This window comes from Prionailurus bengalensis, chromosome B4 (genome assembly GCF_016509475.1).
Source record: "Prionailurus bengalensis isolate Pbe53 chromosome B4, Fcat_Pben_1.1_paternal_pri, whole genome shotgun sequence".
NCBI classification, from domain to species: Eukaryota; Metazoa; Chordata; class Mammalia; order Carnivora; family Felidae; genus Prionailurus; species Prionailurus bengalensis.
This window is the reverse complement of record NC_057358.1, coordinates 42,034,406-42,106,494: the sequence shown is the minus strand read 5'-3', so window position 1 is coordinate 42,106,494 and position 72,089 is coordinate 42,034,406. Positions and strand designations below refer to the sequence as shown.

Below are 72,089 nucleotides of genomic sequence, written 5' to 3'. Positions count from 1 at the left end.
ATGTTGGCCTATAGTTTTCTCTTCTTGTAGTGTCCTTATCTGGCTTTGGTATCAGAGTAATACTGGCCTCATCAAATAAGTATGTGTTCCCTCTTCAGTTTTTCAGAAGATTTTGAGAAAGATTGACATTGAGTCTTTAAATGTGGTAGAAGTCACCCATGAAACTGCCAGGCCTTGAGTGTTTCTTTGTTGGGAGGTTTTTGATGACTGAGCCAGTTTCTTTATTCACTATTGGTCTGTTCATACGTTCGTTTGTTCATGATTCAATATTGGTAAGTTGTATGTTTCTGAGTATTTATCCATTTCTTCTATGTTCAGTTTGTTAGCATGTGATCATTCATAAGAGTCTCATGGTCCTTTCTTTGTATTTCTGTGCTATTTGTAATGTCTTTTCTTTCATTCCTTTTTTGTTTTTAAGTCTTCTCTCTCTTTTTGTAGTTAACCTAGCTAAAATTTTGTCAACCTTGTTCATATTTTCAAAAAATTAAAGCTTAGTTTCACTGACCTTTTCTATTGTTTTTCCAGTTCCTATATCATGTATATCTGTTCTGATCTTTGTTATTAATTTCCATCTGCTAACCTGGGACTTAGTTTGTTCTTTTTCTAGTTCCTTAAGTGTAAAGTTAGGTTATTTATTTGAGATATTTTTTCCTAAAGCAATCATTTGTCAGTATAAATTTCCCCCTTAGCACTCGTTTTGCTGCCTCCCATAAATTTTAGTCTGTTGTTTGTTTCCATACTTTTTTAAATCTCTCATTTGCTTTCTTCTTTGACACATTGGCTGTTCTGGAGTATGTTGTTTAATCTCTACATATTGGGGGATTTTTCTGTCTTCTTCCTATTATTAACTCCTCCTTTTATAAAATTTTAATTGAAAAAGATGCTTGGTGTGATTTCACTCATCTTAAATGCACTAAGACTTGTTTGTGACATAACATATGATCTATTCTGGAAAACGTTCTATGTACTATTGAGAAGTGTGTGTATATGCTGCTGTTGGATCAAATGTTCTGAATAGATTTTTAGGTCCACTTTGTCTAAAGTACAGTTCAAGACCATTATTTCCTTATAAATTTTCCATCTGGATAATCTATCTGTTGTTAAAAATGAGAGGTTGTAGTTCCCTACTATTATTGTTTTGTTATCTGTGTCTCCCTTCACATCTGTATGTGCTTAAATATTTAGGTGCCCTGATGTTAGGTGCATATATGGTTATAATTGCTATATCCTCTTAATGAATTGACCCCTTATTATTTATAATGACCTGTTTCTTATTACAGTTTTTGCTAATAATCTATTTTGTCTGATATAAGCATAGCTATCCTGCTCTCTTTTGGTTTCCATTTGCATGGAATAGCTTTTTCCATTCCTTCACTTTCAGCCTGTGTATAATCTTAAAGCTGGAGTAACTTATAGGCAGTATATAGTTGGGTCTTGTTTTTTGTTTGTTTGTTTGCTTGTTTGTTTTACCCATCCAGACTCTGCTTGGCTGAGTCTGCTATTGAAGCTTTATATTGAATTCTTCATGTAGCCATTGTGTAGAATTTTTGTTTGTTTTTAATGTTCTTTTTTAAGTTTATTTATTTTGAGAGAGAGAGAGACCCACGTACATAGGAGAAGGGGGGCAGGGACAGAGAGAGGGAAAGAGAGAATCCCAAGCAGGTTCTGCACTGGCAGCGCAGAGCCCAATGTGGGGCTCGATCTCACAAACGGTGAGATCATGACCTGAGCCGAAATCGAGAGTTGGACGCTTAGCCGACTGAGCCACCCAGGCAACCTTGCTATTAATGGTTTCTGTTTCTTTGTTGAACTTTTTTTGTTCATAAATTGCTTTTCTAATTTTGTTTGTTTATTTGTGTTTTTTTGGCCTTTCTTGTGGTGCATGACTTTCTTTAAGAGGATTTCTCTGAATTTTTTGTAAGACAGTTTATAGATCTCCATATGATTAGTTTCAGTCATTGGAGCTTTATTTATACCCTATAGCCCCGGAGTTCCTCTTCTGAGAATTCCTAAAAAAATAGCTTTCATCAACTTAGGGTCATACTTGCTGATATGAATATCTTTACATAAGTGTTTTGGTAGGTAGAGGAACTCATTTTTTTTGATTCCCCATTATCTCTCACATCACCTCTATTTATAATAGTCAAACACTAAAACTAATTTAATTTTCAAAACACAGTAGAATAAATAAATTGTGATGTAGTCTTGCATTAAGATATTAGATAGCAATTTAAAAGAAATACTGAGACATGTAGCACCAGACTTGACTCTCACAGGTACACTATTTTGTAAAAGAAGGCAGGCAAAAAAGAATTCTCACTCTTCAGGGACATCTGGGTGGCTCAGTCCATTGAGCATCTGACTCCTGATTTTGGCTTAGGTCATATCTCTCAGTTCCTGAGATCAAACCCCACATCAGGCTCTGTGCTGACAGTGTGGAGCCTGCTTGGGATTCTCTCTCTCTATCTCTCCCCCCTCTCTCTCTCAAAATAAATGAATAAACATAAAAAAATTCTTAGTGTTAAAACAGGTCAAAATGATGATAAGAGGTCAATATAGTAATAGGCAGGAGAGGCAGGCATGACAGAACCTTTTGTGGCATGGAAAATATTCTTTATTTAGCATACACATATGGCTATATAGATATGCAACGATTCTCGAATTGTATACTTAATATTTGTGACATTTTCTCTATGTAAGTTTATCACTCTATAAAAAGGTACAATTAATATTACACTAGGCTTTTTAAAGGAGCTGGGACTTTTTATATTTTCTGCTTCTTCTACTTTTTGGTATAAAATAGTAATTGTTGCTTGAGAGTTTGATGGAACTTACCAATAAAACTATCTAGGCCTTCAGCGTTAAATTCAATTTCGTTGCTTCTTCTTGTGTTAATAGCAGCTTTAAATATATTTCATAAAAATTGTGGCTTATATAGCATATTTCTTTCTCGCTTAGGAATGATAGTTGGCTCCAGATACAATTCCAAATTCAGTGTTCTTGCTTCTTTTAAGATATTACTTTGTCTTATAAGTAATGTTGCCACTGAGAAGTTTAGAGTCCATCTGATTCTTGTTCCTTAACAGGTGATGTGCTCTTTCTTCCGGAAATTTTACTCTGGTACTTTAAAAAAAAAAAAAAAACAAAAACTTCTCTATAGTTTGGGTGTGAAAGTTTTTTCTCATCTTCCTTTAGTGGCAATCCAGAAGTGCTTCCAAAATGAAGCACTCACAAATCCTTTTTATTCTGTGAAATTTCCATCTGTTGATAGAATTCTTCAGCTCTTTCCTCCCCTCTAGTTTTCTGTTTCTTACTTGTAGGACCCCTGTTACGTATATGCTGAGGCTTTTCTTCTGTCCCCTGTATCCCTTACCATTTTATATTTTCCATGTTTTTGTTCTTTTTTCACGCCTTCTTGGAAAATTACTGAAACTGATTGGGGCGCCTGGGTGGCTCAGTCAGTTGAGTGTTCAACTTTGGCTCAGGGCATGATCTCACGATGATTCATGAATTTGAGCCCTACGGTGGGCTTTGTGCTGATAGCGTGGGACCTGCTTCGGATTCTCTGTCTCCCTCTCTCTCTGCCCCTCCTCCGCGAGCACTCTCTCTCTCCAAAATAGAATAAACATTAAAAAATGAAAATTACTGAAACGGATATTTCAACTCAGCCATTTGTTCTCTGCCTATATTTATCCTTCTATTTATTTCTTAATTGTTTTCCTTAACTTCTTAGCTTAGTAGCCAGCACTTTTGTACTTGCCTGATATTAGTCATGGACAGACACGGTGAGCAGCTTGGATCACTGCTGCCGATTTCTGTGTCTGTAAAATTAAAATAAGTGATAAAATGAATTGGGGGAGATACAAGATCAGAACTTGCCCACTGTCTACACTTTCATCCCTCCCCTCCTGCAGCTCTCCTCCTGGACTGCAGGCATTGACCACCTTCTGCCCCGTCCACTGCTCTCAGGTCACCATTTCAACCTAAGTTGGTCTCGTTCTAATGTGATTAATTCTTTAGATGCTTATTTCTGTTTTACCTCAATCACTTCTCCAGAGGTGATTTTGGGAATTGGTAGCCCTGTTGATTTTACCATGTTGGCAGTAACAGGATTCATGGTATATAAAACAGATTTCCCACAGAAGGAGAAACACTTTGAGAAGATAAGACAAATATGTGTCGTTTTGGAGCCCAGCAACACCCAATAGGATTCATTAATAAATCAAAATTCCAATTTCCAAAGTTAATCACCCCTTTATCTCTATGACTGATCAATGGTGAGGCTGCTAGCGCAGGAAATTCCGTAGATACTCTAGATCTTTCATAGCAATCTAACATATACAAAGTACACCACGATTTTCTGCCAAATAGAGATCAGTGAAGCCTCTTACATTACTGTTAATCAGCTATTACTAGGGGATGTGCAGGATGCTTTTCTGTTCATCGTTAGGTCCATTTGCCAGTAGAATCACAGTGGTATGAAACAGGAAAGAAAACCTTGCTATATCAAAAGAAATAACAGCAGTAGCTTTTGCATTCAGGAAACGGGGGTGGGTTATGGGTAACAGTAGTAAAAGTTAACTCTCCATGTGTATTACAGGAGGTTAACCAGTGCCCAAATAGTATGATTGGAGTCATATTCCTCACATAAGTCTGCTATGTGGGTAAGATTCCTGTGCATACTTATAAACTAGACTAATCCATTTATATGCTAAAGCTCTATCATATTCCAATGTGAAAATCTAGGCAGCTCCTGCTAGACCAAAGCACAAGGCTGACCTGAGCCCCAAAGAAGCAGAACATGCAAATTCTGTGGAGTGGGGGCAGCTTATGCACAAAGGTAATTATAAGAATCCAGGAACCAAAAGCTGTCCAGGCAGCAGCTGATAGAAGGATAAACCTTTTCTTGGATTTCTTGCCCAAGAATCAAGCACAGGATCTAAAGTGGATGATATTCCTCTACTTTGTCTTTGTTGGAAGAAGGATTTTTTATTGATCTACTCTCCCGCCACCTCTCGATACCTGAGGCAGAGGCAGGAGGGCCAATTTCGAGAGGACTTATGAGAGCATTTCAAACCCCATCTGAGAAAGAAATTAGGAAAGGAAAGAAATTAGAGACAGGGGTAGATGTGTGCTAAGTAATGGTGACAGGATGAATAGGGAAAGAGGAACAAAGAGAAACCCCCTCAGGCAGGGGGGATAGGAGAAAACAGCAGCGGGACATTAAGTTTAGGTCAAATTTGGGGTGACTGGCTGGCTCAGTCGGAAGAGCATGCAACTCTCGATCTCGGGTTCGCGAGCTCAAACCCCACACTGGGCATGGAGATTACTTGAATAAACATTAAAAAAAAAAAAAAAACTTTGTAAGATTAGGGTGAAATTTGGTAATTATGTGTATCTTTTGCCAGGCTATCTTCCCTTCTTCCCACCCCGTCTTAACACTAAATTTCAGTGAATGCTGATTGCAAGAGCTTTTGATAATGTTTTAGAGGAGGAAGAAGGAGCAAGCTGTCCACACATTCGGTGACATGGGGCAGAGGGAAGATAAGAGGCCTCAGGAGAAAAGGGGAAAAAAAAAACAAGAGATGGAGAATTCAACAAAAAAGACACTGTGAGGAAGTAGTAGTTAGAAGCATCACAGCCCAAACACACTTGAGAACCATTAGAAATTCTAGGCACAGGATGTAGAGCTAATGGTTCAAGTCACTTCATTTCTTATTTTCCAAAGGACCTGAGAACTTGGACATGTTATATGTAGATTGTGTATCTGTCCCCAGCAGATGTGTGAGCTCTAACGATTTTTCTCAGGATCCCCAGGCGATGAGCCTCCTCTATTACCTGCGATCCCGTTGACTTTAACACAGCAGGTCAGACATAAAGGACCTCATTCTTTTTTCCCCTTTGATGGATAGGCACACATTCGGGTGCAATTTGCAGATGAAAGCAGGCACTTTTTCCTCGTAAGGGTTTATCATTTGACTTTCCGGTCCACGTAGCTTGAAGCTGAGGGGTTACTTCATATCTTCAAGACAAGTAATTCGGAGATAGTGGTGTAGAGAGTAATTTTACAGAGACAGTGTGACTCTTTTTAGCAGCTATTTTCCCAGATGTCGTGCACCTGTTCTCACTTCTCCAGGCTATCGGGAAAGAGCAGAAACTACATACCACTGGGTGAATATTGGGAATGCCAGAAGCCAGATTAGGGTCAGGTTTAGGAGTTAGGACATTCCTGTTCCCTCAGCATGTTACAGCCTTGGTGAATGTGGAGTGTCTTCTCAATTCATATCCTAGAAGATGCTCTGCCCGTGGGGTAATTTGAACCAATTTACATTTTCAAAGATCGCTGTGCTTGAGGATACAAGAAATAATGTTTATTTTAATTAAATGTGTAACACACATGTGCTACACCCAAAAACTCAACTATGAGAAGACAATTAGGTTTGGAAGCAAGTTGAGGTATGAGTATCTTCACAGACAAAGTCACAAAGTTAACCTAAAATCATTCTCCTTCCAAGTGACCTGTACTTTCCTATTCCAATTATGCCTCCGCGAAATTTTTAGATTTATTTATGTTTACTAAGAAATTTCGGACATACCCACATCTACCCCAAGTGAGTTGAAATTCCAGAGTCTATAGGGTGGAGGGGAGGGGCTGAAATTATGTAAGAAAAGATGACATAGTTAGGATAGAACATTTCTGGAATCTTCAAATGTTCTTACTGTGATGTCATCTTGAGGAAAGAAACCTCAGCTCCGGAGCTGGATTCAACGTCTCTTTCAGTGTGACCACAGATCAATCACCTAGGATTTCACTCAGGAAAAGAAAATGTATACTTGGATTAAAGCAGCTAGGGTATGAATTCCATAAAAAGCGGTTTGTGTCAGAGTCTCTAGATGTTCACAAAGATTTCTTGATAACACAGAACTGGTCTGGAAGGACCCAAGTATTTATTATTGGACATTTTATGTAAAGATAGACCACAAGTTAGCACTGTCCTATCCTGATGTAGGCAGTGATATTTTCTGAACGTCTAGCCTGGACCAAAATGTAATAGGAGTTTCAATACAGGCATATTTGTTCTTCAAGTGACACCCCATTGACTCCAATCTCAACATTCTCACATACAAGCTCTTCTTCATTCAAGAGTTTCTCCTCTTCCAGACCTTCTTTCTCTGAAGACCGTGAAAACCAACCTGCAATAGCAAATTCAGGGCCCTGTTATAATTACAACTCAGAGACTAATCAGAGCCTTCGAGAGGCATCAGAACCATGGACAAGAGGAAAACAGCACCCTGAGGGACCCAGATTGAGATAATTTCTGCATAATATAAAACCCATTAGGGAAATTATCCATACAAACTGTTGATTTCACACCGTTGTCTAGGAAAGATCTGTAATAGAGACTAAAGACCTCTGAAGAGCTGCTTCACAGTCAATACAAACAGCAGAGACACGAAATTGGAGAAGGAATGGTGAGCATCCTACTTTCTCAATTAGATTGGGCCACATCAAGGGAATCTGGTAACAGGAAGGTATAACTCTATTACCATATATCCCATGAAGTCACCTAGACACCAGATCCTGACTCCCCCAGTGTCCACAAGGATAATCCCAATCTTTTCTGAAAGTCCTTAAATGGGTATAGCTGCTTCCGCTTCCCCTGTTGTTCTCCTCCCAAGGAACCCCACCACCTTCAAGAAGGCTGTGGTAGCAGATGATCTGTTGGGCCTTCCAACTCTGAATAGTGTGGATCCAGCTCCATGGACATGTAGCTCATGAGGTTGTGTAGGACTCCATGCTCTAGAAGGCCCTGTGCTTGGTCTCACATCCTGTTGTCACCATCTTCAAAGTCTTAGTATTTTTGAGGGGCACCTGGGTGGCTCAGTCGGTTGAGCACCCAACTTCAGCTCAGGTCATGATCTCAACAATCGTGAGTTTGAGCCCCGCAGCTCAAACTCACTGCTGTCAGCGTAGAGCCTGCTTCGGATCCTCTGTCCCTACTCTCTATGCCCCTCTCCTCCATTCACTCCCTCTCAAAAATAAATAAGAACAGGGTCGCTTGGGTGGCTCAGTCATTTGGGCGTCTGACTTTGGCTCAGGTCATGATCTCACTGTTCGTGAGTTGGAGGCCCACATCAGGCTCTGTGCTTACAGCTTGGAGCCTGGAGACTGCTTCGGATTCTGTGTCTCCCCCTCTCTCTGGTCCCCCCTGCTTGTGCTCTGTCTCTCTGTCTCTCAAAAATAAAAAAAAGATTAAAAACATTTAAATAAACACATTAATAATTGTTGAACAAGGAATCCCACTTCATTTTTCATTGGGCCCTGAAAATTATGAAACCAGTCCTGCCATAGGTCTTAAAGAAATATGGAGTAATTCTTGCCCTTCACCCAAAACCTGACCCCATGGAAACCCATACTTATGAGAGTAATCTTAATATATTATTAGCAGCCATAGAATATCAAAAAGTAGTCTAACATTAATGTTTGGCCATTTTATCTATATTTCTCACTTTGTCACATTTTGAATTCCGCCCCCCCCCCCAATCTTTTACTAATCTATGTGATTGCTGTGACTGGAAAAACATGACCACAGCATCAAAAAGTACATGCATGGCCACAACTGCAGGAAAGTCCCTATCACCAGATCCAACCCATTCCCATCCTCCCTAAAGATGCTAAGAAATAACTGAAATGACTTGGGAAGCTAACTCTCTCTCTGATTAAGAGATATTCTTTTCCTTGTCGGTAAGGGACTATTTTACTACTAATTCTCAGGATTACAGAATTTGCGAGGCCTAGTGCAAAACAAAATCAGAGCCTCTTGTTCAAAGACCATCAAAAAGCTCAAGATGGCAACAGGAGGGCAACAAGCCAAGTGTGAGGTCCTTCTTAGTGTGGGACGTGGGCAGTTGCACAGGTCACATTCCCATGAAGGTGGCCCTGAGCAGGTCTATCTCATCTGTCCCACATAAAGAAGTCTTGGCAAGAATTTCAGGGATGGGAAATCCTTCATTTATGTAATTGTATTCCGGATCACCTGTCTCTTGTCCTCTAAGAGCAGGCTAGGGCCTCTGGTGGAGCACATAAGTAGAGCGGACCTACCCCCAGGAATCAGGATAGGATCATTCTGGATCTAACAGTGACCTCTTGCGTGACCTTGAGAAAGTCACATCCTATCTACTTTCAGTTATTTTATCTATGTAGTAGTGGTTGATTATACAATTCCTCTGATCCCTTTAAGTACCAATAATCCCTGAGGCTATAATTGAAGGCATTCTGGATAATTGGTGGATATATCAGCTTATGGGGCGCCTGGGTGGCTCAGTCGGTTGAGCGTCCGACTTCGGCTCAAGTCATGATCTCGCCATCCGTGAGTTCAAGCCCCACGTCGGGCTCTGTGCTGACAGCTCGGAACCTGAAGCCTACTTCGGATTCTGTGTCTCCCTCTCTCTCTGACCCTCCCCCGTTCATGCTCCATCTCTATCTGTCTCAAAAATAAATAAACATTAAAAAAAAAATTATAAAAAAAAAATCGGCAGCGTTCGCCCCCTAAAATACCAAAAGGTTCGCCAAATCCCAATATATTTCAGTAAAATGATCTCTCAGTTGCCTCCCACCCTGGAGTTTTACAATGTTTTGTCAAACCAGATATCTTGGTTTGGGAAATACCTATATGTTAACATATAGCTGAAACCATCAGAGCAGCTATGCACATGGAGAACTGTCTCTTTCTTACTCTCTAAAGTCATGAGGTGTCAGGAGAAAAACAGTTTAAACCAGGCTGAGAAGTAGTCATTCAGTTCCTGAGAGAATGGTCCCCAGGAAACCAGACTTCCCCTCTCAGAGGACTGAGGTTGCCATCTCCCAAAACTCTATTCCCCCTTCAGTCCATCTTCCACACAGGCCTTCCTACCCCCACCCCAGTCCCCAAAGCAGACTGGCCTGCCTTGCCTATAACGTTCCCAAATCTAACTCTGTCTTCATACTCTTTGGCGCACAGTAGCAGCTTGGCCACAGAATTATCTGCCAGGCGAGAAACCTTCCCAGAACAGACGTGAGAGGATAAATCTGCATATATGAAAAGTAAATAAAGATTCATAACAGAACCTCGGGCTTGAAATGGTTTCTTTCCAGAGAGAAGACTCCGTGTTCACTGGGGAGCAGAGAGAGCTGCTGAGAGCCTGAGAGTATGGAGAAAGGTATGGTTCTGAGGAGGGTTGCAGGAGTTGTATGTGTAGATGCTGCACCACGGATGCTGTGAATCACCCTAGATAGTGGTTTATGGCCAGAACGTGCTAGGGAGGGCAGAGACATCCACCCAATTCCAGCTGTTTCTCCTCCCTAGTTCCATGGTCATTATCAACGATTTCACATGCAGCCCCGTGTGGATACTATTCACAAGTGGGCAAGATTGATACAAAGGTTCCGAGTCAGAAACTCACATGCTAAAACACCTTTTTATAGAGCCACCTTTGAAGTCTCTGGGGCTGCTCTCAGCTCATCAGAGCCCCTTCCTTGTTCATGCTTTATGGACATACCCCGGAAGAGTCCTAACCTGTGTCCCTATTCCTGGTGCTGAACTCACTGCTGTCATGGGATACCATATTTCTTTGGTCCTTCTAGTCCAAGGTCATTGAGGTTTAAAGTCCAGAGCAGTCCACGTATCACATTTTCCAGAAAATGCAATAAGGACAAAAGGCAGCTTCAGTATCCACATCACAACGGCCCCTTCTCATCCACAGCCCACAAGCTCTCCTTTTCCTCATCCCCTTTTTGAGCCTACCTTTGCATTTTATTTTCTTTCTGCACGGCCGAATCACCAGGAAAATGAGAAAAAGGAAGATGCAGGGTCCAAAGATGAAACTGAGGATACCTGTCACAAAGAAGATCCCAGGGCCAGGATTTGAGCCTAAATTGGACTCTGAAAAAAACATATTCTCAGGATGGGAAAGGACATGGGGGAAATCCTGCCCCTACTGTCACCTGGTGGGTTTTCAGGATGGTGAAGTCACAGCACAGGCACAATGGGAGATTGTGAGATCCTGGCAGGTACTGGCCCAGCCTTTGGCTTTCAGACAGCCCAACCCTATCCAATACTACCTTGAGAAGTTGTAGGAGAGAATGCTAAGGAATGTCAGGAAGCTTCACAAATTGCCACACGCATAGGTTCAGAAGCACTATATCCAACCCCCCTTTCCAGGAATGGAGCCCACCCACATCAGAGCAGGGAGAGAGAAGGCTTGGAGTGCTCTTGTTTAGGATGAGAATATTCCCAGAGCAAACAAGACCCACGTGCATGGCAACTGGTTTGTTTTCCCAAGTTTTCTGTTCTAAGTCAACCCAAGGAAGGGAAAACTTTCCCAGGAAGGGACTCCTGATCCTTTCCTGAAAGGTCCAGTCTTCCTCAGGGCACATCCAATCTTGTCTAAAATGTGTGCACCAGAGATCATCTTAGAATAGCTCTCCTGCCCTGTGGGACAAAAAGAAGGGAACACTGTCTTCGTGTGAATACGAGGCAGATTTTCCCTATTGTCTGGACAGTAAAGAAAGAGCTTAAGTTGTCCAATTATCACCAGAAAACCCACCCTCATCCTTCACCCTGTTCCTGGGATGTCCTGGGTGCCCCTCTTCCAAAAGTACCTGGAGAAATCCATCAATTTAGGCATGTAGCCTCACCTGGTATAAGAACTCTTACAGTTCCGTTGAAGCACTTTTTGAAAGAACATTTTTACATTCCTACCATGTTTCCTAAGTCTGCCATAGCGAAGTCCACGCTCTCTCTGGAGGCATTAGGGAAGGATTCTCCCTTGCCTAGTTTCTGGTGCTTGTTGTCAATTTGGGGCATTCTTCTGTTTGTAAATGCATCACTCCAATCTCAGCCTCCTCCATCACATGGCAGTCTCTGTGTGTCTGGTCTTCACACAGTGTTCTTCCCTGTGTTTGTGTCTAAATGTCCCTTTTCTTATAAGGGTACCAGTCATTGGATTAGGGCCAACCCTAAGATGCTATTTCTAAATAAAGTCACATTCTGAAGTTCTGAATGGACATGGATTTTGGAGAGATATATTCAAACCAGTAGGTAACTAATCCCCAAAACTGTCAAGACTAATTCTCCTTTACGAAGTTTCAATCCACAACCCAATCTTCTTCACTCAACAGACAACCTCAGTTGATACCGCAGGGAGATGGAATGGCCCTTAATATTTTTTCCAAATAGAAACAGAGACCCATGCACTGAAGAGTCACTGGATAGATGAGGACTGTCCCCAAGGAGGGGACAGCCACCAACACTTACAGCAGCTCGAAAATGAATGCCTTAGTCAGAAAGGGGGTTACACCAGAGAAGCCCCTTTGTATCTCTCCAGTTCATTTGCTTTATGCATTAAGTATGCATTTTTACATTAAATTATGGGAGTTTATTCCTGCTGGATTCTTGTACGCTTCTTTTTCTGGGGTATTTTGCAAGAGGAAGGTTAGCTAAGACAAGCTACAGGTCCCCACCACTGCAGTTGGGTCTTGAGTCCACAAATCATCACCTCCCTCCTATACCACATTCTAGATTTCCTTCATCCTTTATTAGCAACTCTGCTGGTCTAGGTAGCTTAGCTGGTGGGATGATCCAGACCCTTACCCTGAGTGATCTAAAACTCTGGCCACCATATACTTCTCAGGCTGTGACTCATGCACTAGTATATTTATTATCAAAATGGGGCAAGGAAGTGCCAAGAGGTATCCAAATATATGTGCCAAGTATATTCTTGTCTGCACCTGTTGTGTGACAGTTTTCCTCTTCCTGATGATTAGGGTCATTTACCCCAATAATGAGGTTATTGTTTTCTTGCTTATTTATAATTTGTCATGGATATTCTGATGTGACTGGAAAGGAGCCATGGCTTAAAGTTTAATGTGGCACTTATGTGATCCCTGGTGGAATCATTTTTCCTTCTGGGAACCAGAGCTTCTAAATCCACAAAGCCTAGACTTAGAAGATAGAAATCCCAGGGGCGCCTGGGTGGCTTGGTCGGTTGGGCCTCTGACTTCGGCTCAGGTCATGATCTCACGGTCTGTGAGTTCGAGCCCCGCGTCGGGCTCTGTGCTGACTGCTCAGAGCCTGGAGCCTGTGTCAGATTCTGTGTCTCCCTCTCTCTCTGCCCCTTCCCTGTTCACGCTCTGTCTCTCTCTGTCTCAAAAACAAATAAAAAAATTAAAACGTTAAAAAAAATTTTTTTTAAAAAAGAAGAAGATAGAAATCCCAAATACCTCAAGTGGACCATTGGGAATGAAGGTAAGCATAGCCACTCCTATTTCCACTTATTCTTGGATCCATGTATTCTTACCTGTTGGCCATATCATGGGTAACCACATAATGGTAACTTATTTTGAGAACATACATTGTACTGTGGATGGTGGGCCCCATCCTTGCAGGGTATCATCTCCAAGCAGTTTTTCAGCTACACCTTCAACAGGCATTTCCATCACTCTGTCAGTGGATAGGTGATAGGACCCTTGGATCCAACAGTCACATAACGCCTGCCAAATCTCCTTTGCCATAAAATGAACCCTTGGTCCGAAGCAATGTGGTGCAAGATCCCACATTAATGAACTAAACACTTTATAAGACCCCAAATAGTGGTGCTGGCTGAAACCCTGCAGGACTTCTGGATATCAAAAATAAAAAAAGACATTACTAGAAAAGAAAACTACAGGCCGATATCTCTGATTATTATAGATGCAAAATTCTCAATAAAATACTAGCAAACCAAATTCAGCAGCACATTAAAAAGATCATTTGCCATAAACAAGTGGGATTTATCCCTGGGATGCAAGGGTGGTCAACACCCCCAAACCAGTCAATATGAAGCATCACATTAATAGAATGAAAGAAAAGATTCATGTGATCATCTTAATAAATGCAGAAAAAGCATTTGACAAAGTTTAACACCCATTCATGGTAAAAATACTTAACAAATCAGGCATAGAAGGAACATATCTCAACATAATAAAAGCCATATCTGTCAAGCCCACAGCTAAAAAGCCTTTTCTCTATGATCAGGAACAAGACACCAGGGCCTACTGTCTCCACTCCTATTCAACATAGTGCTGAAAGTCCTAGCTAAAGCAATAAAGCAAGAAAAAGAAATAAAAGATATCCAAATCTTAAAGGAAAAAATAAATTTCTCTCTATTTGTAGATGACATGATTTTTATATAGTAAATCCTAAAGACTCAACCAATCTAATCAATGAGTTCAGTAAAGTTATGTATCCAAAATTAACATGCAAAAATTAGTAGTTTCTAGACACTAACAATGAATTTCCTGAAAAACAAATAAAGAAATTGATCTTATTTATAACATCAAAAATGATAAAATACTTAGGAATAAATTTAACCAAGAATTTAAAAGATCTCTACTTGGTGAAAGAAACTGAAGAAGGCATAAACAAGTGAAAATATATCCTATGTTCATGGATTGGAAGAATTAATATTGTTAGAATGTTCGTACTACTCAAAGTCATCTTTATGTTAAACAAAATCTCTATCAAAATGCCAATGGCATTTTTCACAGAAATAGAAAAAACAATCCTAAGATTCATATAAAATCACAAAAGACCTGAAATAGACAAAGCAATTATGAAAAAGAAGAACAAAGCCACACACATCACATTTGCTGATTTTAAACTATATTACAATGCAATAGTAAATTAAGCAGTATGGTACTGTTATAAAAAATACACACACAGGCCAATGGAATAGAGTATAGGGCCCAGATATATATTTCTACATATATTGTCAACTAATATTTGACAAGAGAGCCAAGAACACTCAGTGGGGAAAGGATTGTCCCTTCCACAAACTGTGTTGGAAATACTGGATAACTACATGCAGAAACATGAATGTGGATCTCTGCCTTCCGTCATTCACAGAAATTAACTCAAAATGAATTAAAAATGTTGACATAAGATTGATAGAGTGAAACTCCTAGAAGAAAAAATAGGAAAGAAGTTCCTTGACATTGGTCTTAGTGATGAATGATTTTTTTATAGATATGACATATATTAAAAGCACAAGCAACAAAAACAAAAGTAAACAAGTGAAACTACATGGCAAGTGAGCATTATGCCAAATGAAATAAGTCAGAGAGAAAGGCAAATACTGTATTATATCACTTATATGTAGAGTCAAAAAAATCAAATTCCTATAAATGGAGAGTACATGTTGCATACCAGAGGCTGGGGGTTGGGAGAATTGGGAAGATGTAGTTTAAGGGTACAAACTTGTAACCAGTAGATAAATAAGTCCTGGAGAATTCATGCACAGCATAATGGCTATAGACAATAATGCTGTGTTATAAACTTCAAAGTTGCTAAAAGACTAGATCTTTATTGCTCCCACACAAAAAGTAAATTATGTGATGTGATAGAGGTGTTACCTAATGTTATGGTGGTAATCATATTGCAATATATAAATGTATCAAATTGACACACTGTACACCTTAAATTTACACAAAATTATATGTCAATTATATCTCAATAAAAATAACTTTTTAGGGGCACCCGGGTCGCTCGGTCGGTTGAGCGTTTGACTTTGGCTCAGGTCATGATCTCACGGCTTGTGAGTTGGGGCCAGCGTTGGGCTCTGTGCTGACAGCTTAGAGCTTGGAGCCTGCTTTGGATTCTGTGTCTCCCTCTCTCTCTTCCCCCTACCTGCTCGCCTTCTGTCTCTGTCTCTCTCAAAAATAAACATTAAAGGGGCGCCTGGGTGGCGCAGTCGGTTAAGCATCCGACATCAGCCAGGTCACTATCTCGCGGTCCGTGAGTTCGAGCCCCGCGTCGGGCTCTGGGCTGATGGCTCAGAGCCTGGAGCCTGTTTCCGATTCTGTGTCTCCCTCTCTCTCTGCCCCTCGCCCGTTCATGCTCTGTCTCTCTCTGTCCCAAAAAATAAATAAACGTTGAAAAAAAAAAATTTAAAAAAATAAATAAATAAATAAACATTAAAGGGGCGCCTGGGTGGCGCAGTCGGTTAAGCGTCCGACTTCAGCCAGGTCACAATCTTGCGGTCTGTGAGTTTGAGCCCCGCATCAGGCTCTGGGCTGATGGCTCGAAGCCTGGAGCCTGTTTCCGATTCTGTGTCTCCCTCTCTCTCTGCCCCTCCCCCGTTCATGCTCTGTGTCTCTCTGTCCCAAAAATAAATAAACGTTGAAAAAAAAAAAAAACATTAAAAAAATAAATAAATAAACATTAAAAAAAATTTTAAAAAGAAAAACAACTTTTTAAAATGGTGAAAACATGATCAGTACTTGTTTTGTTGATAGCAAGGGTATGATAAGCAATTTGTGTAAAACAGATTTCATTTCCAAGCACTGTAAGACATTTTTATTATTTACTCAAAGGCCTGGAAAGAATGTGAAAGTAGACTGGTTTATATGAAAATGAACAGAAGAAGGGGAGGCAGAGAAACAGAAATGTTGATGAAGAGGACCTAAGAGTAGAAGGGCATATACTTTCTTTTCTTTTTTTTTTAATTTTTGAGACAGAGAGAGACAGAGCATGAGCAGGGGAGGGGCAGAGAGAGAGGGAGACACAGAATCCGAAGCAGGTGCCAGGCTCTGAAGCTGTCAGCACAGAGCCCGATGCGGGGCTGGAATTCACGAACCGTGAGATCATGACCTGAGCCGAAGTCGGACACTGAAGTCAGACTGAGCCACCCAGGCGCCCCAGAAGGGCATGTACTTTCTAACCAGATTGGGGATTCTTTTTGTAACTGATTTGTAATCTATAGGTCCACCATGTCCGGGGAACTATAATTCATTCCCAGGTGACATGTCCATAGTGGCCATGGTAGTCTTGAGGACAAAAGGTTCTCTGTGATGTGATGGAAAGGAAAGACATACCTCACACTTGCTGCCCTCAGGAGTCCTTGATCTTTATAAGGCTTTCACTTACCAACCAGAAATGAGAGGAAAGACCCAATGATCATGTTCCCTTGAGTCCATCTCACCTTTTTTTTTCATCTTCTTGAGAATTTTTTTATCCTTCTAATCCCAATTTTCTACTCTTCTGATTCTTTGTTCTGTTGGATACTTCTCATTTCTTTAGGGCCACAATATGTTGTTCATTGGACATTGGAGACCTAGGCTTCATTAAACCAAAAAAAGCATCTTTTCTTGGGCTATATGTGGTAGAACTGACTCCAAAACAGGGTATCTGACTGTCAATAACACCGGCTGAGCTGAACCAGCCATTGAGTCAGACTCTGGGGATGGAGAAAAGAACAGCATATTTTTTTAACATTTATTTAACATTGAGAGACAGAGAGACACAGAGTGTGAGCAGGGGAGGGGTAGAGTGAGAGGGGGAGACACAGAAGCTGAAGGAGGCTCCAGGCTCTGAGCTGTCAACGCAGAGCCCGATGCGGGGCTCAAACTCACAAACTGTGAGATCATGACCTGAGCAGAAGTTGGTCACTCAGCCAACTGAGCCACCCAGGTGCCCCATGAACAGCATATATTTTTTGATAGAACTTTTTTATAGGAGCTTTGGAGACAAAATGAGACCTAATGTCAGGAAACCTTGTAGCTCATATAAGGAGATGTTTAAGAGTCAGCATGTAATCGGTGTTTGTATTTCAGAAAGTTTACTTTTTATATAGTCTCTGATGGCAGAGGAGATGTTAAACAGGATTTCTGTTGGTTCCCAGAAAATAGTGAAGCCAGGGATGGGACTATACAATTCCCTTCCTGCTGTAGGAGCCCCATTAGGGACCAGGAGAGTCCCTTGTATGGTTTGAAGAAGCTAAGGCTATTACCTGAAGGCCTGAGGATCTGAAAAACCATGAACTGAGTCTGCTTTCTCCAGGGAATTGCTTTTCTCCTATTCAGTATCCTAGTGAGTGCTCAAGGCTAGCATAGCCTCAATTCTTAAAATCAGCAGAGATATTAGATTAGCTCAAAGAATGTGGAGAGCTATCTCTGGGGTTGTAAAGACAATGCCTTTTTACTGACCGTTTGGTTTTGACCAAATGTGACCTTTAGTAACAATGAATGTTGGTTTTTCTCCTGTGGGGGAGAGACTCTGTTTTTCAAGTTCAGCAGTGGGGTGTTCCAGACATATGAAGTTGGTTTTCTGAATCAGCCCCCACAACACCGAAAATCTCAGTGAATGTCAAATCACTTCCAAAGTATCCCGTAATGGATTGTGGCTGAGAGGCTACGTCAGGCTGGATCTCTGATCTATCCTTCCTATACTCTGTTACCCTTTAGACTATGGGCATCTGTGTCAGACAGGGGTTGGGGAGTGGGGTGGAGGAATCAGGTGAAGGGGAGTCTGAAGAGGAGGAGAAGGCTAAATGCGTAAGCAGAAACATGTCTGCCTGCTGAAAGTCAATTCTTGTAGATAATACTCCATAGAACTCACATTGTCTAAGCCAGATTGCTGGATTTGATGGTGAAGGTGGCAGTGGTGATGAAGATACATATGTATGTGTATATGATAGGGCAGATATAGAAACCTTTCTGCCTATAAAGAAAGTCCTCCCGGGGTGCCTGGGCAGCTCAGTCAGTTGAGCATCTGATACTTGGTTTCAGCTCAGGTTCAAGCCCCACACAGGGCTCTGTGCTGTCAGCACAGAGCTTGTTTGGGAGTCTCTCCCCTCCTCTCTCTCATTCTCTCTCAAAATCAATAAATAAATAAACTAAAAACAATTAAAATAAAATCCTCCCGATATGAACTATAATTACACCCCCAGATAACCCCGCACTTGCAAGGTAAGCCTGACTTTGACTTTCTTTTTCTTCCCCACACACCTACAGCTCAGCTGTTTTTCTTATTTACTGTAGTCTTTCCCCAGCATTGGGTTCTTGGCAGAACTGTGTCTTCCTGCCTGTTACGTTTTTGCTTTTTTTTTTTTAAGTTTATTTATTTATCTTGAGAGCGAGAGCATGAGCGTGCAAATGGGGGAAGGGAAGAGACAGGGGGAGAGAGAGAATCCCAAATAGGCTCTATCTCGCGAACCATGAGATCATGACCTGAGCTGAAACTGAGAGTCAAATGATTAACCAACTAGCTACCCAGGCGACCCTGATGTTTTCCCTTCTTACCTCTTGATCATTCTGCAACCTCACTGTGCAGCAGAGAAAAGTGATGTCAAATGTAGGTGCCCTTAGATGGACTGACATTAGCATTGAAGGCAGAAGAGGGCTAGTCTTAGAGACTTCAGGATGTGTCTCTTTGGTTAATTTTTCCCTGCCCTAGTGAGGTATTCAAGCTTGTTTGGGGACGTCCTAATGGATTCACTCTTTAGGAAGAATGCTGTGCTTAGAACATGCTTTGGGAAATTTTGTCCCTTGTAGTTCCCCCGGATCCCATATGAAATCTTGTCTCCACTGAGCCCCTGACTGAGGAGAATACAAGATATCAGTGCTTGAGCTTCCGAAAGAACAATCTAGTCACATTGCCAGAGAGCCAGCTCTTCCAGATGTGCGCCTTGGTCCCTGGCTGCTGTAGCAATGTCCCTCAACTCTCTATCCTTTCCCTCACCCTTTTCCCTCCTGTTTCAAACGCCTCCAACCACAAGTCTCTGTCTCTCTTCTTTGGGAAAGTCTATGCCTCCAAACGGGAGCGAGAGGTTCTGCTCCTCATTTCCTTGTTGTATTTCTTGGAACTTCCAGTTCCTCAGGTTTGGGCCATATGCTAATGATGGTTGTCCTTCTGTAGGCTTTGCAGGCTTTTAGGGGTTGAGGTAGACTCTCACGATGAAATGTAAAATTGGTGCTCCGATTCCAGGTTGGCCTCTCCAGCCCCGAGAACAACGAATGCCTTTCTCATTAGGCTAAGAAGAAATCCCATGTCATCAGTCAAGCACAGTTTTTTGCAGAGAGAACTTTTTTAGAATCATGTTTTACGGAGCATGTTCGCATGTTAAAGCGTTCGGTTCACATGAGTTTACCCCATCTACTTGTGCCACTTCAACTTTGGTATCATGGTGTCAAAGGTCATCAAATATTCCCCAAGCCCGCCACGTACAGGACAAGTCAGGGTCTGCCAGCTCCCTTTAGATTCTTTCTGAACACTAAATAGAGGTTTAATAGAGGGCACATCTCAGTCTCTACACACGTGTGTGTGCATGCATACACACACACACACACTCACACTCATAATTGGATCATAAAGTACACAATTTTATATACACTTTCAAAATTAACAATATATTTTTTTATTTTTTAAGGTTTATGTATTTTTGAGAGAGAGAGACAGAGCACAAGTGGGGGAGGGGCAGACACACACACACACACACACACACAGAATCTGAAGCAGGTTCCATGCTCTGAGCTCTCAGCACAGAGACCAATGCAGCACTCGAACTCACAAACTGCAAGATCATGACCTTAGCCGAAGTTGGACGCTTTACTGACTGAGCCACCCGGGAGTCCCTTAACGATATATTTTAAATTTCTTTCTGTCAATTAAAATATCTTCTATGTCATTTGTATTGTTGCCGGTATTACACTGTATTACTGAATCATAACTTATTTTTCTAATCCCATTTGTTGTATATTTATGTTTTCAATTACAATACTGTGATGAAATTTTTATGAACATCTACATTGACCCAATAGAAAAGCCATTATTATTTCCTCAAGATAACCATTCTGAAGCCTCTGATATATATTGTCTAATAGCCATCAAAATAGCTATCAGTAGCTTTGATTTTCAACATTAACTGAGAGCATTATTTTCTTCATAACTTTGCCATAAGTGCATTATATCATGTTTTTATCCATATTGATCCTATACACCAAAATATTATCTTATACTGTAACCTTAAAATGTCTGTCATAACATTTCTATTTTTTCTTTAGAATGTTTTTCATTTTAGTGTTTACTTATAGGAATTCTTTAAATTTTTTTAACTTTTATTTTTGAGAGACAGAGAGAGACAGACCACAGCAAGGGAGGGGCAGATAGAGAAGGAGACAGGGACTCTAAAGCAGGCTCCAGGCTCCGAGCTGTCAGCACAGAGCCCGATGCGGGGCTTGAACCTGCAAACTGAGAGATCAGGACCTGAGCTAAAGTTAGATGCGTAACCAACTGAGTCACCCAGGCGCCCTGACTTATAGGAATTCTTTTTTTTTTTTAATTTTTTTTTCAACGTTTTAAATTTATTTTTGGGACAGAGAGACACAGAGCATGAACGGGGGAGGGGCAGAGAGAGAGGGAGACACAGAATCGGAAACAGGCTCCAGGCTCCGAGCCATCAGCCCAGAGCCGGACGCGGGGCTCGAACTCACGGACCGCGAGATCGTGACCTGGCCGAAGTCGGACGCCTAACCGACTGCGCCACCCAGGCGCCCCTAGGAATTCTTTATAAACTAACATCATTTACTATTTGTCTTACATATTTTCTAAATATTCCCCCCATTTTTGCATATTAATGTTTTTAGGGTTATGCATGTGTTAAGGGGCTGTTGTGTGATCAAATTTATAATCCTCTACCTTTAGGATTTCTGTCTTGAATGCAATGCTTCAGATGCCATTCTTCATACCACAATTACTTTTAATCAATTTTATTTTTCTATAAATAATTGTATAGTTTCACTAGAGAACATTCAAAACCTTATTACATCTCAATTTATTTTACTATATGTAATGGTGTTATATCAATTGCACCAAATAAGAATATTTTAGATAGTGATATATGAATTTATGAATTACTTCTTCAAATTAAAAAAAATTAATGTTTATTTTATTTATTTATTTTTGAGACAGAGAGAGACAGAGCATGAGCAGAGGAGGGGCAGAGAGAGAGAGGGAGACACAGAATCTGAAACAGGCTCCAGGATCCAAGCTGTCAGCACAGAGCCGGACGCGGGGCTCAAACTCACAGACTGCGAGATCATGACCTGAGCCGATGTCAGATGCTCAAACGACTGAGCCACCCAGGTGCCCCTGAACTAACTACTTCTTAAGATGCAATATTTATTACCACAAACCATTACCATTAATTTACATTTCCTTTGTTATTTTGCTGATTAACAAGAATTTAAAAGAATCATATTTTACTGGACTTTATTCATCCATTCATTCAATACATATTTATCAAGCCCCTATAGATAGTATTTAGAAAAGGTTCTCAATGCATGCTGTTGAAGAATGTGCCAAGCACTGTCCTAACAGCAGAAACACAGAGGGGAATAAGGCATGCAGAGTCTTTCTTCTCATGGAGCTTGTGTGTGTGTGTATGTGTGCATGCGCGCATGTGTGTATGCACATGTCTGTATTTTATTTGTTGTGGAATGTGGAGAGTGATAGACAAGTAGACGGATAAAACAATTTCAGGCGGTGTTAAAGGCTATGATTTGGTCAACGTCTCAGTAACTCAGCCCATTAGATTAATTCCGAAGACTGTTATTTTCCCTTGCCACTTGGACTGAACCCAGGCGTTCAGATCATCTTGTTAGGGGGCAAGATCGCTCCCAGCTGTCCCTGACCTAGCGCTTCCCCATTGTCTGCTTCTGCAGGAATGAGGCCCAGGAGCTGTCCAGCAGCTGCCCCCTGCACAGGTACATCAGTCCTTCCTGCCTCGCCTGCTGGCTCCTGCCTTCCCACCAGGGGCGGTAACCGAAGGTGCTGCTGCCTTTTCAGACCAAGAGAAGCTCCGACTCAGGGGAGGAGACACCGAGTGCTCAGGGCGAGTGGAGGTTTGGCACGATGGCTCCTGGGGCACGGTGTGTGATGACTCCTGGAGCCTGGCAGAGGCCGAGGTGGTGTGTCAGCAGCTGGGCTGTGGCTCTGCCCTGGATGCCCTGCAGAGGGCGGCATTTGGCCCGGGAAGTGGGAGCATCTGGCTGGATGAGGTGAAGTGCAGGGGCAGGGAGTCCTCCCTGTGGGATTGTGCTGCCAATCCCTGGGGACAGAGCGACTGCAAGCAGGAAACAATGCTGGAATGAGGCGCTCTGGTTGAGTAGAAGGACCAGGGTATTGGGTGAGGATCCAAGGACATGTGAGTTTGTATCCAGAAGTACTTCCTGTACTATGTATTGTGCCCTGGCTCAGTACAAATACAGGAGAGGCTCTTGCTTGACCTGGGATCTGGGAGAGAACAATAGGACTCTGATGTAGGTGTAGCCTATGGCTTTTCCAGGCCAAGTCAATACAGTGATCCCATTCTCCTTCTCTTCTCTCCAGGTGTGAGGACAACCATTCTCCCCCATTCATGGAAGTAAGTGGTTCTTCTGTCCTGAACTATGTCAAAGAGGAGACACCCATATTTTTAGGGACCTGCACCATGGAATCTACATATTTCTGGGAAAATTGACCATTTCAGTATAGGAAAGGCCTAATGATAAGGTGTTCATAGTCCTATTAAGTTGTGACAGCTGCAATGCTCCAAAGATTTACTGGCTTTAATTTTATAAAATTCCCTTAGAACCAGATTCAGAAGAGAGTTGACACAGCTCAGGGCAGGACCTAGGTAGATCACATCTTGGGATTCAGACAAATCCACTGTATCTGAACGGTGATTTCATGGTCTTGAGGACTCAGGAGGTGACTGGGATAAGGGGGATTCTCTTGGGCTTATGGCCTTCTCTAAAATCTCATGGCCCTCTTTTCTCCTCAGACAACAATTCAGGCTCAGCTCTTTTCCCTGGCATTTTTTCCCTACCTGGGATCCTCTATACCAACCTAGGAGACCTTCTTTCCCCAGTCCTCATCATCCCAGTGATTCAGCTCTGCAGACGGTGAGCAGAGCACTGAGGCAGGCCTTAAGGATGCTAAATGATCTGGAAAGTAGTGGGAAGACTATGAAGCCAGGTGGGATATCAAGAAAAGTGCACAGTATTGGTCTCCATCCTCATTATCTAGCAGAACTCCACCTTCCCTACAATGGAGTTCAAGATTTGAAAGAATTCAATCCTTGGTCCTGGGTTGAATGTAAAATCTCTCAAAAATTATGACTTCTTATGTGAACATGTTAGTGGAAACTGGAAAACTAAGGGAAACTGAAAACTTATAGTAGCCAGCTTTCTATTTGGGCTTTGTTGACATCATGCATCAGAAGTAAAATATAATAATCTTGGTGGGCATACTTTGTTCCATCATTGAATTCATCATTTTCCTATGGCAAATGGCCGTGTATATTGCACCAGGAGAATCCTTGAGCATCTTCCAATCCCCATGTCCTGCCAAAAATTATGAAGATTGCAAAAGTGAGTGTAGGTTGGACCGCCGCCCCCCAACAACATCCAGAGCCATCAATTAAGTATAATAGGTTGGGCTTGGTAAGAATGAGGGTATGAGTATGGACCAAGTTTAGAGCCCCCTGTCTAAGAAAGAGAGACCTGGAACATTTGAGAGCCTGGGCAAAGTAATGCCTTGAGTAGCCTATAGAGGAAGTGAGAAAACAGGTCAGTTTATTCACCTTGTATTTCCTTTGGGAGAAACTGAATCAACATGAAACTTGCTAAATTATCATCAAAGCAAAAAGTACTTTATTCAGAATATTTCATTTTAAGTAATTTCCATATAATACCATTATAGGGCAGCACTACTCTATTGAAATACAGGCAATTAGAATATCTGAGGCCTTATCTCATTTTTAATGAAATGAAAACCATGGTAGATGTTCAAGGGGCATTTAGTTCAACGTCATCATACCCCGGGTCACCTTCTTCCCCCTGGAGCAGCCAGGGACTATCTTCTTTCCCAGGACCAGCTACCTCTTCAGAGAACTGCAGAGAAGAGCCTGAAACAGTAAAGAGAAGTTTGACTGGAACTGTGACAAAGTGATAGGACAGTGCCCCACGGTGGAAGCAAGTTAAGTAAGTGGTGATGACAAAGCATCCCTGGAGACCCAGTAATGCTCAAGGAAGCTCAGACAATTTAATATTAGTTATAGCAAAAATATATATCAAGGTTATCCTATCAGAATCCAGTCCATATGGGTTTCTGGGGCCTCAGCTTATCTGGGAAATGCTGTTATCACAGATCTATGGCCAACACAGGGGCTCTCTGAAGACATGTTTCTCAGCAAATGGATGGCCCAAGAATGGTGAAAATCATAAGAAGGGACATGAAAATTTCTCCTCTCACAATGTACAGGTCTGAATTCAGAAGGAAAAGGACAGGAGACCTAGAAGAAATCTCAGGTCCTCACTGGATAGTCAACTCTGCTCTTGTGTCCCCAGATGCCCATAGAAACAATCACAGGATCCTTCCTTCCATAATTGCCACCTCTCCAGGAATCACATGGGCCTTCAGATGGAGAAATACTCTTCTCTGGAGAATGAATGTCTTCATTTGACCATTGAAATGTCTGGAGCAGATTGGCTCCAGTTATCCACAGACAACTGCCCACAAATCCAGTCTCTATACTCCATCACCATGGCTTTAATATTCAAGGCCACCATATATCATAGACTTTTTACATATTAGGGCTAACATATGATTACAGAGCATCTCAAATGATCAAAATGCCTCAAAAATTCCAGTATTCCAATATTTCTTACATCTCTAAATGCCTTTCACATATGAGACAGTGCAACAATGTTATTAGAACAGTTGCTCTATCTTTGGATTTGGTAAGTTAATCTATAAGTCTTAATGCAAGCACATGAAAGACGAAGTTATGGAGACTCCGATACCAAGAACACAGAGTGATTCCTCCCTCCCCAAGGAATGTGCCAGCACTAAAGAAAGGAAGATGGTTGAAGGATATGAGGTCATCCAAATTTTGAATCTATAGGAAGGGCGGGCAATGAGGATCTCAAATTCACCCTTTCCAGGACAGAGACAAAAGATTACAGGAGATCAGCTAACCCCACTCACCTGTCTGAGAGGCCATCATCCCATTCTCCTTGGGGGGCACGTCCCCCTCGCTCATCCAAGAGGCAGCAAGAGCCTCAGGCACCAGTACCTCTTCAGCATTATCATAATCCTCAGCAGGAGTGTCAGTCCCCTGAGCTGGGTTTTAAGAGCAGACAAGGGGGTCAGATGAAACCACAGTAAATGGGTTGGCCTAGGAAATATCTGAAATCCTTCTGCTGCAGAGATTCTGAAGGCTGCTAAAGTAGAGGTACTAACTACCCACTCCCTGTTTTAACAGGTCTCATCCAAGGTCATATATTTCACTCTGATGTGTCCGTAAGCCAGAAAAATGATCCAACACCTCAATATTCCCTTATTAAAACTACATATTTCAGGGGCGCCTGGGTGGCTCAGTCGGTTAAGCGTCCGACTTCGGCTCAGGTCATGATCCCACAGTTCGTGAGTTCGAGCCCCGCATCAGGCTCTGTGCTGACAGCTCAGAGCCTGGAGCCTACTTCACATTCTGTGTCTCCCTCTCTCTCTGCCCCTTCCCTGCTCATGCTGTGTCTCTCTCTGTCTCAAAAATAAATATAAACATTAAAAAAAATTTTAAAAATAATAAAAAAAAACTACATATTTCAGAGAAACTCTTACACCAATGGATTACTAAATATTTTGTCAGTTACACTTTCCAGACGATATTTTTCAAAACAATGTGTGTGAGCTGTGACTGAATGAGGATGGTGTTGAACACAGAGAGCCCGGCCTCAACGTGAGGCATGTTCAGAGCAACCAGAGAAGGAGGAGAGAAGAGACCTCTCTAATCCTAGTCAAAGGAAGACGGTCCCTCTTGGATCTCATCTCTAGGAGGGAAAGCCCCCTGCCCCTAATATCCAGCCAAGGCAGATCCCCCCCGTACTACCTGGAGCAGATTTAAAGTCACTGTCCTCCTCACCATCCCCAGTGTAATATGACAGGGTAGTCACTGGGTCCTCTGACAGGGACGCTAATGTGGAGACAAACATCACAAAACAAGCAGAACGTGCCTTCTCACGCCCGTGGGACCTGTGGTAAGGCTGAAAAGAAATGCTGGAGCGGGCGAGGCTCCCATAGAATAAAGAGAAGGCTCAGCGTTCACAGGGGCTCAGGAGGGGCCCATCCTGCAGCCTTTGGAGGGGCTGCTTCTGTGAGCCTGGGGCACATATGGGGTCTGGCACGTTCTGAGAAGACGTGGCTCGCAGACAGCAGGGACCAGAAGTCCCAGGAAAGCAAAGTAGGGATACACACCAGTGCCGCCCAGCAGATCTTCCTTCATTGTCACAAGATGATCGATCTCCTCGTACACAGCCTCACCGAGAGCATCTTCGAAACTGGATAAGGCTGAGCAAACCACCAGCAAGTGAGAGATCGCTACCTGAGTTCATCCCTGAACCAACAGGCTAATCGTTCTTCCCAGGGCTCACAGGTGGAGAAGCCCTCGGGGCTGCCAGGATGCCTTCATAGTCTCCAACCCCATGCACCGTATCTGCACCTTCTCCCTTGCCTACCCTGTGTCCACAGCTCAGCTCCTATCCCTTCCTGTCCCACATAGAAGCCATGACTTACGAGGGTTCACACTCCAACCCTCAAAGCCTCTGTAGATTCAGCCTTTACAGTTTAACGTAGAGCAGCTGGAGTTTTTCAAACACGGTTCCCCCCCACCTCATGCCTGGCCCCCCCTCCTGCTTCCACACACTTTCCATGTTACCCAGTACCCCCTGTAGCCCACCTCTGCTCGCTGCTCTCCATCTGTACAGCTGAGTTACCAGGATCATGAGGACCAGGAAGAGAAGGGCCCCCAGGATGAAGCAGAGCATCTCAGACAGGGAGAAGATGCCACGGACAGGATTTGGGCCTGGTCTGGTCCCTAAAGAGAATAAAAGCAATAGAATTTGGAGAAGGGCAGGGGCCTCGGGAAACTCCTTTAGCATTGCCAGAGGTACCCAGGATGAGGAAGTCCCAGACTCAGGCATAACAGGACTGACCACGACCCTGGTGGGCACTCCAAGCCTTGTCCTGAGATAAATTCAACTCCACTCCAGTGAGGTCCAAGGGAGCGCTAGGATTATCAGACAGCTTCCCTGCTGCAACAGCCTCTGAGCACCAAGCCACACCAATGCAGCTCCCTTTCTTTGGGCTTCACCAGACCAGAGCATCAAACAGCTCCTGGAATAGGCATCTTGCCTCTGAACAGTGACACTCAACAGACAAATGGGAAATCCTGAGATCCTGCAGCACGGGAACCAGCCTGCCTTGGCCCCAGGGCAAGAGAAACTTCTGGTGCAGTGGGCCAACGAAGGGAAAGCTTCCCCGAGGGAAATGCCCTAAGACTTCCCCACCAGCCAATGGCTCCTCAGTTTCTTTCTCTTTCTGAGTTGGCTAATTCTGTCAGGTTCCACAGAACAAGTCCCCAGAATCGGAATACTGCGGCACTGTACCTGCTATAGAAGACGGCAATGCTTTTCTTTTACCTAGAGGGAAAAACAGTACAGGAATTGGCCAGAGTGCAGGGCCGTCCATTTTCCCCACCTTAGTCCCTGAAATCACCCCTCGATTACCACAACATCAATGTGGAGTCCTCCCCCGCCCCTCCATCCGGGACTCACAGCACCTCGATGCTTTCAGAAGGCAAACTTCCGAGGACAACCCTGGCCCGCCCCGCTGGCCCACCCCTGCCCCAGCTCAACCAGAGCCGCTCACCAGAGCACCTCGCTCCAGCATCCTCCTCGTGCTTGCAGTCGTTCTGTCCCCAGGGATTGGCAGCACAATCCCACAGGGAGGACTCCCTGCCCCTGCACTTCACCTCATCCAGCCAGATGCTCCCACTTCCCGGGCCAAATGCCGCCCTCTGCAGGGCATCCAGGGCAGAGCCACAGCCCAGCTGCTGACACACCACCTCGGCCTCTGCCAGGCTCCAGGAGTCATCACACACCGTGCCCCAGGAGCCATCGTGCCAAACCTCCACTCTCCCTGAGCACTCGGTGTCTCCTCCCCTGAGTCGGAGCTTCTCTTGGTCTGAAAAGGCAGCAGCACCTTCGGTTACCGCCCCTGGTGGGAAGGCAGGAGCCAGCAGGCGAGGCAGGAGGGACTGATGTACCTGTGCAGGGGGCAGCTGCTGGACAGCTCCTGGGCCTCATTCCTGCAGAAGCAGACAATGGGGAGGCGCTAGGTCAGGGACAGCTGGGAGCGATCTTGCCCCCTAACAAGATGATCTGAAGGCCTGGGTTCAGTCCAAGTGGCAAGGGAAAATAACAGTCTTCGGAATTAATCTAATGGGCTGAGTTACTGAGACGTTGACCAAATCATAGCCTTTAACACCGCCTGAAATTGTTTTATCTGTCTACTTGTCTATCACTCTCCACATTCCACAACAAATAAAATACAGACATGTGCATACACACATGCGCACGCCGCACACACACACACACACACACACACACAATCAGAAGTAGGTCATAAAGAATTTTGGGAGAGGTAAAAGCATTTAAATTGTGAAGGGGATGTCTCACCAAGGAAATGACATTTAATGTAAAAACTGAATGAGGAGGGGCACCTGGGTGGCTCAGGTCATGATCTCACAGTTCATGGGCTTGAGCCCCGCATTGGGCTCTGCACTGACAGCCTGGCGCCTGCTTCGCATTCTGTGTCTCCCTCTCTCTCTGCCCCTCCCCTGTTCACACTCTGTCTCTGTCTCTCAAAAATGAATAAACATTTTTTAAAAACTGAATGATGAGAAGTTGACAAGTAAGCAAAGCAGAGAGAACAGCTAGTGTGAGGTCTTAGGATGAACAGTGCCATCTGCCTGGTAAAAGAATACCGAGGCATTAAAGGATGGCCAGCCTGCCTTCCCTTACTTCCCGCAGGCCTGGCTATTTCAGGGACACAAAGAGAGTCAATATGTGTACCGACTGAGTGGAAGAGTGTTCTCAGAAAAAGACTGAGTGATGGGTAGGGAACAGATCATATATAGCTTTGTCAATCAGTAGAGGAACTCTGAGTTTTACCTTAAGTTGAACATGAAGCCCCTGGAGGTTTATAAGCAAGAGACAAGATAAACGCTAATTTTTTAAACTTCTCTCTGACAGATGATAAGGCACTAAGATGATAGTGACAATGGAAGGTATAGAAGCACTGAGGATATGGGAAGCACTTCATATGGGAAGTAGAGGGTGAGGGAAGTAAAGAAATTAAGGCTGACTCCTATATATTGAGCTTAAGTAACTGAGTAATCGTAGCGATGTTAACTGAAATGGGGAATACCATGGGGAGGAAAAATGAGGAGCAGGAATTGAAAAGGTAGACTCAAATATTCTGCTTTAGACTAAATTTGAGCAGCCCGCTGATACTCAAGTGGAGATGTCAGGTAGCAAAGGACCATATGAGTTTGTATTAAGGACAGAGATCAGCTGTGATGGTATATATTTGAAAATTGTTAGTGTAGCGATGCTGTTTGGGCCATGGGCCTTAGGGAAGGAGTATAGCTAAGAAGGATAGACAGTCTGATACTGAGCCCTGAGAGTCTCCAAGATCTAGAGGCTGAGCACAGGAGTTACAACTCTGTAAGCATAAGAACAGCAATGAGGCAGAATTGGAACAACGATCAATGAGGTAGAGTGACTGTCAGGAGGGATTAAAAACGAGAAGGAAAGAGGGGCGCCTGGGTGACTCAGTCAGTGGAGCGTCCGCCTTTGGCTCAGGTCATGATCTCGCGGTTTGTGAGTTCGAGCCCCGCGTCGGGCTCTGTGCTGACAGCTTGGAGCCTGAAGCCTGCTTCAGATTCTGTGTCTCCCTCTCTCTCTGCCCCTCCCCTGCTCATGCTCTGTCTCTCTCTGTCTCTCAGTAATAAATAAATGTTAAGAAAAAAAAATTCTTTTTTTATTTTTATTTTTATTTTTTAACGTTTATTTATTTTTGAGACAGAGAGAGACAGAGCATGAACGGGGGAGGGGCAGAGAGAGAGGGAGACACAGAATCAGAAGCAAGGTCCAGGCTCTGAGCCATCAGCCCAGAACCTGACGCGGGGCTCGAACTCACGGACCATGAGATCGTGACCTGAGCTGAAGTCGGCCGCTTAACCGACTGAGCCACCCAGGTGCCCCCCAAAAAATTCTTTTTTTAAATGAGAAGGAAAGAGAAGTCAGCCTGTTGAATGCTGCCAAACGGTCATGAGTAATGAAGACAGAAAAGTTTGCTACATTTCATTACCTTACCAATTCGGAGGAATGGTGGACCCTACCACTTAATTGGGATGAGTTCAGACCAGTAAAAGACAGAAAATTGTGAAGACAATGAGTGATTACTGACCGTCCTTTTACATTTTTTTAAATGTTTATTTACTTTTGAGACAATGCGAGAGACAGACTGCAAGCAGTGGAGGGGCAGACAGAGGGAGCCACGGAATCTGAAGCGGGCTCCAGGCTCCGAGCTGTCAGCCCAGAGCCCGACGCGGGGCTCGAACTCACGGACCGTGAGATCCTGACCTGAGCCGAAGTCAGGCGCTCAACCGACTGAGCCACCCAGGCGCCCCACTGACTGTCCTTTTAGAAACTTGGCCGAGGAGGGGCGAGAAGAGGGATGGGCAGCAGCTAGGAAGGGAACTGGAGTCAAGGAAAACTCCGCAGGTATTTTTCAAGATGTGAGATACTCAAGCCCATATATACATTGATGAGAATAAACCAGGGGACAGGGAGGAAGTTGATGGACCAGGAAGAGGGCATAACAGAAGTGAAGACTTTGACAAGTGCCATTAGGCCCCACAGCCTGAGCAGAAGACCTGGCCTAAGGTAAGGACGGAGGCCACTGAGCCAGGAAGCCAAGCAAGCAGAGAGTGCGCACAGAGACCACAAGTGAGTAGATTTAGTAAAGGGGAGATGAGGGGTTCACAGCTGACTGTTCTAATTTCTTAGCGAAGTAAGAGGCAAGATCATGACTTGAGAACAGATGGTGGGGATCCAGGTGTTGACAACGCGTGGAGAGCAGAAAACATGTAAAATATAATTTTAAAGATAGGGCAAGCCCACATATTGGAGGACTCCGGGGACACTGGGGAATGCCCACTAGAGACTGTCCGTGAGTTCCAAAGTAGACTGGAGCCACGACTGTGGGCCATTTTCCCACCTTTCCGTTAGTCAAGTGCAGACAAGGAGTACTCTAACCAGATCTGGAGTTTGCCAGGTGAGGTTGACAAAGAGGAGGCGAGGGAGTTGAATAAGTTAAAGGCGAATGGTTACAATGCTGGATCATATTATCTCGTTTGGCTAAGAAAAAAAAAATGTGCAGACATGGAGAAGACTAGAAAAGTAAGAAAAATGGTTAGGGGGAAAGAGTGGGCATCTCCAGGAGGACCAGAAATGATTTGAAATGGAGCATTCTAGGTTAGGAGCCGTAAGTTTTAAGAGGCACTGGCCAGAGACTGGAATACAGAAATCAAGATTTCCAGGTATACAGTTATTGGTGGTCAGTAGTGTTTGCATAGGCAGAGATAGGCTGGAAGGAAAGGTGCCTGGAAAAGAGGAAGTCAATGAACTGCGAGGCCAGGGTGATGTCTTGGTTGTGTTTAAGGGCATTGAAGGACCCCCCCCCCCACCGGTTCCAGGAGTAAGACAGAGATGAACAACTTGGTGAGCGTGGTGCTGCAGTCTTCGGTGGACAAGGGGAAGTGGCCAGAAGGTTAGGATGATGACAGCAACAAGCGCGAGCAGTGGGCGGTGTTGTCTCGTGGTGTGAATTTCCAGCGGTTGGGTGTTGAGAAGACAGACAGGAGAGGAGTTGTTGAAGGTGACACCTGCGAGCCAGGAGCATACCTCCTCCAAGTCCCAGCCCAGAGAAAAGAGTGTTTTGAGAGAGAAACAAAGAGCCTCCAGGTGACAGGCAAATCAGTGTTCCCAGGGAAAAGTCGGGTTTTGATCACAACGTGAAAGTGAAGGGAACATTGAGGGCATAAGGGAGTTTGAAGATGTCGGGCTCCAAATTCCAGCAGGCTCTGCAGAACATTTCGGGAGAGCGGGGTGAAGGGGACAGATTGAGTACATGGTGGTCAATGAAAGGCCCAGAGGATACAGGATCAGCCATGAAGACTGGGATCCTACGGCCTCTGAGAAGAGCTAAATTCAAGCAGAAAGACATGGGGGCATGAGGTCACTGACCTCTCAGTTCCCCAGGATGCAGCAGCCAAGAAGATAAGCAAATTCCTCTCAAACAGGAATGTCTTCCTGGGCCCTGCTTCACAGAGGTCTCTGGTTCCATACCGCTCTCCAAGGTCACCCTGTACCGCTCTCCCTCCCTCTTTTCTGCTCTGGTCCTGATGGGATTTTTCTCAGTGCCTCAAAGACACCATGTTTCCTCCCACCTCAGTACCTACACTGACCCAAGTGATCTCTCCACTTTCTTCCTTTGACATACTCTTAGCCTTCAGGTTTCCATCTAAGTATGAGTTCTTCCCTTACCCCAATTCCACACTTCCATGGCACTTTCTAGCTCTTCATGAAATTTCTGTCGAACAAGAGTTTTCAACGCTGGATTGTAAGCTCCGTGATGGCGGAGACTACATTTTCTTCTCTTCTCCATCCTCCTGCACACAGCATAAATTTGTGCCTACAAGGCACTCAATTACTCTCTACCAACAGACTGACTGAAAAACTAGTCTGGCTGGTGTCAATGCATTCCAGAGTAAAATACCATCAGCTCAAGAAACAATCAGGAAATGTCTGGATGGCTCAGTAGTTTAGGCATCCAATTCTTGATTTAGGCTCAGGTCATGATCTCACAGTTGTGGGATAGAGCCCCGAGTTGGGGCTTAGCATGGAGCTTGCTTAAGATTCTCTTCCCTCTGCCTCTGCCCTTCTCCCACTCACACGGGCACACACACCCATTTTCTCTCTCTCTCTCTCTCTCTCTCTCTCTCTCTTTCTTAAAAAAAAAGAAAAACCGGGGCGCCTGGGTGGCGCAGTCGGTTGAGCGTCCGACTTCAGCCAGGTCACGATCTCGCGGTCCGGAGTTGGAGCCCCGCGTCGGGCTCTGGGCTGATGGCTCGGAGCCTGGAGCCTGTTTCCGATTCTGTGTCTCCCTCTCTCTCTGCCCCTCCCCCGTTCATGCTCTGTCTCTCTCTCTCCCCCCCAAAATAAATAAATGTTGAAAAAAAATTTAAAAAAAAATTAAAAAACAAAAAACAAAAAAACAACAACATTGGAACATGTGAATCAAATCATCATCCAAACTTCATTTTGTAGTCTCATACTGAACCCATCCCTTAGATTCGAAGACATAAAATCTCACTAACAACATCCTGCAGGACTGGGACAGACACATAGAAACGGTAAGTTACCTGCACACGAGATATAAGCTTCCTCTTTTGCAGAGCATGATCTGTGTTTCCACGGGCCGGAAGGACATTGCCAGAGAGAGAAATCGGTTTTCCGACACTGGATTTGATCCACCCACCGAAGCCTAGAACCCTCCCTGGGAACTACGGAAGAGTCGAGGGTCCCACTGTGTCCACAGCCAAGCTGTCTACAGATGATGGACAAGGTCATGGGTGTCATGGGGCTGTGGCAGACACTGCCCCAGGTCCCGTTGTAGAAAACTTCCAGCCACCCGGCACACTCCTGGTCCTCGCTCACCAACCTGAGGTTCAGGAAGTCTACATCGAAAGGAGAGAGAGGGGGAAACAGTCCACCGTAAACATTCCACTCAAATGCTCTTGATTTTTTTTTTTCTCTCCATGCCAGGGATGGTGAACATTCATCGCTGACTCTGCTGAGGAAGCACCCACGGGATGACAAGGCTGAAATCTGTCTCCCTTCTACCTGCTTTTGTCTGTTTGTGTCTGTCTTTCTATTTCCACCACAATGACGTAATGGACTATGAACAGAGAGGGCACTCTCCACGGAGGGCAAGCTGAATCCTGCTTCCTGACAAAACTTCTAACAGAGTCTGGGAAAGAGAGTGTGGAAAGTGGGATGCTGGCCGAATAACGCCCCCTCAAAGGTGTTGTGTAAATATGTTACCTTACATGGCAAAAGAGACTTCGCAGATGTGATCAAGTTAAGGACCTTGGGATGGTGACATTAACCATAATGGAATATGTGGAATATAACCATAGCGGAATAGTGTGGGTTAAGCAGGTGAGCCCAAATCCAATCACATCCTTAAAACTGGGAAGACTTTTCCAGCTTCAGTCAGAGGGAAACGTGACTATGGAAGAATGGGAAGAATGCTCAGAGGGAGCAACGTGGTCAGCCTGAAGAAAAAGAGAGGGAGCTAACTACCAGCCAGGGAATGCCCACGGCCTTAAGAAACTAGCAAAGATGGAGAAAAGGGATCTCGCCTAGAGCCTCCAGAAAGAATGCTGCCCTGCTGACACGTTGGTTGGAGCCCAGCGAGACCCTTGGTAGACTTCTAACAAACAAAACTCTAAATTCATAAATTTGTGGGGCGCCTGGGTGGCTCACTCGGTTGAGCGTCTGACTTTGGCTCAGGTTATGATCTCGCGGTCCGTGAGTTCGAGCCCCGCGTCGGGCCCTGTGCTGACAGCTCGGAGCCTGGAGCCTGCTTGGATTCTGTGTGTGTGTGTGTCTCTCTCTTTCTCTCTCTTTGCCCCTCCCCCACTCGCGCTCTGTCTCTCTCACTCTCAAAAATGAATAAGTGTTTAAAAAAATTGTTTTTTAATTTAATAAATTTGTGTGGTTTCTACCACTAACGGTGTGGTCATGCATTTCAACAGCAATGGGACCTCAAGACTTTGCCGCCACGGAACACTGAAGAGCGGGCCCTGCTTTCGAATGGAAACTGTAGGAAATGGCTGTCAGGAGGTCTTGCTGAGAAGGAAGGACCTCAACCCCAGCTGCCACAGGAGGAAAAGAAAGCACCTAAGCTTCACATCTGCTAGAAAGCCCGGCACTGGGGCAGGAAGCTTTCTTCTCCTCTGGCCCTTTCAGCAACACCCCCTCAGGGCGCAGCCTCCCCTCCTGCAGAGCCCCCCACCTCCTCGCCCAACCTGCAGACGGGGTGCGGGCGGACCTGAGCAGATGACCCCGGCGTCTTCCTTGTGCCTGCAGTCGTGCTGCCCCCAGCCCCGGGCGGGGCACTTCCAAATGTGAGACTCCTTTCCTGTGCAGTTCACGTCGTCCAGCCAGATGGAGTCTGATCCCGCCCCGAAGTGAGCGGAGACCGTGGCATTGAGGGCCTCGCCGCAGCCCAGCTGTCTGCACACCACGTGGGCGTCGTTCAGGTCCCAGCTGTCATCACAGACGGTGCCCCAAGAGTCCCGGTAGCGAATCTCCACTCTGCCAGCGCAGGGACCACCTCCGTCCACCAGGCGGAGCTGTCTGTGATCTGAGGGGAGAATCAGGCCACTGGGGCATCGAACAGGAAACGGGAAGGGCTTTCTGGTCCAGTGGGACCCCCTCACCTGAGCAGTTGGGAGCACTCTCCCGTGAGCCCGCAGAGGCCGCCGGCTCAGACACAGAGTCGTCGCACTGGGGCAGTACCTGGGTCTGGTTTCCTGCAGAAACAGCAAGGTCAGAGGGTTACTAGGGTTGGAGAACAGGAAGCTGACTTAAACTAAATATGGAACCTGGGGCCGGGGTCTGAGATGAAAGCTGTTACGTGAGAGTAATGTTATCATAATGGTAGAATTCACTTCCTGCTTCTGACAAGGCCAAGATTTGTCTTTCAAGCCAAGTGCGGCACTAAGCATGAATTGTAAAATGTGGGAATGTATCGGGGCACCTGGGTGGCTCAGTCGGTTAAATGTCCTACCCTTAGGTTTTGGCTGAGGTCATGATCTCACTGTTGACGGGTTCAAGCCCCTCACTGGGCTCTGCGCTGGCAGCACTGAGCCTCCTTGGGATTCTCTCTCCTCTCTCTCGGCCCCTCCCCCAATCACGCTCTCTCTCTCTCTCTCTCTCTCTCATAATAAATAAATAAACTTAAAAAAAATAAGTGGCAATATATCAGTACTGCTTGAAAGCGTTGAAGATCTACCAAGGCAGTGAGAATTTGGGGAGCCAAGCTCTAAGAGAAAAGACGGCCAGAGGTGAGCCACTTCCCCTCGAGGCCTTTGTCAATTCCAAGACTCTAGCGAAGATGCGGAAAGGTTCAGCACAGGTTTTGCCAGACTCACAGGGCTCTGGGAATAAAAGAATAATTGAGGGTCAGCCAAGGAGGAGGCACCCTATTAACCAGAGCCCTTGAACCATAGAAAGAAAACTGAGCTAAAAGTAGACTATTCCTCACAAGGATAGATGCACAGCATCTAATTATGCAATTCCTTTAGATAAGGTGATCTGGCCATAAACAGGTGCCAGGAGGAAGCAAAGCAAAATCCTTTCTGAAGGATTTCTATAATGTTTCATCTATGATGTCTGCCAATCAAAAATGCCCAGGCAGAGGGGCACCTGGTTGGTTCAGCCAGTAGAGCATGAGACTCTTGATCTTGGGGTCATGAGTTGGAGCCCCATGCTGGGGTAGAGATTACATTAAAAAATTAAAATCTAAAAATAATAATAACCGGGAATAAAAGAGAAGAGATTTGACAAATATCCAGGAGGATAAAAGAGGCATTGGAAAGAAATGTACAGGGTATCCAGTTGTTGGAGTTACCTGACAAGGAGTTTAAATCACCACGAATGAAATGTTTGTGGGGGCGCCCGGGTGGCTCAGTTGGTTACGCGTCTGACTCTTGATTTTAGCTCAGGTCATGATCTTACTTCATGAGATCAAGACCCACATCGGGGTCTGCACTGACAGCATGGATCCTGCTTGGGATTCTCCCTCTTCCTCTCTCTGTCCCTGCCATCCCCCATCAAAAATAAATAAACTTTTTAAAAATTTTATTTAAAAAAAATGCATCTAAAAGATGTATAGGATATACTGAGATATATATTGCCAAATTATCTTCCAGGAATTTTGTAGTCTTTTGCTCTTCTACTAAACTATATTTTTCTACTGCCCCATACCTACCACTAACATCGAATATCTTAATATTTTTAAATCACTGTCAACATGGTAAAATAATCTCTACTTTGAAAAAAGACAAATCCAATTTGCACTCATGCAGGATGGAATCTAATATCAATTTACCATGCTTGTACAAGATTTCATTCTCCTGACTATGGCCACAACTCAAATTGGAAGGAGATTCTACATAATAACTGGCTCGTATTCTTTAAAAAATGTCAATGTCATGGGGCGCCTGGGTGACTCAGTCGGTTGAGCGTCTGACCCTTGATTTCGACTCGGGTCACGATCTCACAGTACATGGGATCGAGCCTCGTTTTGCGCTCCATGCTGAGCATGGAACCTGCTTAAAAGACTCTCGCTTTCCTTCGCCCCTCCACCCTGCTCATGCTCTGTCTCTCTAAAAATTAAGCCAATGTCATGAAATACAAAGTGAGATTCAGGAAGTGTCCTTTATTAGAGAAGACTAAGGGGTATGACAACTGAATGTAGCATATTACCTCACCTCTTTTTTTGCCGCGAAGTATGCATTTGGGACAGTTGTGAAATTCTGAATAAGGCTTGTGAACTAGATAATAGAATTATAACAATGCTAATTGATCAAGAGATGAATGGATAAAGAAGATGCGTCATATATATAATGTAATATTATTCAACCATGAGAAAGAAGGAAATTCTGTCATTTGAGACACCAGGGATGGATAGTGACAGCATTATGCTAAATGGAATAAGTCGGAAAGAGAAAGATGGGTAGTGCATGATATCATTTTTATGTGGAATCTAAAAACAATCAAAATCATAGAAATATGGAATAGAAAAGCTGTTGCCAGGGGGCGTGGGGTGAAGGAAATAGGGAGAGTTTTATAAAAACGTACAGACTTCTAGTTATAAGATGAATAAGTTCTGAGAGTCTAATGCATAACACGGTGACGACAGCTGGTAACACCATATTGTACAATTGAAATTTGCTATAAGAGTTGAACTTAAATGTTCTCACACACACACAAAAAGATAAATGTGTGAGGCTGAAGCTGTATTAATTAACTAGAATGGGGGAATCGTCTCACAATGTACATGCATATCCAGTCACCGTATTGTACCTTTCAAATGTCTTACAATTTTGTCAGTGACACCTCAGGAAAGCTTAAATTTTAAAATATTTTTGCTTAAAAAAAACATGATTACAGTTTGATTGAGGTGGGATTTAATCTACAGATGAATTTTGAGGTAACCAACTTTGACAATATTTAGTATTTTCAACTCATTTATATGGTGTGTCTGTCCATTGTTTACATCTTCTTTAATTTCTCTTGAAGATCTTTTATGTCTTTGATTAGCTTTTCTCCCCAGTATTTTATGTTTTGATCTTTTTGTGAGTAGTACAGCTTTTTATCTATTTTCTACTTATTGATACTATTTATTAAGAAAATTATTTTTTGCATATATTTTGTGCATGGGCTTGTACTTAGCAATGTTATAGTTAGATTATAACTTCTAATAATCTAACTGTAGATTCTCTTGGGTTTTCTTGCAATCATGCAGTCTATAAATAATTGTTTTGTTTCTTCCTTTCTAATTCTTACACTTAAAAATTTTTTGTGCTCTAGTAAACTGTTGGATAACAATGGTGATAGATATTAATATCATCTCTCTCATCTGAGGGAAAAATATTTCAGTATTTCACCATTAAGTGTGACATTTTCACCAGATTTTTTTAATGAGGCCTTTGTAGACTGAAGAAAGTTCCTTCTATTTTCAATATGCTAGGAGATGTTCTCATGCATCGTTCTCAAATCTTCCCAAGCCTTTTCCACATCTGATGAAACGATTACATGGTTTCTTTTTTGTTTAGTTTTGTTAATAGGTATATTTTACACTAACTTTGCATTTCTGGGAAAACTCTGTTTGCTTGTGGTGCATTCATTTTTGTACATCTCTGGATTCAACTTGCTAACATTTCCTTCATGAATTCTGCATCCCTATAGAGAAATGGTCTGTAATTCACCTTTCTTCCAATGTCCCAGATTTTAACATTTATGGTTCTTGCAACTTTTCTGTAAGTTTGTGTTCATTTAAAACTAAAAAGTTTAGGGGCGCCTGGGTGGTGCGGTCGGTTGAGCGTCCGACTTCAGCCAGGTCACGATCTCGCAGTCCGGGAGTTCGAGCCCCGCGTGGGGCTCTGGGCTGATGGCTTGGAGCCTGGAGCCTGTTTCCGATTCTGTGTCTCCCTCTCTCTCCGCCCCTCCCCCGTTCATGTTCTGTCTCTCTCTGTCCCAAAAATAAATAAAAAACGTTGAAAAAAAATTTAAAAAAAACAACTAAAAAGTTTAATACATCGGAAAAAAAGAATTAACACTCAGTCTTCCAAATAATTAAAAAGAGAGAGAGGATAACTCCTACCTCATTTATGAGAATTGGAAAAATGTATACGTGGGAGGTGGTGAGTTTAGCAACTTCACATGTCACCATGTTGGACTCGATCATCAAGCTATTTTTTGGTGGAAAATGACAAGCTAATTTTAAAAGTTTATATGGAAGGGACTCCTGGATGGCTCAGTTGGTTGAGTGTCCAACTGTTGATTTTGGCTCAGGTCATGATCTCACGGTTCATGAGATCAAGCCACCCATTGGGCTCCATAATGAGCGTGGAGCCTGCTTGGGATTCTCTCTCCCACCCCCTGCTCACTCTCTCTGTCTCTCTGTCTCTCTCTCTCTGCCCCTCCCCTACTTATGCATGCCCTCTCTCTCTCTCTCAAAAATAAACATTTTTTAAAATAAAATATATATGGAAAAGACCACAAATGATCCACACACTTGAGAAGAAAAACAATGAAGTTAAAGGAGTAACTTTACCACTTATCAAGACATACTACAAAGTTACAATAATTATGGAATGGGGGCATTAATGCCAGAATAAACAAGGATACAATAGAAGAGAATGGAGTCCAGAAAAAGACTCAGACATGCGTAGACTCATTATGACAAAGGAGGCACTGCAATGGGGAAAAGTGTCTTTTCAGGGAAGGAGTCTGAGTCTGTTGGGTATCCTGATAAAAATATGAAATTTGACCCCTATCACACATGAAAATCAATTCTAGGACCATACAATTATATGTGAAATAAAGGTAACTAAACTTCTATAAATACCATAGAGGAATATCTTCAGGATCTTTAAAGTTCTCTTTAAAAGGACATAAGAAGGGGCACCTGGGTAGCTCAGGCGGTTAAGCATCCGACTTCAGCTCAGGTCGTGATCTCATGGTTCATGAATTCAAGCCCCACATCAGGTTCTGTGCTGAGAGCTTCAGAGCCTGGCGCCTGCTTCGGATCCTGTGTCTCCCTCTCTCTCTGCCTCTCTACCGCTCACACTCTGTCTCTCTCTCTCAAAATAAATGAACATTTAAAAAAAAATTAATAAAAGGATATAAGAAGCATCGTGTGCCAAAAAAAAAAGTTGACACACTAAACCTTGTTAAAGTTAAGAACTTAGCTTATCAATAAACACCATTAAACGAGCAAAAATAAAAAGACAAGAGTTAAACACCCAAAATAAATACATACATATTTGCACCACAAGTCACTGTCACAATTATCTGTAACATCACTATTTGCAATAATTAAGAACTGGAAATAGATCAAAACTCCACCATCAGTTGATGGATCAATACCTGGTCACATGGTCAATCAAAGGAACGCTTTACAATAAAAAATGAAGGAAGCACTGCTATAAATAACTCATGCATGAATCAAAAACATAGTATGGAATCAAAGAAGTTAGACACAAAATGAAACATACTATATGATTTTATATGAGGCTCAAAATAGAAAAAACTATCCTATAGCATAGAAGTTAGGGGACTGGTTTTCTTCAGGCAGGAGGGCAGGGATAGTGATTGGTAGGGTATGAATGTGGTTTTTGGGGTGCTAATGATCTCTTTGTTGATCTGGGTTGGGGTTACACGGCGTTCATGTTATGACTCATCGAGCTACACACTTACTACTTAACATACTTTCTCTGTAAATACTCAGATGTATTTAAATAATAGTGCTAATTTAATTTTTTTTAATGTTTATTTTTTGAGAGAGAGAGAGAGAGACAGCGCACTAGCAGGGAAAGCAGAGAGAGAGGGGAAGAGAGAATCTGAAGCAGGCTCCACAGTTTTAGCACAGAGACCAATGAGGCTCGAACCAGCGAACTTCGAGATCATGACCTGAGCGAAAGTCAAACACTCAATCGACTGAGCCACCCAGGCGTCCCAACAGTGTGTTAATTTTAACAGATACCCCTCTTAAATTCCTTGCCTTGACCTAAAGGCAAATAGCAATGAAAAGAACCATATTTTATCATGGATTTTCTCACTTTTAAAACAATTTTTCCACACTCTTTGCTCATAGGGACATTTCACTCAAAAAGCATCCTGAGTAGCAGTTAGCCCTTCCCTCTCTCTTACCTGAGCAGATCACAGAGGCTGTGTTTCCATGAGCACAATCAGGAATGCCCAGGGCAGTCATAGGACAATTCCACAAGAAAGACTCAGCCCCCAAGCAGTGAAATCGAGCTTTCCAAATCTGATCACTTCCTTCCACAAAGTATGCTCCTTTTGGAGCAGAGATAGCAACTCCACAGCCAAGCTGTTGACAAACAACATTGGCATTTGCCATATTCCAGTGTGAGGCACAGAGGGCTTTCCAATGTCCAGAAATATTCATCTCCACTTGTCCTTCACACTGAGAGGTGCCATTTTTCATGAGCCGGACTTCCGTGTATGCTAGTAAGAGAAGACAGGGTTTCAGTGAGATCTCATGTTTTTCTTACCCCAGCAGAGTACGCAGCGAGGTTGAAGTCCTGCTCTGCATCTCACCTGAACAGGAAACTTGAACAGCCCTACGGTGGCAAGCACCTCCTGGACAGCACACTCTAGGGCAGAAGTGAAGCTCAGGTTCATCCCCCTTACACCGGAATTCTTCAGGCCACACTTGTCTATCTGACTCCCTGAAGGACACATCTCCCAGGAAAGACACAGCTTTGCCACACCCCAGCTCTGCACAGATGATCTGGGCAGTGAGGAATGTAAAGTTCCCATCAGATACTAGAGTCCAGTCTTTTCCAGAATGCACTTCTACCTGCCCTGAGCAGGGTCCATCCCCACCAGCTAGACGCACAAATCCTAGGAGAAAAAAACAACAACAACAAATACAGGTAAATATTCATGATTCTGGCTTGGCAATTAGAAGTGACATGTCATGGACAATGGTGTATGACAGTGACATGTCAAAGTAAAAAGTTTTTCTTTTCCCAGGCATTGGCACAGAGGAAAGGATTTAACAGTTGGTGGCAGAATGGGACCTCCATGAGTGAGTTTCTAAAGACAGACTATTTGGAGTAGGTGAATACATTTTGGGGTTGGTTAGAGAAGTGAATTCCTCATCTACAAGTCTTGGCCCAAGGAAACTGCATAATACATAGGCATTCAGACTTAAGTACAAAGGTATGAAGAACAGAACCAACCCAGCGGGACATGGGCTATGAGACAGTAGAGATGTATCAGCCAGACAAGGTTAGAAAGTCATCCTGAGACTTGCGGGGCTCAAATTCTGGTCAGCTTTCTCTCCTAGGAGTCAATCCTCAAGTGGCTGAGGATAGGGAAAATCATGAGGGCTGTATCCATGAATGCATGACAACCGGTTGACAGACTGATGGCTCAAGATTAGAAATATAGACATTATAACCGGTCCACAGTTATGATTTCAAATTTTATCTTTCTGATAATTTTGGATGCAAAATATTCCATGAACTTCTTAGGTAACCTACTTGGGAAAGAAGATGAGTATGGATGTTAAGAGAGCTCAGAGAGTCAGGAGAGGAAGGGTGTGGTTCTAGCCAACTCTCTTGAAACCCTAGGATATAAGAATAGCCACCTTGCAGGGCGCCTGGGTGGCTCAGTCGGTTAAGCATCCGACTTCAACAATAGCCAAATTATGGAAAGAACCTAAATGTCCATCAACTGGTGAATGGATAAAGAAATTGGGGTTTATATACACAATGGAGTACAACGTGGCAATGAGAAAGAATGAAATATGGCCCTTTGTAGCAACATGGATAGAACTGGAGAGTGTTATGCTAAGTGAAATAAGCCAAACAGAGAAAGACAGACACCATATGGTTTCACTCTTATGTGGATACTGAGAAACTTAACAGAAACCCATGGGGGAGGGGAAGGAAAAAAAAAAAAAGAGGTTAGAGTGGAAGAGAGCCAAAACATAAGAGACTCTTAAAAACTGAGAACAAACAGGGTTGATGGGGGGTGGGAGGGAGGGGAGGGTGGGTGATGGGTATTGAGGAGGGCACCTTTTGGGATGAGCACTGGGTGTTGTATGGAAACCAGTTTGACAATAAACTTCATATATTGAAAAAAAAAAAAAAGCGTCCGACTTCAGCTCAGGTCATGATCTCATGGTCCATGAGTTCGAGCCCCATGTCGGGCTACGTGCTGACAGCACAGAGCCTGGAGCCTGCTTCAGATTCTGTGTCTCCCTTTCTCTCTGACCCTCCCCCATTCATGCTCTGTCTCTCTCTGTCTCAAAAATAAATAAACATTAAAAAAAAATTTTTTTTAAAAGAATAGCCACCTTGCAATCCATGAACCCAAGATGTCTTTTCCATTTATCTGTATATCCTTTCATTTCCTTCATCAACGTTTTAAAAATATTTTAATTTTTTTAATGTTTATTTATTATTGAGAGAGAGACAGCATAAACATGGGAGGGGCAGACGCAGAATCCAAAGCAAGCTCCAGGCTCTGAGCTGTCAGCACAGAGTCCAACGCGGGGCTCGAACTCACAAACTGCGAGATCATGACCTGAGCCAAAGTCGGACGCTTAACCAACTGAGCCACCCAGGTGCCCCAAAATATGTTTTAATTTTTAAAAGAGTAAGCATTAAGACCAGATACAGAAATTAGAGAGATGATTGAATTAGCTGACAAAATATTTAAATGACTTATATAAATATACTCAATGAAACATAAAACAGATTTTTACAAACTAGAAAAAAATAACCAAATGGAACTTCTAAAACTGAAAAATCCAATATCTGGAATGAAAAATTATATAGATAACTTAATAAGAGATTAGATGCTGCAGAATAAAAGAACTGTAAAGTTAAATGCAGGGCAATAGAAGCTTTGTCTTTGAAGCACAGAGAGAGAAAAGATGGAAAAGTGGTGGGGCGTCTGGGTGGTTCAATCAGTTAAGTGGCCAACTCTTGATCTCAGGATTGTGAGTTCAAGCCCTACACTGGGTACGAATCCTATAAGAAAGAAGAAAGAAAGAAAGAAAGAAAGAAAGAAAGAAAGAAAGAAAGAAAGAAAGAAAGAAAAATAGTAATGGAAATGCAATCACATATGGGTTAATATTAACCCATATTTTAAAATATGTATTTGGAGATTCAGAATAAGGAATGAGTAGAAAAAAATATTTGAAGAAATAATGGATGTAATTTTTTCAAATTTAATGAAAACTACAAACTCACTGATCCAGGAAGCTAAACAAATTCCAAACAAGAGATAAACATAAAGAAAACTACCTCAGGGCACTTGATAATGTAATTTTTGAAACCCAATCATTACAAAAAAGTCTTTTAAAAAAGTCTTAAAAGCATCCAAAGGAAATTGGTACATTATACAGGGGGGCATAAAAACAAAACTTCTTGTTGGAAGCAATGCAAGCCATATAACAATGTAAAAACATTTTTAAAGTACTGGGAGGACACCATCAACCTAGAATTCAATTGCCTGTGAAAATGCAGTTCAAAATTGAATGAAAATAAAAACGTTTTCAGATAAATAAAAAATGATAGAATTTGAGGCCACCAGAATTGCACTACACAAAAATGTTACAGAAAGTTCTTCAAGCTAAAAGAAAATAATAACAGATGAAAATGTGAATCTACCCAAAGCCATAAACACTACTGTAAATGATAAATCTGTGGGTAAATATAAAAAAACTTTGTCTCATTTTTAAAATAATAAAATGGCTAAGGCAAAAATCACAGCAATGTGTTATAAGATTTATAATATATTTATAAGTAAAATGTATGACAACAATTGCACAAATGACAAGAACAGGGAAATGGAAGTATACTGTGTTCAGGTCTTACATTCTCTATTAAGTGAGATAATATCCTTTGAAGGTAAAACATAATTAAAGAGTAATAATATCAGCATTATGGTAAAATCTAAGAAAAGCAATATATCTAATAAACCAATAGGGTAAATAAAAGAGAATACTAAAAAATACACAAAGACACAGGAACAAAGAATACATAAGACAAATAGCAAGCTAGTAGACTTAAATTCCAGCATATCAATAATTACATTAAGTTGAAATAATTTAAATACTCCAAATAAAAGCAAGATAATCATACTGAATAAAGTAAGGCACAACTTCAATTATATCTCAATAAAACTAGGGGGAAAAAAGTAACACATCATATGCTATCCACAAAACATATGTACATTAAATATAAACATAGAAACATATGAAGTGTCAGAAAAGATAAACCATGCAAGCACTAATCAAAGAAAGCTATTGTATCTATGTTAATATCAAAAAAAGTAAGACTACAAGACAAGTAATATATTCAGAAATAAGAAACATTTCATGATGATAAAATACAAAAGAAATCATGCAATATCAAAATTAGTGGGATATAGCTAAAGCAGTGCTCAGAAGGAAATCTAGAGCCTTGACACTTCCTTGATGCATACATTAGACTAGAAAAGAAAAACTAAATATAAATTATCTAAAATTCCAGCTCAAGAATCTATAAAAATAACAGCAAATCATAACAAAAAAATGTAAACTAAGAACCAAAACTTAATGAAATAGAAAACAAATACACAATAAGTAAAATCAACAAAGTTCATTGGTGAATCCCTTAAAAATAAAACTGATAATCTTCTAGTAGACCTGAGCAAGAAAAAATAAAATACACAGATTAACAATATCAGGGATGGAAAGGGGGTTATCATTATGGATCTTACAATATGCAAACGATAATGAGATATGAACAAACTTTGTCCTAATTTGAAAATTTTACTTATAATAGGATGAATCCTTGAAGACTAATTACTTGAAAAACACAATTTATCCAAAACGGATACCAAAAGAAATGGAAAATATAACTAGTCCTATATTTGTTAAAGAAATAGAATGCATATTATAAAAACTTCCCACAAAGAAAATTGCAAGTTTCAAATACCAGCACTTCTACAGAGCTCAAAAACTACATCAGCATAGAGGAAGAGAGGGAAGGAAGAAATGAGAACAAGAAGGTTAAAAACAGAAGCTGTAGTGAATATATGAATTAGCATGGATTTTCAGTCCCCAACCTCCCCTCCTTCAATTAATTGTATCTTCATCCCCTTACCATTCTGTACCTCAGTGCTGTGGCCCTTCCCAATCTGTGAAGCCCCTCCCCAATCTTTCTCCCTGAACCCTCTGAAATTCCCTCTTTATTTCAAACAAGCTCCTCTATATTCTTCAGAGATCATTCTTTCTACCTCTGAATTTCTCTTAAACACAATATTGTATTTCTAACAATCTACTAGAGGCTGAAATGTCTTTTTCATACCCCTTTCCTAAAATTGAGAGAAAGGAAATTCAAGAATTCAATTTAAATTTGAAAATTCATAAAGGGCATGGTTGCCTGTTCTTATCTAGACTGCATCATTACCACTTTGACTTCCCTTTACACACTAAAACATGTTCTGGAAAATATAGAAACAGACCAGAGGGAATAAACTTCTGACAAAGAGATTAGAAGAAAATCGAAACAGTTCATAAAAATATGAAAAGTTAAAATTAAAGCGATGGTAATGGTGGTCAGGGAGTAAAAAACAAAATCAATGTTTAGATGCCATATCACTCTCAAACTCTTTTTGTCTTTAAGCGTATCTTAACTGGAATTAATATCAAAAGCATCCATTTTCTTAAGGTAGTAATAGAAGTTCTGACATCACAGACTCCATTTTTCCTCAGATACTGATTTATCAAACAAAGTAAGTCAGGTCCTCCTGTAGTGTTTACACAAGTTGATCTGCAGTTGATACCATGATTAGGACCTCACGACAATAAGGAATGTTACCTGAAATGCAAGAAAACAAGCTTTCTTCAAAAACCCTAACTGAAGGTAGTAAACTCAAATGCCCCTTGAAAATAATTATTTTTTTAATAATAATAAAGAGGGTGGGAGGAAACTTTTGAGATGATAGATAGCTCTTATGGCACAGACTGTGATAGTGCTTTCACAGATGTATACTCACCTCCAAACTCATCAAATTGTATGCATTAAGTATATACAGTTTTTTGCATGTCAATCATACTTCAATAAAGTAGTTCTCAAAAAAGAAAATAACTGTGTTTTTTAGGGACCTGAATTAGTATCCTCAAAGATCTGCCAAAGTTACAATTTGAAAAGATCCACTTTTCCACCTCTCCCATGTCCCCTCTTTTGTCTGTACCTGACTGACCATCTCATGAAAGCAAGCAAAAGAGCTACCATGATGAAACTTATTTCATCAATTGCTGGGTTGTACCTGTATGAAACATTTGACTCCACCTTCCTACTTCTTATGACAGATCATTGAGCTCTGAATGGCCCTGTGACCCATAGGTCTGGAGCCTTCACTGTCCAGGGCCAAGCAAGTCCTTATGCTTCCTTGAACACCTAATACCCTAGGAGTCACTATGTGAGTGGAGTCTTCGCCCAAATATGTGATCCTGCATTGTTAGTTATTCTGGGAATTAAACCAAGGCTACTCCTACTGGAGACCCCTCACGAGACCACACAGGCCTTACCTGAGCAGACTACTCCAACACCATTACTGTGGAAATCGTTTTTCTTTCTGTAGTTTCGAATACGAAAAGAATTACACTCATTGAGAGTTGATTCTGTACCTTTACAAACAATATATGTAAACCAAATAGGCCCAACCCCTGATCCAAAATGAGCTGCCCTGGGAGCATCAAGAGCATGTCCACATTTCAGCTGTCTGCACACCACATTTGCATCCTTCAAGCTCCACCAGTAATCATCCACTGTGCCCCATTTTCCTTGGTATTTCACTTCCACTCTCCCCTCACAGTGGTGTCTCCCATTCTTCAGACTCAGCTCCACAGCTGCAAGAGAGACACATACACAGAACACAGGACACAGGAGATTTTAGGAGACCATGCAGTGGTATTCTGGTAAGTATGAAAAAATGAGCTCTCTGGGTAGGGTGGAGGGGTGAGGGGGACCTTTCATGTATAACATTTGTCGATTTCTGTATTATAAACACTGTGATCAATTTGAAGCTACCAATGTGGCATCACTGAACATGGAGTTGGAAGAGATACACAATTATTTCTCACAAGCCAGTAAGACTCAGCTCCATGCATACCAATGAGGACAGACCTTCAGATGACTCTAGGTGCTACTGCCCTCCCAGTAGATTTGCATAAGGCTGGTAGGGGCCCAAATTCCTCCATCTCAGTTACAGTTCACAGTCCCCGAGGTCAGTGGAAGAATCTTCCCTTTCCTTCTCTGTCTCATGCAGAAGACTCTCATCTAGCTTTAGAAGAGAGGACCATGGTAAGCAGCCTCTAAACTGTCCTGATTATTCCTGCTTCCTGATATTCACACTCATGTAATCCCCCTCACACTCGAATGTGGCCTGAACGCAGTAACATTCATCTAACAATGGAATTTGGCAAAAGTGATGAGATGTTTCAAGAGGACGCTGGTTTCTCTCATTGACCCATCTTGCTCTCTCATTTGTTTGCTCTGATGAAGCCAACTGCCATATTTTGAGCTGCATGTGGAGAGATCCACATGACAAGAAACTGAGGGAGGTGTCTAGTCAAGAGTCAGCAAGGGACTGAGGCTCTAAGTTAGACATTCCACCAGTGGCTGAATGCTGCCAATAACCAAGTAAATAAGTTTGGGTGGCATTCAGTCTCATTTGAACTTTAAGGTAATTGCAACCTTGTGAGAGATCATGAGGAACCAGATCAGAGATCAGAGATCAGAGGAACCAGAAAAGCCATGCCCAGATTCCTGGCCCATAGAAACTATGAGATCCTAGATAGTTGTTTTAAGCTTCCAAGTTTGGCAGTAATTTGTTGTACAGCAATATACTACTAATTTAGGGCTTCCCTCCAGGGTCAGAAAATAGCAGGGTGGACAAAATGGAGATTTATATGAGTGGCTTAATCATTTCATCCAAATAAGACTTCTTCCTAAGTGACCAAATCTGTGATCTTGGTCCTACTTGGAACTGGGACCCAAACCACCTCTTTCTTGTCATTATCAGCTTGTCATCTAGTAGACTAAGTTCCTGTTCTCCTGTCAGGAACAGAGAAGTGGGTTTTCTGAGGCCAAGAATCATCTCCATTAGCTTTGAATTGGGGTTAGCAAAATGAGAATTTTTCTCATAATATAATCAAGGCTTTGTCCCTGGGGTACCCATTTGCACTGCTCAGGTCTATACCTGGCTCCATATGCTTCCACTCTGGAAGTTAGAAGTGGTGTATCAAAAAGGGAAACATCTGGGAAGATGCTGAACTTGGAAAGATTCCTAGTGTGCTAGTCTTCTCAGGCAGGCTGCCATAACAAAACACCATAGACTAGGTGCCTTAAACAGAAATTTATTTTGTCATAGTTCTATAGTTTGGAAAGTCCAAGATCAAGGTGTTAGCAAGGTAGTTTTCATTCTGAGACCTCTTCTCTTGGTTTGTAAGCCACTGCATCTCACTGTGTCTTCACATGACTTTTTCTCAGTATGTGTACACAGGGAAAGATGGAGCTAGATAATTCTGTCTCTCTCTTCTCTTGTTATAAGGGTGGATTAGGGCCCCACTCTTATGACTTAATTTAACCTTAATTACCTCCTACAGACCATATCTCCAAAGACAGTCACATTGGGAACTAGGGTTGCAACATCTGAATTTTGGAGGGGCACAATTCAATCCACAGCACCTGTGGAGGTCCATTCTAGGAAGGAAATGAAGGTAAATGGGAATAAGGTAAATGAGTAGAAGAAGGGAGACATCCTATGAAGCTTACTCAGTTTTTTAAAAAGTCTGACATGAGGTAATACATTGAAATAGGATTCTAAAAGTATACAAGAAACTATTATTAATAGTAACATCATAAAAATAATGATGATGATGATGATGATGATAACACTGATTGAGAGGCAGGTCCTGTGCTAAATGCTGTAAATGTAGAAAATAATAAGATAATGTTTTTGCCTTCAGGTTGCTTATATCTAGTTGGTGACACAAGCCAGTGGATGATTTCATGACTGTAAAAAATTCCAGAAGACTTTCTCAGTAATAGTAAGCTTGGTTATTTGAGGCTATCTCTTCTGCTGAAAAAAAGAAAAAGTGGAGTAAAGCACACTAAAAGTGATCTTAAAAGATTAAAGACCTGATAAGATAGGAAGGAAAAATCAGGCCAAATCTGAAGGGAAAATGGGAATTCATTGTAACACAGGAGTGTGCAATGTTTTTGCCTGGATAGAATTACCCTATACAAGAAAATGTGGCTTTCTCACGGCCTTTGATGGTGAGGAGGCATAAATCAAATCCAAACCTATACCCAGATGAGACATCTAACAGTCTCCACAATAAGCTGGGATACCAACTGAAATAGACATGCCCTTGTATAAAATTATATTTAGTATTTGAATCTCTAGATTGTCTATATAATATCAGTTTTGTACTTGTATTAAGGTGGCCCACCACTAATAATGCTATAAAATCATGGGAAAAATAAAATCCTCGCAGAAGAAATTGTCTTCATGCTAGGCCTCAAATCACTTCTATAAATAATTTTCATAAGTAAAATGGCCAGTACATTGTCAAGAATAAACAGACACACAAAGAAACAAAAGCCCATTAACAATAACCAAGAGAGGGGCGCCTGGTTAGCTCAGTCGGTTGAGTATTCAACTTCAGCTCAGGTCATGATCTTGCAGTTTGTGGGTTCAGTCCCCATGTCAGGCTCTGTGCTGACAGCTCAGAGCCTGGAGCCTGCTTCGGATTCTGTGTCTCCCTCTCTCTGCCCCCCCCCACCCACACTCTTTCTCAAAAATAAACATTTAAAAAAATTTTTTAAGCAATAACCAAGAGAAACTACTGAAATGGATAAATACTTCTAATATTAGATATGTCAGATATAGGCTATATAAAAACCATACATACTATATTTAAAGAAATAAAAATACACTCTTAAAGAATCTTCAAGGAACTAAAAAAAAAGTGTAGAAAAAAATTTTAAACCCAAAAGAACTTCTATAGGTGAAAAATATGTTTGTTGAAATTAAAATTTTTTCATCAGATTAAATTCAGGTACAGAGAATTATTGATGTGAATAATAAGTCAGAAGAAATTATCTAGAATACTGCACAGAGAAACAAAAGAACAAAAAATACAGAAGAGAGGATCAGAGATATAAATGGAGCAAGAAGGTTTACACTAAGTTAAAGTGAAATTGGGAGGGAAGACAGGAAGACAGAGAAAGACACACACACAGAAAGAGAGAGAAATGAGCAGAAGCAAAATTTGAAACATATTGCTATAAATTTTCCAGAACTTATGAAACACACTAATGCTTAAAGTGAATAAACCCAACAAAACTCAAGTAAGACATAAAAACGAGTTTATCTGTAGACATATCATAGATGTGGTAGACATGACTAGTGTTCAGCAATATTTCTGGTTTTCTCTGGACACATGTAAATATCAATACTTCCTTGCCTGTTTGAAGTTAAGCATGACCTTGTGATCTGCCTTTTGAATGAAGTGTGAAAAGAATGATGTGTGGCACTTCCAGAAAGAAATATATAAAAGCTTGGGGCACCTGGGTGGTTCTGTCAGTTAACCGTCCAACTTTAGCTCAGGTCATGATCTAGCAGTTCATGAGTTCGAGCCCCATGTCAGGCTCTGTGCTGACAGCTCAGAGCCTGGAGCCTGCTTTGGATTCTGTGTCTCCCTCTCTCTCTGCCCCTCCCCCATTCACACTCTGTCTCTCTCTCTCTCTCTCTCTCTCTCTCTCTCAAAAATAAATAAACGTTGAAAAAAAAATTTTTTAAGTGGTGGCATAAGAGAGTGAGGCATTCAACAACTTGAGAAGTTGAACAATTATAAGCAGAGGCCCAGCCAAACTGGACAGAATGCATAGTGTAAGAATAAATAAATTTTGTTTATTTAATTCTTCTGAAATTTGGATTATATGTTACTACAACATAACCTAATTATTTCTGTTAAGATATGAGAAATAGTAGAAACCTGACAAAGAAAAAATGTTTAAGAGAATTGGTACACATTACCTCCAACTGAGCAACATCTATACTAACATTTAAGTCCTCAAAAACAGAGAGATACAAGTACAGAGTACAATGAAGCTTTAGATGATCCAAAAGAAAAACAAATTGCCAATCTAAATTGCTATACTCAAGAACACTCTATTTAAAAACAATGGTCTCGGAAGTGACATCACCAAAATGGCAAAGTAGGAGACTCTATTCCCACCACCCCACAAAATGATCAACAATTGAATAGCTTTCTATGAACAACAGCACTCTCACAAAGCTCAGAAGTCCACTTAAGAAATTTTAGAAACATTAAGACTGCATATTTTGGCAGTATCATCCCATCCCTCAAGCCAGCATTGCTTAGCACATAGAGGGAACTTCCTAGCTAGAAAGGGTTCCCCTCCAGCCCTACCTCCACCTAGCCTGATCCCTAGCCATTAGCCCTAGAAGCACTGCTGAGGCTCCAGCAGCCCTTGCAGCCACTGCAGACCCTCTGCAGTGCTTGCTAAGATCCATGCAGTTGTCAAAACTATGGCCCTCAGGAGCCTGAGCTGGAGACATCATGCTCCCCAGACCTACTGCTGCCACACACCCCTGCATCACTAGACCTAGGTTATAGCATGCTATAGTATGCCCCCACTCACAGGTAAAGGTCTTCTCCTACCAAAGTCAGTCTATAATATCTGGAAGAGGTTACTGCTCTTAAAAACACACAAACATATGTGCAAGGCTACAGGGATTAAGAAAAAACAGGGGGAAATGATTTTACCAAAGGAATACAGTAAACGTCCATCCAGTACATGGTCCCAAAGAAATGGAGACACAGGAATTATCCAACAAAAAAATTCAAAATAAATGTTCTAAAGATTCTCAGAGAACTACAAGAAAACACATATAAACAATATAACAGTATCAGGAAAATAATACACAAATAAAATGAGAATTTCAACAAAGATATAGAAAACATTAAAAAGAACCAAACAGAAACTTCGGAGCTGAAGAATACAATGACTGAAATGAAGAAATCAATAAAGAGCTTGAATAGCAGTCTTAACAAAACAGAAGAAAGATTCAGTGAGCTAAAAGACAGATCAATTGAAATTATCTAATCAAGATGAGCAAAAGAAAAAGGAATAAAAAGGAGTGAAGAAAAGCCTATCAGACTTACAGGACACCATCAAAAAAAACTAGAGAAGAGTTAACATGGGGGAGCAGCATGGAGACCCTGAGCCTGTCTCATCCCTGAAACACAGGTAGATCAGCACCAAACCATTTTGAACACCTAGGAAATTGATCTGAGGATTAATGCAACAATCTGCATAACTTGAGCCACAGAACTCAGCAGGTACATGGTGCAAAGGGGTGAATTGGAGAAGAGAAAAGACGCAGAGAGTAGGGAGCTATTTTTGCTGAGAGAGGTCAGAGAGAGAAAGAGAAAGGGGGAGAGTGCTGCGCATTGGGATCATGCAAGAAAAGCACTCTCCTTGAAAGTAGCTAGAGAGAGAGAGAAAGAGTGAAAGTACTCACAAGGGACTGAACAAGAAATCTGTTACCCAAAACCATTGACAGGGAGAAAGGAGAGGGTTTCAATACCACCAGGATTCTATAAACGGTGGATCACAGAGTCTGAAGTTTTGGAGCTCAGTGCCCGGTGGTGCTCTGGTGAGGAAGTAGAGTGAATCCCCAGAAGCAGGCAACACAGACTGAGGGGTCCACCTGCCACACAGGGAGAATTGGTTCCCTTGGAGTGCATTTGGAAGAGACCATGTGGCCTCCCCACAAGCAATAGTCACAGTGTATCCTGGATAGCAGCCATGATTGCTGGTATTTTGTCCCCATACAAACATGCCATGGTGTGGCAAAACCTGGCGCCGGATGTGTGTTGTGATTTGCCATAATCTCTGAAACTCTGCCACTGCACAATAACATGAACATTTTCTGGGGCAAGCCAGCACCCAGCCATTGCTCGGCGAGACCCTCCCCCAGAGAGTTGGTGCAGATCCAAGCTGCAGGGGTCTCTTAATTGTGGGGTTTGGAAATACAACCCCAGCTGAGAAAAAACTCTGGAGGGAGGTGCCGCCTGGCAAGGGGACAACTTGGACATGGACAGGGTAGAGGCAGGGAGTATAAGAGGCCTGAAACAAAGGAGAGGTGCTTGATCATGGGTCAGTGAGAGCACGAAGTTCCAGCACCAGAGACTAGGGAGCTGGGTGAAGCCATTTCCACCACTCCCATGCACACACATGCATGCGCGCACACTGATCCACCACAGTAAGTTAATCAGTGCTATCTAATGGAGAACGGAGCTGTTACACCAAACCCCAAAAACCCCAAACTAGGCCCTGCAAGCACATCCCCCAGAAGACCAGCACAAGTCACTCCACCTACTTAGTGTATGGACTAAAGAGTGGTTCACAGTTTCAATTCTAGGGGAAACTGGATATAACTTCATTCAGGTTTCATTCTGTTTCCTGGCTCATTTATTTAGTCATTTTCTTTGCTTCTCTTTTTTACCTAAATTGGGTTTTTTTTCCTTCTTTCTTTTCTTTCTCTTTCTTGGATATAGAAATATTTTTTTTTTACTTTATTTTTATATTTTTTAAATTTTGTATTTTATTTTATTTTATTCTATTATATAATTTCTTTTAATTTTTAAATTTCCTCTTAGCTTTTTTTCTTTCATTTCCCTTTTTTCTCTATCCTATCAAGTTTCTTTCAACAAGCAGATGAAAACATACTCAGGATATAGCTTCCTTTATTTGATTCTTTGTTTTATTTTTCATTTTTTTATTAATTTTTTTCTTCCTCCAAAATGACAAAATGAAGGAATTCACCCCAAAGGAAAGAACAAGAAAAAATGACAGCTGGGATTTAATCAACACAGATATAAGTAACATGTTGGAACTAGAATTTAAAACCATAATAACAAGAATACTAGCTAAGGTTGAAAAAAACATAGAAGACACCAGAGAATCCCTTCCTTCAGAGATAAAATAAATAAAATCTAGTCAGGCTGAAGTTAAAAATGCTATAACCAAGATGCAATCTCGAATGGATGCCACGATGGCAAGGATGGATGAAGCAGAGCAGCAAATGAGCAATACAGAAGATAAAACTGTGGAGAAAAATGAAGCAAAAAAAAAAAGAGAGGAAAACAAAGGCAAAATATCACAATACAAGGCTTAGAGAATTTCAGTTACTTATTAAAAGGAATAACATCCAAATAATAAGAGTCCCAGAAGATGAAAAAGGGGCAGAAGGTTTATGTAAACAAATTATAGCAGAAAACTTTCCTAATCTGGGGAAGAACACAGACATCAAAATCCAAGAAGCACAGAGAACTCCCATTATATTAAAAAAATAAATAAAAAACGACCATCACCAAGGCATATCATAGTCAAATTCACAAAGGAAAGACAAGGAAAGAATCATGAAAGCAGCAAGGGAAAAAAAGTCCTTAACCTATAAGGGAAGACATACCAGATTCATGGCAGACTTATCCACAGAAACGTGGCAGGCCAGAAAGGAGAGGCAGGATGTATTCAATGTTCTGAATTGGTAAACTATACAGCCAAGAATTCTTTACCCAACAAGGCTGACATTCAAAATAGGAGTTCATGACCACTAAACCAGGCCTGCAAGAAATTTTAAGGGGGACTCTTTGAGTGGAAAAAGATAAAACAAACCAAAAAAGAGCAAAAGCAACAAAGACTAGAAAGGACCAGAGAACATCACCAGAAACACCAATACAATGGCACAAATTCATATCTTTCAGTACTCACCCTAAATGTAAATGGACTAAATACTCCAATCAAAAGACATTGGGTATAAGAATGGATAAGAAAACAAGACCCATCTATATACTGCTTACAAGAGACTCATTTTAGACCTAAAGACACCTGCAGATTGAAATTAAGGAAACAGACCCATCTGTCATGGTAATGGTCATCAAAAGAAAACTGGAGTAGCCATATTTATACTAAAATAAAGACTGTAACAAGAGATAAAGAAGGGCATTATATCATAATTAAGAGGCCTATCAACTGAGAAGATCTAAAAAATGTAAATATTTATGCCCCAACATGCACCCAAATATATAAATCAATTAACCACAAACATAAAGAAACCCATTGATAATAATACTGTAATAGTAGAGGACTTCAACACCCCACTTATAGCAATGGACAGATCATGTAAATAGAAAATCAACGGGGAAACAATGGCTTTGAATGATACACTGGCTTGCATGAACTTAACAGAACATATATTCAGAACACTTCATCCTAAAGAAGCAGAAAACACATTTTTCTCGAGTGTACACGAAACATTCTTCAGAATAGATCACAAACTGGGTCACAAATCAGCCTTCAACTAGTACAAAAAAATCAAGATCATACCTTGCATATTTTCAGACCACAACGCTATGAAACTCAAAATCAACCACAAGAAAAAAATTAGAAAGAACAGAAATACTTGGAGATTAAAGAAAATTCTACTAAAGAGTAAATGGGTTAACCAAGGAATTAAAGAGGAAATTTAAAAGTACATGGAAGCCAATGAAAATGAAAACAAAACCATCCAAAACCTTTGGGATGCCATAAAGGTGGTCATAAGACAACAGTATATAGCAATCCAGGCCTTCCTAACAAAGGAAGAAAGGTCTCAATTACACAACCTAACCTAACACCTAAAAGAGCTAGAAAAAGAATAGCAAATAAAACCCAACACCAGCAGAAGACAGGAAATAATAAAGATTAGACCAGAAATCAATGCTATCAAAAAAACAAAACAAAACAAAACAAAAAACAAACAGTAGAACAGATCAATGAAACCAAAAAGCTGGTTCTTTGAAAGAATTGAGAAAATTGATAAACCCCTAGCCAGTGTGATCAGAAATAAAAAGTAAATGGCCCAAATAAATAAAGTCACGAATAAAAGAGGAGAGATCACAACCAATACCACAGAAATACAAACAATAGTAAGATAATATTATGAGCAATAATATGCCAACAAATTGGGCAATCTGGAAAAAAATGGACAATTTCCTAGAAACATATAAACCATTGAAATTAAAACACAAAGAAATAGAACATTTGAATGGACCCATAACCAATAAAGAAATTGAATCAGTAATCAAAAACCTCCCAAGAGTCCAGAGCCAGATGGCTTTCCAGGGTAATTCCACAAACATTTAATGAAGAGTTAACACATATTCTTTTGAAGCTGTTCCAAAAAATAGAAATGGAAGGAACTGAAGCCAGCATTACCTTGATTCTAAAACCAAAGATCCCACTAAAAAGAGAGCTATACACCAATTTCCCTGATGAACATGGATGCAAAAATCCTCAACAAGATATTAGCCAACAGGATCCAACAATGCATTAAAAAAATTATTCACCACAACCAAGTGGGATTTATACCTGGGATGCAGGGGTGGTTCAATATCTGCAAAACACTCAGTGTGATTCATCATATCAATTTAAAAAAAGGACAAGAACCATATGATCCTCTCAATAGATGCAGAGAAAGCATTTGACAAAATGCTTGATAAAAACTCTCAAGACAGTAGGGATAGAAAGATCATACCTCAAGATCATAAAAGCCATATATAAAAGACTCAACGCTAATATCATCCTCAATGGGGAAAAACTGAGAGCTTTCCCCCTAAGGTCAGAACAAGACAGGGATGTCCACTCTCACCACTGTAATTCAACATAGTATTGGAAGTCTTAGCCTCAGCAATCAGACAACACAAAGAAATAAAAGGCATCCAAATCAGCCAAAAGGTCAAACTTTCACTCTTCACAGATGACATGATACTCTATATGGAAAACCCAAAAGATTCCACCAAAAAAACTGCTAGAACTGATCCATGAATTCAGCAAAGTTGTAGGATATAAAATCAATGCACAGAAATTGGTTGCATTCCAATACACCAACAATGAAGCAACAGAAATAGAAATGAAGAAATCAATCCCATTTACAATTGCACCAAAAAACATAAAATACCTAGGAATAAATCTAGCTAAAGGGCTGAAAAATCTATACACTGAAAACTATAGAAAGCATATGAAAGAAATTGAGAAGACACAAAAAAAATGGAAAAATATTCCATGCTCCTGGGCAAATATTGTTAAAATGTCAATACTATCCAAAGCAATCTACATATTCAATGCAATCCCTATCAAAATAACACCAGCATTCTTCACAGAGCTAGAACAAACCATCCTAAAATTTGTATGGAACCAGAAAAGACTGAATAGCCAAAGCAATCTTGAAAAAGGAAACCAAAGCTGGAGGCGTCACAATCCAGACTTCAAGCTGTATTACAAAGCTGTAATCATCAGGACAGTATGGTACTGGCACAAAAGCAGACACTCAAATCAGTGGAATAGAATAGAGAACCCAGAAATAGACCCACAAACCTATGGCCAACTAATCTTTGACAAAGCAGGAAAGAATATCCAATGGAATAAAGACAGTCTCTTCAGCAAGTGGTGCTGGGAAAACTGGACAGCGATGTGCAGAAAAATGAACCTAGACCACTTCCTTACACCATACACAAAAATAAACTCAAAATGGAAGAAAGACCTAATGTAAGATAGGAAGCCATCAGAATCCTTGAGGAGAAAGCAGGCAAAAACCTCTTTGACCTTGGCCGCAGCAACTTCTTAGTAGCACGTCTCTGAAGGCAAGGGAAACAGAAACTAAAGTGAACTATTGGGACCTAATCAAAATAAAAATATTCTGCACAGCAAAGGGAACAATCAGAAAAACTAAAAGGCAACCAACAGAATAGGAGAAGATATTTGCAAGTTATATATAAGATAAAGGGTTAGTATCCAAAATCCATAAAGAACTTATCAAACTCAACACCCAAAAACAAATAATCCAATGAAGAAATGGGCAGAAGATATGAACAGACATTTCTCCAAAGAAGACATCCAGAGGGCCAACTGACACATGAAAAAATGTTCAACATCACTCATCATCAGGGAAATACAAATCAAAACTACAATGAGATACCACCTCACACCTGTCAGAATGGCTAACATTAACAACTCAGGAAACAATGGATGTTGGCGAGGATGCGGAGAAAGAGGATCTCTTTTGCAGTGGGAATGCAAACTAGTGCAGCCACTCTGGAAAACAGTATGGAGCTTCCTCGAAAAATTAAAAATAGAACTTCCCTACGACCCAGCAATTGCACTACTAGGTATTTATCCAAGGGATACAGGTGTGCTGTTTTGAAGGGACACGTGCACCCCAATGTTTATAGACGCACTATCAACAATAGCCAAAGTATGGAACGAGCCCAAATGTCCACCGATGGATGAGTGGAAAAAGAAGATGTGGTGTTAGAGAACAAGAAGCCAGAGGCACTGTAAGAATGTCCTAAAGGAAAGGGACAGAGCAGCAAGGAACTGAAAGCAGTTTCATTCCCAGAACGGAAAGCCACCAGGACTGTTCATTCTCTTCAGAAGGACATCATATGGGCGTCAGGCTTAGAATAAGAATGTTTTGTCTGGCACCAGATGTACTCAGGACCCAGTATGGAATATACTGCAGGTTCATGACCTGTCAAGATGCCAAATACTATGTTGCATGTCCCTGCTGTTATCAGACAATTTGCAAAAATAAAAGAGGCTTGAGCCAGGGGACCGATGCTTCAGCTCCAGGAGAGTCTTAGCCCCTTGCTTTCCAATTCTCTCGTCACTGCACCTTTAGGACCTGTCTATCTACAATGTGGTATATATACATACAATGGAGTATTACTTGGCAATCAAAAAGAATGAAATCTTACCATTTGCAGCTATGTGGATGGAACTAGAGGGCATTATGCTAAGCGAAATTAGTCAGAGAAAGACAAATATCATATGACTTCACTCATATGAAGAATTTAAGATACAAAACAGATGAACATAAAGGAAGCAAAAATAATACAAAAACAGGGAAGGGGACAAAATATAAGAGACTCTTAAATATGGAGAACAAACAGAGGGTGACTGGAGGGGTTGTGGGAGGGGGGATGGGCTAAATGGGTAAGGGGCATTAAGGAATCTACTCCTGAAATCATTGTTGCACTATATGCTAACTAACTTGAATGCAAATTTAAAAAATAATTAATTAAAATATTTTGTCTCAAAAAAAAAAAAAAAAAACACCACAGTGAAAACAACTAAATGCCCCAAACAGGTGATTAGGTAAGTATATTGCATTTTGGTCATACAATGAAATAATTGGAAGCAATTAAAATTTTCCATATTACCCTTGTAACAGTCTACATTTTTGTAATACTACCATAAAACATTTTCACTGTGTACAAGAATAGGAAGATATCCAAAATATATTGTTAACTTAAAAAAAAAAGTTTATAAAACAATAAATACTGAATTATCCCATCTTTGAGAGTCTATATTTATGTGTATAATGGCATAAACTGTGTTTCAAAGAACAATCTTTTGCCAATGCCCATCATGGATTTCACAGTGGAGACTGCTGTAATGTGTGCCCAACTCACAAATGATCAAATGCTTAGAAGGACGAGGACTATTGTTTTACACAGAGCAAGGTCAATGTTGTATGAAGTAGAATAAATTTTAGTAGGACAACACTGAATGGTGTTTTTTTTTTTCTGGGAAAATAAAAAGAACACTTGTTTTGGCGAAATGTTCTTGCAACTTAAGTTACTACTGAGGAAATGTCCTATAGTCTTTCTAGTAAGAAGAGGGGGCCTCATATCAGAACACTCATTGCCTCTCCCCCTCGTGGGACCAAAACCCCTATCTGCCCTTCAAAGTCGTCAAGAGAAGGATTGTCATTAGCATCCAGCCAACACTCATGGAGCAGAAACTTAGAAGGTTGGGGTCTTCCAAGGAGAGTTGGGGAGGGACTGAGAGACTGAGTTCTAGGAAGCAGACGATGAGCACCGAGAGGAGTCAGAACTGGAAGAAGGCTCATCCTGGACCAGCACCCAAATCTGAAAGAGTGACCTCCTCCAGCCTGAAGGCTGGATTTTTTTGCAGCCCTACCCCTAATGCCTGCAGTCCTCCGAGTCAAAGGCACAGTGGAAAGCAACCTGCAGAGAGGGATAGAAGAAAGCAGAGAGAGAAAATGTGCCCTGCAGGATTCACAGCAGATGAATTCTGTAGGGAGTGAGAAAGGACCAGTCCAGGATCCCGGCAAGTCAGGAAATGACGCGCGAGGACTGCGGTGGGGACCCAGGAGACTTAATGTAACTGATACTGTGCACCGGCTAATGCCTTTTATTTTTTTAATGTTAATTTATTTTTGAGGGAGAGAGTGTAAGTGGGAGAGGGGCAGAGAGAGAGGGAGACACAGAAACCGAAGCAGGCTCCAGGCTCCGAGCTGTCAGCACAGAGCCCGATGTGGGACTGGAACTCACGAGCCTCGAGATCATGACCTAAGCCAAAGTCAGACGCTCAACCAGCTGAGCCACCCAGGCGCTCCATGGCTACTCTCTACTAACAAGAGGCCTCCTGTTATGGCTGTAGGCTCCTCTGCTCTACAAGAGACACTTGGTAGGTATAGGTGAGGCCAGGAGGCCAAGCCTCTCACAGAACCCCGTGCTCAGCAAACACTGCAGTCAAGCAGAAAGAAGGCCAGAGGACTGAAGGAGAGGAGCAGGTGCGAGATTATCTATGATCTGGTTACCTACAGCTGATGTGACTCTCCAAGTAGTGTGGGTACTGTGTGCTTCACAGAGCAACAGACTCAGTCATTTCTCAGTCGCCCTGTTCCTCTCCCGCTGACAGTCTTCTCATATTGTTCATACCCCCCTCACACCCACTCTACACACACACACACACATACACACACAAGCGCATGGCCTACAGGAACATAAACCTATAAAACATAGAAATCCTGATGGGGTGGCCTCTGCAAAGCAGGCAAATGGAATGTGCAAGGAGCAGCCCACAGATGCAGCGGAGGTCAACCGCTGGTCCTTCCCACACACGGGGAGCCACCGGGACTAACCAGATGCTCCCCGAAAACAAAGGAGACATTGGAGAGGACTGTCACGGACTCATCTCAGTCTGGCCCCACATCATTTCTCTGAAAAATCTGCCACCATGATCAGTTAACCCCACAGAGAAGAGCCAACATCCAGGGGTGCCTGGGTGGCTCGGTTGGTTAAGTGTCCAACGTCAGCTCAGGTCGTGGTCTCACGGTTCGTGAGTTCGAGCCCCGCGTCAGGGTCTGCGCTGACAGCTCAGGGCCTGGAGCCTGCTTCAGATTCTGTGTCTCCTTCTCTCTCTGCCCCTTCCCCGTTCACTCTCTGTCTGTCTCAAAAATAAACATTAAAAAAAAAATTAAGAACCAACATTCAGTCAATGTGGTCCCTTTTTGGCCAAAAACACATGGCTTACATTGAGGTTCTGGCTCCCTGACTTCAGAAACCTTTCCCTTCACCAAGGTGTCCACTCGCTTACTGTTGATCCCAGGAAACTCTCACCTGGAGCAGCCGCCATGGTGCTGAGGAGAAAACAGAGTCCCTGAAGAGGGAGATTCGAAGCCATCCTGATGTCTTCAAGGTCACAGTCCCAGCTGCAAAATAACCCTGCAAGGAGGTATCAGGATACCAACAAAGGTCTACAGTAAAGGGAGGGGAGAATATAAACACATCCTCTGACATCCTCCCTACTGCGAACCAATAGAGACACATTTTACCATTTAAGATACGATCGGAGACTTCATCTGCCACTTTCTGAAGCTCAAACACCAATTAGATTCTGAATCTCCAAAATCTCCTTATATGAACAACATGGCCTTTGGACACCATGTTTCCTTAGGTCTCTGAGAACCAGGCCCCCATGACGGGGGCTGGGATGGAAAAGTTGCATCAAAAAGCACAAATGGCTTTCTCTCCCCTGAGGGTTTTGGCCGATCGCTGCAGAGTGAGATCTTTCAGGGTCAGAGTGCTGCGATCAGTTACCACTTGGCCCGTGAGAGGAAGTTTTTGGTTCAGTCAGGCATTGTTCTTCTCAGTGACTTAGCTCATGGCCGAAGCAGAGAACCAGCAACAAGGAGGTTTGAAGTGTAAGAACAATCATCAGGCCAGCAGAAAATGAGGACAAGCAGCATAGGAACTCAAAGGTGAATGTGAAGGGCTAAGGTGGGAATCAGTAGGTGGGGGAGGTGTGATTATGGGTCTTTCTTCCCTTCTCAGAACGGTCTGGAGACTGGGGCCCTGGAGCACAGAGGGGCTCCTAATAACAAGGAGCTTCGACAGAACCTAACTTTACCCCCTTGGGGATCTTTCGTAGCCTTTGAAACCATCCTGCCCAGACCACACATGTCACCTGGGGTTAAATTCTCCCTCACCAGGATGAGGAGGGGCTACAATCGATATTTACAGGCCTCAGCTTCTCCTCTCTGTGCAGCTGCCTAGGGCCAGCAGTCCTGCCCAGAGAGCCAGGCCAGTGCTCAGGTCTCACAAAGGCCAGAGCCTCTCTGTCCCCTACAACCCCTTCTTTATCCCAAACCAGTCCTTGGGCACCCCTCACTTTCCCATTTGCTCCAGCCAAATGACTGATCCACTTGTACCATTTTTCTTCCTGCATCCACCACCCGCGCCCCCACATACACCCTTTTGGAATCTCTCTAAAGTCATAGTTTGGTGTAGTGCAAAGTTTAACCCCGAATCCACCTTATCCTTGCTATCTCTAATACCTGTGTCTCCTGGCTTTCCATTTTTAATGGTTTTACTGTTAGTCACACCGGAGAAAGAAACAAGGGGAGACAGAACCAATAATCACTCATAACGTCTGAGTGCTCACGGAGGTAATATTTGTGAGTTACTGTGCACCATGCATAACATACCGTCAACTAGCATTTGCTAGCATCAACTCTACACCATCACATACACACACTGTGCCACGGGCTGGGAGTGATACAACCAACAGGACAGACACTATCCACGCACTCGTGGGGTTTACAGTCCGGCCGGTGGCCAAAGAGGTTATACAGATAAAGTTTATAGCAAATTGTTTAACAACAGATGTGCAAAATCCCTAAAGAGAAAAATACCATGAGTAATGAGAAGTTACAACATGGAGGCTGTGGGGAAGCCAACTCCAGCCAGGGGAAGCTTCTTTCCGGAAGAGATAGTTCAGCTGATACAAATGAAGGAGTTGGAGTTTACAAGGAAACTCAGGTCCCTCAACTCGACCCTCACAGCCCCTCCCTGGACTCTGGCATTCCTGGTAACCCTTTCAGGATTTTTACATAGCGAAATTTTGTTCTTTGAGTTCTTGTCCTTATTGCAACCACACCTGTCCTTGAACTCAGCAGCACCCCTCCTCCCTTGGATCTCTTGCTCTACTTGAGATAGAATGCACTAAGGGTTGGAGAAAGAAAGATTAGATCACCAAGAGGCATATTTGAGTTGACTGGGACATAAAGCCCCACGGGGCTCGGAGTTTGAAAAAACGAAACTGATATTGTTGAATTTGTGGGGAACGCTGAACCAGAGCAAGAGGGACAGGGACGCTACCATAGCCTTCAAATGTGTAAAATACCACGAGCAGCAGTGTCACTTAACTGGCCCTACTATTTTCATGTTTTATTGTGAAACATGACTTCCAACAGACCAATGTCTGGACGCAGTAATGGGAGTGGAGATTCAGGAAGCTCCAGCCTATAGGAGCCTAAAGGAAGGGGGGAAAGCCATGAAACTCTCAGGGTTGAGGCAGAAACTGCTAGAGAAGACAAAGACAGCTGTAAAATCTGTACAGTCTGTCCCCCTCCCCAAAAAAGGAAGATTTCTCATCAGCTCCGTACCCCTTACAGGAGTACTTTCGAACCTCGGGCCCATTGCTGGTTCTCTCACGCTCCAGTATCAATGCAGGGGTCATCCTACATCCTCCAGGATTGAACAGTGACTTCCTGCACCACCATTCCTGCAATTTTATTCTTTCTGGATCCCTCCTCAACACTCCCCTGCTCCCCACCGCTGCCTCTCAATCTTTACTACACTTGATCTTAGCCAAAAGGCCGAGAAGCGATGCCTCTCAATCTTTACTAACTGGTGTTCACCACTATTAATCCAGGACCCTCTGAAAGTCACTGAGCCAGGCCTGTGAGAGGCTCACTGTCAAGACTGGGTCAAAGGCAGAAAGACCCACGGGCAGTCAGACAGCAGTGCCAGGCTTTCCTCTCCCCCTGGCCCACAGAGTTTCAGGGTGGGCCCCAACACCTTCACGTCCATCCAGCATAGAAAGTTCCAATTATGCACCTCCATCTTTCCACCATTTTTCCTCGGCAACCATTTTTTCTACACTCAGTCAAGAGAAGAGTATAGGAAGGTTACCACACCACACTGGTAAACGTGAGCATTCTCAGGATTTTGTAAAGATTCCCGTGCAGGGTCACTTCGCATATGCGACGGGATACGCGGGGTCCACGAGGCCCTCAGAACATTCTGCTTCTTACAAACTTCTGTGGAGTAGGCGGCACCAGGTTAGGCCCATTTCCTCGTGTGGTTCCTCAAGGGATTGAGATCTAAAACAGAAGCAGAGACGGGCCTTGAGCTGAGAGAAAATGACTCTTGGGGACAAGAGGGATGAAAAAATCCCGCTGCTGCTGCTGACAATTGTAGTGAAGGGAGAAGAGAATTTATTAAATCCTTGTCTGGTAACTTTACTTCTCTCGGTGAAACAGAAGACAAAACTACGGGAAGGAAGGAAGTGGTTAGCAAAAGGTTTAGAGAGAGAACCAAGTCTGCAATTGCCCCTGATGGGAATGAAAGAGAAACTCAAGTTGCGTTATTTCAGTTACCTGTCAGAACACAGAGCTTCCAGAGTTAGGAACCCAGAAACCCACCTGCTGACGAACAAAGTGGGTTGGAAAGACCTAGAGCAACGTATTGAGCCATTGGGTATGGAAGCTGGGACTACCCACTGCCAGGAGTCTCTGCGTTGACCCCTCAGCTGTTCTTGCCCGGTTCCATTCTTTTCTACTGCAGACCAATTCTATCGCATTCGTACCCCAAGAGGCAAAGGGGTCTCCCCTTCTGGCTGCAGTTTGACCAACCCAGAAGAGGACACCGGATGGCCTGGCTTAAGGCTTATGTCCATCCCTGAAGCAGGAGCTATGGAGAGCTACTCTCCCTGGCTCTACCTGCCTCAGGTGTGCAGGGTTTGGAGTGCATTACCAAAAGTTGAGAAGAGTACGAAAAGACAAGTGAATGGTTGGGGGCATTCTGTGCACAACACAATGCCAAAGTTACTCTTTTGGTTCTTGGACTCACTTCTTACGGGGGTTTAGGGGGTTGCGGGCTTCCGACATACCCCCAGGCAATTCTCTCAGGCCAACCAGCAGGTGTCTAAGAATTCAACTCAATTCTGACACTGTCTACCCAAAGAGAGCACCAGATTCCACAGATTAAGGGTGTAGTCCCACAAGACTACCCCCCAACACACACACACACACACACACACACACACACACACACACACTTCAGATGCCAGTCCCAAGGCCAGGTTGTTACCTGTGCTTCGTGGACAGACCAACAACAGAGGAGGTTTACACGACCTCCTCCCTGGGTTCCATTAATTTGCTAAAGCAGCTCACAGAACTCAGAGAAACATTTTACCTACTAGATCACCAGTTGATTACAAAAGGGCACGGCTCAGGAACAGCCAGATGGAAGAGGTGTGCAGAGCAAGGTACGTGGGAAGGGATGCTGAGCTTCCATACACTCTCCAGGTGGGCCACTCTCCCTGCACCTCCATGGGTTCACCAGCCCAGAATCTCTCCGAACTCAGTCCTTTGGGGTTTGTAAAAACCAATAAAGGGAAACCTCACTAAAATGGAGTTGGGAGGTTCTGAAAGGGCAGCTCTCACGCCCTACGACTGGTTGTCAATTACAGGCGCAACAGGAAGAACAGGACTTCCCAGTGGATACCACTTTACTATCCCAGGGAGAAGGAAGGCTTCCTCCTCACCCAGCAACAGCCCAGCCAATGAGAGACAGTTACAGTTCAGCCAATGAAAAGCCACTATGCTTAGAACTCCCCATTTAATCCAATGGACAGTTTGTTTATAACAAACCTCCCACTTTCCTCTGCAGAAGAGTGTTCCTCTCCCTTGTTCGGGCTTGCTTACGGTTTTGCCGTACTTCCCTGGTCCTAGATTCCAATTCTCTGTTATTCCTGAATAAACCATTTCTTGCTAGTAAATTAACTGCCAGGGTCTTACTGTTTAAGATTTATTTTTAGGGGCGCCTGGGTGGCTCAGTCAGTTAAGCATTCCCCTTCGGCTCAGGCCATGATCTCGTGGTTTGTGAGTTCAAGCCCCGCGTCAGGTTCTGTGCTGACAGCTTGGAGCCTGGAGCCTGCTTTGGATTCTGTGTCTCCCCCTCTCTCTCTCTGCCCCTCTCCCACTTACAATCTGTCTCTCTCTCTCTTTCAAAATAAACATTAAATTTTTTTTAAATATTTTATTTTTAAATGAAATCTACACCCAATGTAGGGCTCGAATTTACAATCCTGGAGATCAAGAGTCACAGGCTCCACCTACTGAGCCAGCCAGGCCCCCCAGCAGCTTTTTTTTTTTTTTTTTTTTTTTTTTAAGGTTGACAGGTTTCATGGAGAATGCATTACATAATCATGGTTGATTAAATCACCAGCCGTTGATTCAAGCTCCTCCCCCTTCTTTCTCCCAGTTGTTGGCGGGATAGAATCAAAATTCCAAGCATATGGTGGATTCCCCTGGAAACCCGCTCCCATCCTTGGGTGCTTTCATGAGTTTGAGCCTCAGCACGGAGCCTGCTTGGGATTCTCTCCCTCCCTCTCTCGCTCTCTCTCTGTCTGCCTCTCCCTCATTCAGGCTGTCTCTTTCTCAAAAATCAATAAACTTAAAAAAATTAAAAAAGGAAATGAAAATTATCAGGCCATACCCAGACCTGCTAAATCAGAATCTGGTTGCCACAAACTTTCCAGGCTATTCTTCTGCACATCAAGGTTTGAGAAAGCTTCAAGGCACCTGGGTGGCTCAGCCAGTTAAACATCAGACTCTTGACTTCCGCTTGGGTCAGGATCCCTTGGTTCTCGAAATGGAGCCCCACATGAGACTGCACTGACAGCACAGAGCCTGCTTGGGATTCCCCCATCCCTCTCACAATAAATAAATAAACTTAAAAAAAAAAATCCTCCTTTCTTGACACTATGATCCCTTTAATATCCATGATCTGTTTAATGGGGCCAAGCGCCATGAACCAAATCCAATATATTACCTTTGCCAATTCTGTATTTAGTTGTCTGCCTTCAGAATTTCTTATCATTTACATTTTGATGACTTGGTGACAATTTCAGTTTTAACATTCTACTCCAGAAGCATAAGACAGCTATCAAAAACAAACGGGCTTTCTAAGCCAGAGACTGTCCTTACTGGTCAATATGACGGTCTGGTCTCCTGAAAGACATCTGATACTGTCTCTTTGGAATGGAAGTTACATCCATCTTTGTTGGAAGGATGGGTTTGTCAGTTTTCAGAGCTTGGGGCCATTAAACCTTCCAACTAAATATCCAGCTTCCCCTGTTCATTAACCAGGTTTTCTTTTTTCTTTTCTTTCTTTTTTTTTTTTATTATTTATTTATTGTGAGAGAGACAGAGAGAGGGAGCAGGGAAGGGCAGACAGGGAGGGGGAGAGACAGAATTACAAGTGGGCTCAGGACGGTCAGTGCAGAGCCTGATGGAGGGATTGAATTCATGAACCATGAGATCATGACCTGCACTGAAACCAAGACTTGAACTCTTAACCCACTGAGCCACCCAGACAGCCCAACTAGCCTTTCAATCATCACATACCAGCCCCTCCCCCACCCTGTGGGTTATGGTCAAAAGATGCCTCGGTCATATTCAGGTAATATCCGGCCAGTCTGACAGTTGCATTTCCCAGTGTAAATTAATAACAATGGTATTCTGATTTTTTTTAATGGTATTCTGATTTAAAATTTAAATTGCTTTCTGAAAAGTTGCAGTTACTAGACATATCTTTTTGAACATAAAAACATATTAACAGCTTTCTTAATGGTAATAATTTATCAATAATTATCAGTGAGGAAAAGGAAGAAAAGAATGAGGCATAGGAGGAAGGTGGAAAAGAAAATTCCATATTATTCATTTTCATCTAGCTAATGTCAACATAAAAATCTTTTCACATAAATTTGTCCACATCTCAGATTATTTATCTGCAATAGATGCCCAGAAAAGGAATGATTATTATGACATTTGCAGAAGAAAAATTTATTTTTATTTAAGTGGCAAAAATGTTGTTTCTTACCATAAATCCTTCCATTCTCCTCTGAATCACCCAAACTTCTTGAAGCAGGAGAAAGAAAAACATTAATTTATCTCCTGCATCCCACTCCATGTCTAAGTCACTGTCTCTTCTAAGATTGGCTGGAGTGGGGAGTATTTCAAGCACAGATGTGTTGAGGACTCCCCCAAGGCCCACTGCCCACTCTCCCTTCAAGTAGATATGGAGTCTTTACATAGTCTTTGATGGGTTCCAGGCTTCTGAGTTCCAAATACTTAAATGGTAATTTTTTTTAAAGAAATTTCAAAATCAAACTCTAATCCCCTCGGTGTATCAGTGTACTTGTCCCATGTGTGAAAACATCAGCTTCTACGTGGATGCTGAGGTTCCTGGCTGCAGGTGTGCCATTTATAGGATCGCCACAAGGTGGCAGGGCTGGGAATGACAAGTTCCTGGAAGCAGAAGGAGCCAAGAGAAATGTAATCGCTTGTTTTTTTTTTAAAAAAAGATCACAATATTGGGGCGCCTGGGTGTCTCAGTCCGTTAGGCGTCCAACTTCGGCTCAGGTCATGATCTCACGGTTCATGGGCTGGCGCCCAGCCTTGGGCTCTGTGCTGTCAGCTCAGAGCCTGGAGCCTGTTTAGGATTCTGTGTCTCCTTCTCTCTCTCTGCCCCTCCCTGGCTCGCACTGTCTCTCTCTCTCTCTCTCTCTCTCTCTCTCTCAAAAATAAAGAAACATTTAAAAAAAAATTTTTTTTAAAGATCACAATATCTATTTCATAGTTAAATGTCCTAGAATGGGAAGCACTTGGGTGCCTCAGTCAGTCGAGCTTCTAACTTTGGTTCAGGTCATGATCTCGGTTCACAAGTTTGAGCCCCATGTCAGGCTCTGTGCTGACAGCTGGGAGCCTGGAGTCTGCTTCAGCTTCTGTGTCTCCCTCTCTTTCTCTCTGCCCCTCCCCGCTCACGATCTCTCTCTCTCTCTCTCTCTCTCTCTTCCCCTCTCTCAAAAATAAACATTAAAAAAATTTTTTTTAATTTAAATGTCCTAGAAAATCTATTGACTAAGATATCAGCGTTCTGTTGTTTGAACTATGAAAGAAATTAATGAAGACAGAAATATATTAGTATTTGAGGACAACAAAATTCTCCCACTTAGAAGATAGTTTGAAATAAAATTTATATCTACTCTGAGGATGCCATAGCTATAGAGTTAATCAAGTAAATACTTTGACAAGTGTTGGAACCTACCAATTAGGATAGATGCTAAATTATTCAGATGGCAAGAGATTGTTTCATGGAAACTTCTATGATGTGAAAAAATTTATCACATATTTTAAAGCATTGACACAAACTGTACTTACTGAATCTCAACTGATGAAATCTCTGGAATTCGTAATTAATAGACTGTATAATTAATAATGGTAGGTAACATTTACTGTGGATCTACTAAGTGACAGCAATACTGCTAAGTGACTTACACAAGTAATATACTCTCTGTTGTTGTAGAAAACATGGGCTCTTACCTCCCACACTAGGAGTGTCTGCTCCGGAGATGTGAATTTTCATGACTTGGCTTACAAGAACGACTCAAATTTAGTCCTTTGTTCCACAAATATTTATTGAATACTTAACTATACATCA

The 72,089-nt window shown here is 42.3% G+C and overlaps 1 protein-coding gene and 1 long non-coding RNA gene across 2 annotated transcripts; both read right to left on the bottom strand.

The window, feature by feature from the left end:
* Nucleotides 1–6,926: 6,926 nt before the first annotated feature.
* On the bottom strand, nt 6,927–10,998 carry LOC122472404. Its single transcript, XR_006294423.1, has 2 exons — nt 10,785–10,998; nt 6,927–7,194 (listed from the first exon to the last, which is right to left on the bottom strand). It is a non-coding gene; the product is annotated as an uncharacterized LOC122472404 (long non-coding RNA).
* Nucleotides 10,999–24,464: 13,466 nt separating this feature from the next.
* On the bottom strand, nt 24,465–66,039 carry LOC122473568 (antigen WC1.1-like). The gene is made up of 15 exons (XM_043564240.1): nt 65,973–66,039; nt 63,639–63,743; nt 48,660–48,980; nt 42,662–42,967; nt 42,251–42,568; nt 36,250–36,342; nt 35,859–36,173; nt 34,165–34,479; nt 28,939–28,980; nt 28,542–28,856; nt 28,280–28,312; nt 27,571–27,708; nt 27,090–27,182; nt 25,824–25,958; nt 24,465–24,741 (listed from the first exon to the last, which is right to left on the bottom strand). The coding sequence occupies exons 1-15, from the start codon at nt 66,037–66,039 to the stop codon at nt 24,623–24,625; spliced, it is 2,715 nt and encodes a 904-aa protein (XP_043420175.1). The 3' UTR covers nt 24,465–24,622.
* Nucleotides 66,040–72,089: the final 6,050 nt, after the last annotated feature.

Bases quoted from the DNA above. Each gene is read 5' to 3' on its own strand.
- LOC122473568 (XM_043564240.1), bottom strand. From the start codon at position 66,039: ATGACCCCTGCATTGATACTGGAGCGTGAGAGAACCAGCAATGGGCCC. The intron at 28,981-34,164 runs GTAACTTACCGT...CTGCTTCTGCAG, and splicing joins AGCTTATATCTCGTGTGCAG to GAATGAGGCCCAGGAGCTGT. The intron at 27,709-28,279 runs GTACAGTGCCGC...TATTCTCTTTAG, and splicing joins ATTGCCGTCTTCTATAGCAG to GGACCAGACCAGGCCCAAAT.